The sequence below is a fragment of the Elaeis guineensis genome, chromosome 2, assembly GCF_000442705.2.
Source record: "Elaeis guineensis isolate ETL-2024a chromosome 2, EG11, whole genome shotgun sequence".
Lineage (NCBI taxonomy): Eukaryota > Viridiplantae > Streptophyta > Magnoliopsida > Arecales > Arecaceae > Elaeis > Elaeis guineensis.
The window spans coordinates 22655052-22727140 of record NC_025994.2 but is presented as its reverse complement, the minus strand read 5'-3'; the positions used below and the strand labels follow the sequence as shown (position 1 = coordinate 22727140).

General features: G+C 37.4%; 2 protein-coding genes across 3 annotated transcripts; one reads left to right on the top strand and one right to left on the bottom strand.

Annotated features, from left to right (window-relative positions):
• Positions 1 to 34291: 34291 nt before the first annotated feature.
• Positions 34292 to 40193, top strand: LOC105034009 (uncharacterized). Of its 2 annotated transcripts, XM_010909028.4 has the most exons (7): positions 34295 to 34655; positions 35383 to 35530; positions 36122 to 36313; positions 37398 to 37526; positions 38461 to 38630; positions 38893 to 39023; positions 39739 to 40193. In XM_010909028.4, the coding sequence occupies exons 1-7, from the start codon at positions 34436 to 34438 to the stop codon at positions 39817 to 39819; spliced, it is 1071 nt and encodes a 356-aa protein (XP_010907330.2). In that variant the 5' UTR covers positions 34295 to 34435; the 3' UTR covers positions 39820 to 40193. The 2 variants fall into 2 exon arrangements, 1 of the variants encoding a protein (XP_010907330.2); XR_003798998.2 differs by lacking the exon at positions 39739 to 40193 and having other exon boundaries at positions 34292 to 34655; positions 38461 to 38725; positions 38893 to 39026.
• A 503-nt stretch (positions 40194 to 40696) lies between these two features.
• Positions 40697 to 59947, bottom strand: LOC105034010 (WPP domain-associated protein). Its single transcript, XM_010909029.4, is given in 7 exon segments — positions 40697 to 41272; positions 41471 to 41549; positions 53032 to 53133; positions 54717 to 54843; positions 56361 to 57834; positions 57837 to 58692; positions 59759 to 59947. Coding segments are annotated over 6 exon segments (2631 nt in total). The 5' UTR covers positions 59777 to 59947; the 3' UTR covers positions 40697 to 41272; positions 41471 to 41495.
• Between the last annotated feature and the right edge of the window lie 12142 nt (positions 59948 to 72089).

The following is a 72089-nucleotide window of genomic DNA, read 5'->3' as shown; positions in this document are numbered from 1 at the left end:
GTGCCACTGCTTAGATATCATGCACATTGAAAAGAACGTGTGCAAACTCCTATTGGCAATGATCTTGAACATCAAGGATAAAACCAAGGATGACTTGAATTTTTGATTTGACTTAAAAGAATGGCGTATTAGGAGATCACTCTATCCAGAGCAGGTAGGGGGAGAATAGTGGAGGCTCCCTCATGCATGCTATATTATGAATGCTCTGAACGGTCTATATTTCTTCATATGTTGCAGAACATAAAGATCTCAGATGGGTACTCAAGCTGTTGAAAATTGTGTCTCAAAGCCAATCGTTAGCCTGTTGACGATTGTGCTAATCATTATAATTATATATGAATTATTAAATTAATAAATATTATTTGATTTTTTTCATCACACTGTGCATCTTATTTGAACTCCTATTTTATGATGAAGTTCTTAGGACTATTTGAATCAATATAGGAGGATATATTGTTTAGCTCTTAAATCCTAGTTCTCGACCAAATGATATATTATTATCAAGATGATAGCTATATCAAGTATAGATCATTGTGTGCCATGTATGTTAGTTGTCCTCTTAACCAAAGAGTGTGGAGACACTGGCATGACATGCAAATGAGACGTAGGAGTACATCTCACTGAACGTGATCAACTACTGAGTACTCTGCTGTCAAGAGTAGCTCATGAAGGATATGGATATGTGTCCCTCCGATCTGAGATCACTATGGTGACTTGTAAGCAACTCATTGTGTTTTGATGCAAAACTATCTGAATTTCTAATTCAGTGATGAAAAATTTTTGGGCACAATCAAGTACTTGCGAAGTTGGTATGTGAGTCAAGATGGAATTGACTCCTCCGAATCAGTAGGAGTTAATGTATCAGTGTGTTTCAATTCAATAAAACCTCGATCGGGGTAATCCATGTTACGAATTTAAAATTTTGAAATGCAATGTGGATGACCATATCTGGGTTGACAGTTAAATCCTAAATCACCTTGAATATTTGAGTCAAAGGGATGAATTATACGGTAACCATATGCCAATAGGTTCTTGAATGTGCTTTGCAATCTTTTGCCCTATCCAGATGTCAGGTACCATTGCTAGATGGTCACTTTGATTCATGTAAGAAGATTATTTTGGTACTACTGGCTTAGGTTCGATCCTATGGGGTCATACTAAAAAGAAGTTTCTGACTGATCATGTGGCTGATCGACAATTAAGAATCATTCTAGGGTATAATAGTTAATTTGATTGATGATTAATCCTATGCAAGAGTTGTAATAAATTAATTTATTAATTGTTAGTAAATTATAGAAAGATTGATTAGTAATTAGATTATTGATTAACTCAATTTGAATGAGCATTAAGATTTGGATCAAATCTGATTGAATTGGATTCAATTTGATTTGACCCGATTGGTTATAAGATGATCTAATCGCTAAGGGTGTTTGATTTTTGATTTGATCGAAGCTTGAGCTCGATTACTTTCTAATTTGATTAAAATTTAATGAAAACTATTAGCTACCTAATTAGATTAGGTTCAATGGTCTAATTGGGTCTAACCTAATTTGGTTGGGTTAAGAACCTAATTGGATGAGAAATCATATTCGAATTCAAACTTATCAAGTCCCCTATGCCTCCTTTCTCTGCGCCCACTTCTTCTTCACTCGAGAAAAGTTTTTGCACAGATTTTTTCTCATGCCCAGAAGAGTTTAATACCCACTTCTGATCCCTTTTGGTTTTGGATGAGGTTGGTTTTAATTTTGAGTTCAAATAGTTTGAACTTGAATGAGTTGTTGGAGTCCAAAACAAGTTAAACTCTTCCCTTAATCACCGACCAACTTTCTCTGTGCAAGAAATGATTTCTTGCATGATTTTTCTCCATGCCAATCTGAGGTTTCTTGCCTCTCTTTGATGCCCCAATTGGATAAAGATCAGGTGGTTGCATTTTGAATTCAAATTGGTTTGAATTCAAACTAGATCAAACCACTTACTCCTTATCCTATCCCTTCTCCATGCCATCTTTAAAATCCTTCTCATTTTGTGCAACAAAAAAGAGGAGTTTTATTGTGAAAATAATTTCTCAAATAGAGAGGGCATGAAATAGAGAGGGGCAAGCTTTTGTGCATGAAAAATAGAGGAAGTGACCTCCCTCTTTGGGCATGAGATCCAGGGTGGGTTTTAGGGTTTCGACTCTAGTCTTTTATGTGAGAAAAAAATACAAGAGAGTCTTGTTCAAATCTCCCACACTGCAACCTCCTCATAAAGCTCCATCTTTTGATCTGAAAGTATCCAAATGATTCAAAGGAAGGAGCCTATTTTAGCCATCTAGAGTCTTCAACGCGAGCTAGCAATTCTGAGAAGGGTGATCCAATCAGGACTTTGAGTGGATGATCTGTAGAGGTCGGACGATCTGTGTAGCTGCTCAACATCAGAAAAAGTATTATACCATGCCTATCAATAGCAAAGATCATCAATCCATGTAAAGATAATGAGTTTTGAACTCAATTGATGAGATCTAATAGTTAGATCTAATTCAGGGCATCAATGCGATCAATACAATTTTTATTTTCATCAGATTTTGTATACAAAATTTTCATGTCATAGATCATAAAGATAGTTTAGATCTAATCTAAAATATATGTAGTAATTAAAGTATTTAATCTATTATCTTTCGCTATAAAAATTTTAAAAATATATGCTTTGAACTGTCTGTTTCTCCTTCAATTGGTATCAGAGCTTCGTTGCTCTTGACATGAATATTTTGCATATGATTTGATTTTAATCTGATTTTAATTATTTAGATTAGATCTAAATAATTAATCAAAAATTTAAGAAGTGTAGTAATTGAATTGGATAGATCCTCATAGTCATCCGATCATAAGAGAAAGTAGGATTTTACGGCCTTCTCCTCCCATTCGATGGGGTTCTCCTAGGGTGTGGGGGTGCTGTGTGATCTTTTTCATGAAGATGAATAATGAAAAGAGTTAAAAAAAATAATTTTAGATCTGATATATTATATGTCGGATCTGAAATTAAAGTTTGTTTGATTGTATGTAAGTTGGTGAAAATATTTTACAAAACTTGAAACTATTTTCAAACATCGAACTCCAACCCATGTTAGCCCAAAACCTAATTACAAATTAAGTGATCTACATTTGAGAATCAAAGATGTAAGGCATTAATTTCATAATTCATGAGTTTATGGGTTAGCTCGAGTCAAGTCTATTTAACTGGATTAGATCTAGAGTTAGAAATCATTGATAATGGACTATGTTAGTAATTGATCAAATCTAATTAATAGTTAATTCTGATTGGGTTAATTCTTCTCTTAACCAATTCTCAATCATTGTAGTTGATCAAGTCCATGTCTTTAATTAGACTAAGATGGACTTTGATTGTAGCTTTGTGGTTGAACCCAAATCTATAAGTTGATCAAATTAAAACTGACTAATCAATTGGTGTCTAAGATAAGTTTGACAGTTTTGATCGATGGTCATTAATTGGAAGCTGCTCGCATAGATTGAGTCTACGATAAGTTAATGGCATATCCCTCCCACCGATCTCACTTATCTGGCCAACGTGGTGAATCATATTTTGATTAGATCACTTAATGATTGGAGTTGACCCATGCTAACTAGAAAATCAGTATAACTGATTTAGGTGCCCCTAGTTCAACTTATCCGAAATCCTCTTCATAACTTGGTGAATCAGTGGGAGGATTTATGACTAGTTGGCTGGATCAGCTTTTACTTAATCTCCTTTGATCTAACTTGATGAAGTCAGTGGAAGATTAAGATTAACTGGTCAAATCTTTTCTCATCTTTTATTTTATCTAATTAATTTTTTAAAATTATTAAGTCTCTAAAAATAAAATAGTTATGGTAATAACTAGATCATAGCCTCTCATTAAGTTGGATGATAATGGGTCCAACAATTTGAATGATCATAGGAGGTGCCACACGTCTGGTGCTCATTTGGCTATCAAAATTATCATTCATAATATGTTAATTTAGTTGTGTCTTTCTGATGATGGTCAGATTGGATGAGCCATACTCGGATCTGATCATTCATTTGTTAGATGCACTAAATTCTGATATATTAATTATTGGACCTAATCAGAACTTTCAGTGGAGGTCCCACATGCCTGTTGAAGAGGTGTTTGGGGTAAAATTGAATGTTGAAAATTATTTGATGAAATAATTAATTAAGAACCTACCCATGAGTGCACAAAGATTGACCGACCCACACTCAGGCCCATGTGCAGCCTGTGAGGATTCTGGTACCCACTAGAAAATTAGTGAAATTTATCAAATTGGAGGTAGAGGCTACCAATTCGAATAAAATAGTGAAAAATCTTTAGATTAAAATCTATGTCTTTAGGCTTAATCAATTTATATATTAACTAGATCTTGATTTTTTTTTTTTACAGTTATGGCCACCACTTTATTGCTCTGATTACTCTTGGATAGTGATAAATTGATGGGATCCAATTTCGATAGTTGGTATCGAAAGCTGAAAATAGTCTTGAAGTACGAACGAATCTTATACATGCTGACAGATCTGGCACCCGAGGAGCCAGCTCTGAATGCTCGCAATATGGTCTGAGATGCTTATTAGAAAGTGGCTCAACGATCGAACTATGATACGTTGCATTATGCTGGTGGCAATAAATGATGAGTTCAGCCATCGATTCAAGAATGCTCAGCCTCAAGATATATTATAAATGTTAAGCGAGTCTTTTGACACATCTGACGATGTTGAGAGATACAAGATAAGTTGTACCACCTTCAATGCTCAAATAAGAGAAGGAGAATCAGTCACTGATCATGTACTGTACATGATCAAGATGATTGAGCGCTTGAGCAAATTTGACTTTTTTCTACATGAGTAGCTGGGGAAGAATGCGATTTTGAACTCTCTGCCCAAATCCACCTTCCTTTTCTTACTCATTTTTGAATGACAAAGTCTGCAGTCAACTATCATAGTTTGTTGAGATTGTTGCAGAACTTTGAGAAGGATCACCAACTCTACAAAGAGTAGATGAATGTGGTGGGAGGGTCTTCTTTTGGACGTCGACTCTTTAAGAAAGAGAAGAAGAACAAAAAGAGTAAGAAAAAAGTACAAAGTGCTGGGGCACACAAGCTTGGTCAGATTAAGAAATCCAAGTCCGATCAGAGTTAGACGGAATGCTTCTACTGCAAGAAGCAAGGGCACTGGAAGAAGAACTGTCCTCAATACATTGCCTCTTTGGATCCGAACAAGTCGAGAAAGAAGCAAGCTGTTGCTGGACAAGATAATTATATGATAATACTTTATAATTTCTTAATTTGTGATTCTACTATCTGAGTGTCAGATATCAAAAGTCTTTTTAATATTTGTAATTTATTGTAGGGTCTACAGATCAGTAGAAGATTTGAAGAAGATGAAAGATTCTTTAATATTAGAGATGAAAGATCAATTACAGTTCTAGCATTAGGAATTATTAAGCTTGTATTCAAGTCTAATATAATTATTCTTAGTGAATGTCACTTCTGTCCTTCTTTTTTATTGAATATTATTTCTATAAACCTTTTGGCCATGTATGATTATGAAATTTTAATAAAAAAAATATTTTTAATATCATTATAAATGATATTAATGCGATGAATGGATAGTTGAATAATGAAATTTATATATTGTCACAACCTATTAGTGTAATATACATGTCCAACAAACATCCTAGAATTGATGATGTCACTGACATCTACTTTTGGCACTATCGATTAGGTCATATTAACAAGAATAGAATAAACAAGTTGACTTAAAAGGAAATCTTCGAAGTCAGTGATTGTGAATCACTTTCAATCTATGAGTCCTATCTTCTTAAAAAATAACAAAGTCACCTTTAACTGAAAAAAATGAGTGAGCCAGTGAAGTTCTAGATCTGATATCTACTGATGTATATGGACCCATGAATATGAGTGCTAGAGATGGATATTATTATTTTATTATATTTATAGACGACCTATTGAGGTATGGGTACGTCTATTTCATGATCATAAGTCAGAATTGTTTGAAATGTTCAAACGATTCCATAATGAAGTAGAGAAACAAACTGAGAAGAGTATTAAAACTCTTCGATCTGATTGAGGAGATGAATATCTTTTCAATGAATTTCTGACAAACTTAGAGGAGAATGAAATTCTCTCGCAGTCAATTCCTCCTGGAACATCACAGTACAATGGTGTGTTGGAAAGAAGAAATCGAATCCTGTTAGACATAGTTCGATCCATGATGGACTTTACAAGTCTGTCGATCTCTTTTCGAAGATATGTACTCGAATCGATTTGTTATATTTTAAATAAATTTTTTTGTAAGTTGTAAGTAAGACACCACATGAGATGTGGATAGGGTATAAGCCAGTACTCTCTCACCTTAAGATTTGGGGGTGTCAGCTTATATCAAATATTTAAAAACTGACAAGCTTGGACCTAGCTCTGACAAGTGTCTATTTGTAGGGTATCCAAAAGAAACTAAGGGTATTACTTCTACCTTGCTAATGAGCAAAAGATGTTCGTCAGCAATAGGATAGTCTTTTTAGAAAAAGAGTTTCTTTGGGAAGGAGCTAATGCCTCAAAGATTGAACTTGATGAAGTTCGATCGGTAGAAGAACCGACACAATCTAGCAAACTCATAAAGTCAAATTTGATTAGATCAAACCTAGAATCTGTTGTAGAAATATCTTTAAGAAGATCTGATAGAGTACCATGTCAATCGGACAGATACTATGATTTCTTGATTCAGAACGGTGATCCGATTGAACTTGATGAGAACAATGAGGATCTAATCACCTACATAGATGTGATGCAGAGGTCTGACTCCAATAAGTAGCTAGAAGCTATGAAATCTGAAATAGAGTACATGAAGGTCAATGATGTATGGATATTAGTTAATCCATCTGAATGGGTAAAATCCATAGGGTGTAAATGGATCTTCAAAAGAAAGAGGGGCACAAATGGAAATGTGGAGACCTATAAAGTCCATCTGATTATCAAGGGTTACCATCAACGTTATAGTATAGATTATGACAAGATATTTTCTCCTGTGGTAATGCTCAAATTCATTCAGATCATGATTGTGATAGCAGCACATCTGGACTATAAAATCTGATAAATGGATGTGAAAATAACCTTCCTAAATAGAGAGTTGGAAGAAGAGGTGTATATAATACAACCTGAAGGTTTCAAATCCACAGATGAGTCTAAGGTGTGCAAGCTTCAGAGGTCCATTTATGGACTTAAGCAGGCATCTCGGAGTTGGAACGTGCATTTTGATAAAGTGATCAAAACGTATGGCTTCATTAAGAATGGAGAAGAACCCTGCATATATAAGTGAATTAATAACTCTATGATAATATTTTTTATTTTGTATGTGGATGATATTCTCTTAATCAAAATGACATCCCTGTATTACAGAGAATAAAAGTTTGATTGTCATCATAGTTCTTCATGAAGGACTTGAGAGAAGCATCCTACATCCTTGAGATGAAGATCTATAGAGATAGATCTAAGAGATTGCTTGGATTATCTCAGTCCACATATATTGATACTGTGCTGAAACAGTGCAGCATGGAGAATTCTAAAAAAGACTATCTTCTGATAGCCCAAGGAATTTCTCTCTCAAAGAGTGATTATTCAACAACTCCTCAAGAGAGAGAGCGTATGAGTAAAATTTTATATGCTTCGATAATGAGATCTATTATGTACGTCATGACATATATGAGATCGGACGTGACATACTCACTAGAGGTAGCGAGCAAATATCAGTCTGATCCAAGTAAGAACCACAAGAAGGTCGTAAAGATTATCCTTAAGTATTTGAGAAATACTAAGGATCAGTGGCTTATTTATAAAGAAACCAACTTAAAACTTGTATAGTTTACAGACTCTGATTTTCAATCAAATCATGATGACAGCTAAGGCTGCAAATGGGTCAGGTTGATCCATGATCCAATCTGATCTGATCCGATTAGATCTGATCCGAATCTATTTAAAAGACCCATGGAACCAGATCGGATTCAAAAATTAGATCCATTCTCTTTTTCGGATTGGGTCTGGATTTTCTGAATTTGGATCTGATCTGACCTGACCTGATCTGTGAAGATTTTTGGGTTAATTTGGATTTGAAGATATATGATCCAATTCGATCCGATCCGATCTGGATCCAAATATAGGATCCGAACCTAGTTTAACTATTTAAGTGGCTCACCCAAAACCCTCATTAAGAAAATGATCTCACAGGATTTTCTATAAACCCATAGTTTATTATTTCACAGGATCTCAATCTTCCTTTGTTTCGGATCTCAGTCTTCCTCTTCCCCGTTAAATCCCAAATTTTTCCCGTCTGTTCTCCGATCTCCACAGAAAAATTTTTCCAAAATTTGTTCAGATCTGATTCTCCGGTTGGGGTCTCCCTCAAGCTTTCTCTGATTCTCTCTGTCTCGACGTCTCCCTCAAGCTTTCTCTCCATCTCGACATCTCTCTCAGGCTTTCATCTCGATGTCTCTCTCTCTCAGGATGAACTCCTCCCCACCATCCTCCTCCCCACCGTCCTCCTCCAACTCTGCTACCGTGGCCTCCTCGCATCTGCCACGATCAGTCTACTGCACCTGTGGTGGCCCCATCGCCTTCGTGGCCTCTCACCGCTGTCGTGGGCCAACACATCCCCGCTGCTAGCATCCGATCCGCATGCATACAACCCCCTACACCATTGCTGTAGGCAACCCCCTACCCCCCTCGGGGCTCCACCTTCCTCCCCCATCACCGCACGCAACCCTACCCCCTCCTCCTCCACCCTCGGAGATCGATGCCCTCACGCCCCCATCCAACTCCTCCATCTTCCTCTTCCTCTGCTCGGACGCATCCCCCTTGGGGCTCCACCTTCCTCCTCCACCCTCGGACGCCCCTCCCTCTCCCGACGATACTGAAAAGTGAGAGGTTGTAATACAACCATATGTTTTATAAATTTAAGGAAGAAAGGGCTTTCATTTAATTCAGTTCATATTCATTACCTACCGAGAAGCGTATAATGCACCTTCTTGGATGATTGGATGCTATATTTTGAGAAAAATAATCATCCTTCCCATCTCCATTTTGCTGGTTTTGTTCGGTATGACTGAGACCCTTCCGTTCTTCTTTTGAAGTTCTAGCAGATCGAAATGGAATTCGAGGACTGATACCGGTCGGCTCAGACACCTAAATATGATTGCCTTCTTTTTAGTATGTATTCTGCTTTGGAGTTTTGTTCTGAGACATACTATTTAAGCAAAGCAAATATTTACCAACTTTATGCTTTGTAACAACATATAGATCTCGACGATACTGTATACCCTTATAGCTCTGGCATAGCAACTGAGTGCCGCAAAAATATTGGAGGTGTGCATTCACTTCTCTAAATTTTGTTGATAGTTCCTCTGTATCATGTTTAGAGAGTTTATAGCAGGCATGTCTGGCTCATAATTATTGCTATTATGTTCAGATTATATGGTTGAGAGGCTAGGGATTGAGGAGAGCAAGATCCCAGACATGTGTAACGTACTGTACAAGCACTACGGGACAACCATGGCCGGTCTAAGGGTATGATACATAACGTTTTCCCCTATTCCCAATATTTGAAATTACTATTCTGCTTGTTTCCTAATTTGTTTTCTGCTATATGTTACCCAGGCCATTGGCTACAATTTTGATTATGATGATTACCACAGGTAATGAATGCCACATCTTCCATCCTTATCGGTCACTACATTCGATGCCTATAATTTTGTGATAGTCTATGTTTTATTAACCATATATTTTGGTATTCAACAGTTTTGTTCATGGAAGATTACCTTATGACAAGCTGAAGCCAGATCCTGTCCTTAGACATCTTCTTTGAGCCTGCCAATTCACAAAGTGGTAAGTTTCTCAAACACTTGCATGGAATGGTAAATGCTCTTGCTAAGATTTACTATAATCTGATGCATGTATCTTTGGTACCGTAAAACAGATTTTCACAAATGCTGATAAGGTCCATGCAGCCAAAGTATTTAGCAAGCTGGGTTGGAAGACTGTTTTGAAGGAATTATATGCTTTGAGACTCTGAATCCACCAACTGATCCGTCTTCGCCATCTGACACACCAGCCACAACAGACATCTTCGACATCCTCAAGCACTTCTCTAGCCAGATGCTGGTTTTGAGCTATCGAAGACACCAATTCGGTGCAAACCATCCACAAATTCTATAGAGCATGCTCTTAGAATCACCAAATTAAGAATGCTTGGAAGGAGCCAAATTACCAATTATTAATTATAGAAATTGAATCATAGCTGTACAACCAAAACTACAGTGCACTATAGTCTATAGTAGTTGCACATTCACACTAATTTTTGTCTTCAGGATTTAAAGTTCAGAACTTGAATTTGCTGAAATTAGAGATTTCTTTGAAGCATACTTCTCACTTTCTATTGAATTGTCAACAAGAGGCCAGTCAAAAAGGTGTTAACAGGACTCAAGGATATTTCCATTTAAAAGGATATTTTCATTTATTTTATAATGCGCTCTATTTAAAAACTAAACATGATTGGGTCCGAATCAGACCCGATCTGAACTGGACCCGAACTGGATCCATATTTCATGGATTGGGGCTGGGTTATATATGGACCCAATCCAACCCGAATGATCCGATGGGTCAACAAATTTGGCCATGGATTGGACCAATCCGATCCGATTTTTATCGGGATGGGTGTGGGTCCAATATCAAGATCCGATCAAGAAATCGGATCGGAGCAGGATCACTCAGGACCCGATCCGACCCGACCCATTTGCAGACCTAATGACAGCAAGAGTATGTCAGGATACATTTATACCCTAAATGTAGAGCAGTCTGTTGGAAGAGTTTCAAGTAGCACACTATGGCCGACTCTACTTATGAGGCAAAATTTATCATGACATCCGATGCTGCGAAGGAAGCTGTATGGTTATGAAAGTTCATCAGCAAGCTCGGAGTGACATCCTTTCTTGATGGCCCCATCTTATTGTACTGCGACAGCACTGACATCATTGCTCAAGCAAAAAATCAAAGTCACATCAGTAGACCAAGCACATTCTACGCCGCTACCACCTGTCCAAAAATCATGGATCAAGATGACGTCGAGCTTCAGAAGATCGACTAAAAAGAGAATCTGACTGACCCATTTACTAAAGCCCTTGGTGTCAAAGATTTTGAAGATTATAAACTAAAGAGGGATATACGATACTGTATCGATTAGCTTTAGTTCAATAAGAGTTGTTGAGAATTATGTCCCAATACCAATCATCAGTCTATTGATGGTTGTGCTAATGATTATAATTATATATAAATTATTAAATTAATAAATATTATTTAATTTTTTCATCACTCTATACATCTTATTTGAACTTCTATTTTGTGATGAAGTCCTTAAGACTATTTGAATCGATATATGAGGATATATCATTTAGTTCTTAAATCTTAGTTCATGACCAAATGATATACTATTATTAAGATGATAGCTATATCAAATATAGATCATTGTTGCCTGTACGTTGGTTATCCTCTTAAGAAGGAGTGTGGAGACACTGGTATGCAGTAAGTGAGACGTAGGAGTATATCTCACTGAACGTGACCAACTACTGAGCACTCTACTATCAAGAATAGCTCACAAAGATATGGGTATAAGTATCCCTCCGATCTGAGATCACCACAGGACTTGCAAGCAACTCACTGTACTTTGATACCAGACTACCTGAATTTTAATTCAGTGATGAAAAATTTTTAGGTACAGTCAAGTACTTATGAAGTCGATGTATGAGTCAAGATAAAATTGATTTATCCGAATAATAGGAGTTAATGTATCAGTATATTTCAATTCAGTAAAACTCAATCGGGATAATCCATGTGATGGATTTGAAAAATTAAAATGCAATATGGATGACCATATTAGGGTTGACATTAAACCCTGGGTCACCTTGAGTATTTGGATCAAAAGGATGAATTATACGATAACCATATGCCAATATGTTCTTGAATGTTGCTTTACAATCTTTCGACCTATCCGAATGTCGGGTACCATTGTAGATGTCACTTTGATTGGTATAGAAAGATTATTTCTGTACTATCAACTTAGGTTCGAACTGATGGGATTACACTTAAAAAAAATTTCTGACTGATATGTGGCTGATCGATGATTAAGAATTATTCTAGGATATAATAGTCATATCGATTGATGATTAATCCTGTGTAAGAGTTACAATAAATTGATTTCCTAATTATTAGTGAATTATAGGAGGATTGATAAGTAATTAGATTTTTTATTAGCTTAATTTAATTGAGCATTGAGGTTTGGATCAAATCTGATTGAATTGGATTCAATTTGATTTGATCCGATTAGATTATAAGATGATCTAATCGCTAAGGATGTTCGATTTTTGATTTGATCGAAACTTGAGCTCGATTAATTTTTAATTTGATTAAAATTTAATCAAAATATTTATTATCTAATTAGATTAGGTTCAGTAATCTAATTAGATTTAACCTAATTTGGTTGGATTAAGAACCTAATTCGATGAGAAATCAAATTCGAATTCGAACTTATCAAGTCCCCTGTGCCTCCTTTCTCTGCACCCACTTTTTCTTCATGCAAGAAAAGTTTTTGCATGGATTTTTTCTCACACCTAGAAGAGTTTAACACCCATGTCTGATCTTTTTGATTTTGGATGAGGTTGGTTTTAATTTTGAGTTCCAATAGTTTGAACTTGAACGAGTTGTTGGAGTCCAAAACAAGTTGGACTCTTCTCTTATTCGCCAACCACCTTTGTCCATGCATGAAATGGTTTCTTTCATGATTTTTCTCTACGACAATCTAAGTTTTCTACCTCTCTTTGATGCCCCAATTGGATAAGGATCAGATGGTTGAGTTTTGAATTCAAATTGGTTGAATTCGAATCAGATCAAACCACTTAATCCTTATCCTATCCCTTCTCCATGCCATCATTAAAATCCTTCTCATTTTATGCGATAAAAAAGAGGATTTTTACCATGAAACATAGTTTCTCAGATAGAGGGGGTGTGAAACAGAGAGGGGAGGGCTTTTGTGCATGAAAAATAGAGGAAGTGACCTTCCTTTGGGCGTGAGATCCAGGTGGGTTCTAGGGTTTCGACTCTAGTCTTTTGTGTGAAAAAAAAATACCAGAGAGTCTTGTTCCAATCTCTCATACCACCACCTCCTCGTAAAGCTTCATCTTTTGATCCAAAAGTATTCGGGTGATCTGAAGGAAGGAGCCTATTTCAACCATCCAGAACCTTCGACATAAGCTAGCACTCCGAGAAAGACGATCCGATCAACGCTTCGAGTGGATGATCTGTAAAGATCAGATGATCTGTGTGACTGCTCGATATTAGAAAGAGCCTTGTACCATACCTATCAGTAGTAGAGATCATTGACCCAAGTAAAGATAATGAGTTCTGAACTCAATCGATGAGATCTAGCAGTTAGATCTGATTCAGGGTATCGATGTGATCGATGCAGTTTTTACTTACATCAGATTTTGTACGTAAAATTTTTATGTCATAGATACTTAAAGATAGTTTAGATCTGATCTAAAACAGGTGTAGAAGATTAAAGTGTTTAATTTATTATCTTCTACTATAAAAATTTTAAAAATACATGCTTTGAACTGCCTGTTTCTCCTTCACAAGCAACATATCAAAGTGTGTGAACAGTAAGGATGTGAGACTTGGTGGATTGAAGACTCATGATTATCATGTGTTGATGCAGAAGTTGATCCCAAAAGCTATCACCGTGTATTGCTAAAAAATATGAGAATGGTTGTTATTCATCTTTATAACTTCTCTAGAGATATTTGTGCGAAGAGGTTACTCAAGAAAGACGTGAAGAAAATGAAGACAAGGGTGGTGACTATATTATGTGATCTGAAGAAGATATTTTCATCATTATTTTTCATATTTATGATGCATCTCACCGTGCACCTTACGGGAGAAGGTGCACTTGGAGGCCCAATGTTCTGTCGATGGATGTACCCCACAGAGAGGAATATTCAAACACTAAAATCTTATGTAAGGAATATGAATCATCCAGAGGGATCCATAGCAGAAGGTTATTTGGGTCAAGAGTGTATGGATTTTTATACCGTATACTTAAACAAGTTTGAGACACATCGTAACCAGCCAATGAGAAATTAAGATGATCGGTATAAGCCGATTGAGCCTACATTTGAGTCCATTCCACAGTCAGGTAGACTTTTCACTTCATACTATCTCACTGATTTGAGCCTTAAGGAAAGGGATAAGGCGCACCACTACATGTTGTTCAATTATTATATCATTGAGCCATACATAATGTGAGTCACTCAACCTTATTTATTTCTCATTATTTATACCCCATTACACCTAAATTTGTTCCTTATGTAGCAAACAGAAAGAGATCATAAGAGTAAAATATGACACTCTAAGTATATGAAAAAAAGAGAAAATACATAGCAAAGAGATTTCTAAGTGGTTCAAAGATCATGTAAGCAAGTACATATTCCTATCTTATACACTCTATTTGAACATGTTTACTAATTAGATGTCATCTTCTTAGATGTGGAGATTACCACTCGGTGATGTGAGTCATGAAATGCGCGCTCTTTCAATGAGATCTAATCATACCATGCTTGAGTACAAACAGCTCATCATCAATGGCTACAGGTTCAATATTCATAGTCGAATCCAAAACATGGCAACACAAAATAGTGGCATGATGTTGAGCACCATAACTAGGTGTTATGCTAGCTCAAGGGATTCACAGCCTCGTACGGAGGATCTGAACTATTATGAGATTATGGAGAAGATAGTCATCTTAGAATACTATTCTAAAGGAAGGGTTGCATTGATGAAATATGATTAGTTTGACACTTTGTCTCAGTTAGGGATGAAGACTGACTCTCATCAACATACAATGCCATCTTCACACTGAAGAACCATATATACTTGCCTCCCAAGCTAGTCAAGTCTTCTATGTTAGTGATCTCTTGGAGCCTCAATGGGATATTGTTGTGAGGATGGTGCCTAGGCATATCTTTGATGATATCGAGGTTGATGATGATATTGGACCATGCATACAAAGTATTCCTCTAGGATAAAACTTATCTGGTGTTCTCGAGATCCCAGATATATTTTTAGGAGCGATGGTGATATCCATATTGTAGATGCCAGTGGACGATGATGAGTTAATTGATCACCTAGTATAAATGTTAGTATTTATTTATTGATGCTCTACTAATATTATAATTTAACATGTTATATTTTTTAATGTTCACTAATGTTGCAGGTCACGATGGCACCAAAACACCATCTAACTTTCACCCCCGCATCTCAACAAGTCCATCATACTCCATCCACCTCCGCATAGCTTCGGCTTCGCAGGCACATACTTCTCCTACCGGCATATCTAAGCCTCTACTGATAGCCACGTCGCCAGCCTGTGCATCTCCGACACATACTCCACCCATCGATCTAGCTCCACCGATATCCACATCACACGATCCAGTGAGAGTAGATTTTCATTGTGTCAATTATTTATTTATTTATTTTTGTATAGTTATTGCACACTTATATATTGTAGTATATTTTCGTTGTAGGTGCATCATCTAGTAGGACATTTTACGGTCCCACATGCATGCCGCATCTGTAAAACCATCAGCATCAGGTCATAGTGGAGTACGATAGGAGGAGAGGCCAATAGGGGAGACTGCATGGGAGAGGCAGTCTGACATCATTCCCGTACTACCCATAGATTAACGATTGATGGATGCTAGTGTCAAGGACCGAGTGTAGGAAGAGATTTGGGTGAGTATATCTTATATATATATATATATATATATATATATATATATATATATATATTTTTTTTTTTTTTGTTTTTTTTATGTTTTTATATTGATATGTTTACACTATATTTGATTAAAATAATTTCATAACTAACTTCTGATAATTTTGTGCAGAGAAGGTACGACTTTCTAGATCATGAGAGGGCTCGAGATGCCTGATTGTAGAAGATTGAAGAGTTATACCGAAACTATAAGGTCAAGCTCTACAAATGATGGCTAGAGCACTGTAGAGACACTCAGGAGGAGCTTGTTTCTTGTATCCAGATTGTCCCCCGAGTCAGTGGAAAGGGATGGTCAGGCATTGGAGGAGCTAGGAGTTTTAGATTTAATTTGTAACTTATAAATTTTTTATTATGTTAGGATCTGATGTCTTAATATTCGATCCACACTGAGTCCACAACGAGATCCGCGATGATGAATGAAGTCCAATGAGCCCAAGATCATCCCAAATGGAAATCGGATGAAAGAGATACGCTTGATTGAAGATGGCATGAAAATCGAAATGATGGAGGCCGACGGTAGGCCATGGTGGCGTGACCACGTCGTAGAGCACAGCCCGGCTACAAGCATCTGGCCAAGTGCATGGAATGTGGCCCAGGCCCGGGCACAGCCCAGGCCCAAGCAGCCATGCGCTGCACGCCCGTGCGAGCTTTTTCCATGCGATCCACGTGCAGTGATTGGACCGACGATCCACGGGACCCACATGGATCGAGAGAAATTTTCCCTTGGTTTCTCGCAATCCATCATGGACCTGCTGGTGTTTCTCTATGGTTTCTCATGGTTTACGGGTATTTTCATAGATAATTGCACAATCGGATGGCCTAGAGCCTGGCGATCGTGATCTGATGGTTCAGGAATTTTTTGGGTGCTGTGAGGAGTCTATACTTCTATTTTCTCAAGGATTCAAGGCTTTAAAGCCCTGTTAATAGAACAATGAGTGTGAGCATGCGATTGGTTGTTCGTAGAAGATCCAGAGCAATAGAGGCGAGATGCCGACAGGAGCAAGAGCAGGGGCTTCAGGTAGATTATCAGACAACAAACAGCAGTCACTTCAGGGGTTCAGGAGGATCTTCCTAGAGAGAGCTTTTGTGAGGAAGAGCTTCTTGTGAGGAAAAATTGGGTATACGAGGGTTGAGGATATGATCTCCTCTTGTAATTTTTTTCTCTTTTCTCATAGTAAAGCTTGTATGCCCCGTGGAGGCGAGCCTTTTTTGGCTGATCCATGTATTTGATTTTTCTGTTTTATTTTTTTTTCTTTCTGCTGTGATGTGCAGTATCAAAAAGATCCTGTGAAGATGATGCCTTGACCAGACATCCCCAACCAATGGTATCAGAGCGAGGTAGTACCAAACATAGATTGCGGCAGTGGTGAGCAAGATTGAAGATGGAGAAGATAGGATCAATCAAGATGGAGATCAATATGTTTGATGAAAAGAGTAATTTCTCCTTATGACAGGCAAGGGTGAAGGACATGCTCATCCAACAAAGGTTGATCGATGTCTCTTGTGCAAGAAGAAGCCGACTACCATGGAGGTGCAAGATTAAAGGCAACTCCAGATACAGGCGGTGAGTATAATCTGCTTGTACCTAGCAGATGAGATGGTGATCTATATACTTGACAAGATTTTCTGACATATTGTGGTGAAGCTCGAGGAGTTGTACAAGATGAAGTCTCTCACCAACACTCTCTTCCTCTGGAGGCAATTCTCCAGTGATGGCAATAAAGTTGAGGAGCATCAAACTAGGATCCACCTCATGTTCAGAAATTGGCTAGGCGTCGCATCGCTTTCCTCTTCATATGAGTCCTTGGTGACTACTCTTCTAGTGAAAAAGAGTACCATCAAGATGGATGAGATCACCATAGTGATTCTTCAGAATGAGATTCTCAGGAGGAAGAACCCAGCTTCAAGCTCAGGTGATAGTTCAGCTTTGGAAGTTTCTGAAGGAATAGGAGGCATAAACGGAGTGACAGGAGATCGCGATGAGAGCGATCCAAGTCCAGGATGAGAAATTTGAGCAAGATTAGATGTTATCGATGTGATAAGTTAGGACATCTAGTTAGAGATTGATCTCCTCAATCCTCCAGAGATCGGATGAGGACTACTGCAGCGACGGTCAGTAGCGACTCAAAGATGATATCCTAGAGATATCTGACAAGGTATCTACTTCTTTCCAGTAATGGATCTTAGATTCTGTATGCACCTATCATGTATGTTACAGAGAGAAGCAGTTTGACTCCTTAGAGAGTAGTGAGGATATATTTATCTATCAGATGGATGAGTTGTGCGATAAAAGACATCGAGATGATCAACTGGAGGACATATGATGGTGTAGTGAGAAGATTAGAAGAGATCCGATACATACCAATTTTGATGGAATCTTATCTCACTGAGCAGACTGATTTGAGAGGCTATAAGAGGTAGCTGGTGGAGAAACTCTGAAGGTGTTGCGTGGCGATAGAATTATTCTGGAGAAGAAGAAGAGGATGAGAAGACATTACTACCTGATGGGGAGCCAGTGTGAGATGGAGCTTCTGGAGTCAGAAGGAGTCTAGAGCGAGGTGGAGCTCTAGGTGGAGGTGGATCGGATATGAGATGCAAGACTCGAGAGGATGAGAGGTGATATCATAGGGTAAGATTCCTATTATCACAAGATGATACCCCGAGCAGATCTCAGGTCAGGAGCAGCACAGCATATGATGGAGATGGGATCGAGTGGCCTGGCTTGACATCGATTTTGTCCATCCATGATCAGCAGGCGATTGTCCCAGGGCATGGGGGCGAGGAGATCCAAAAACTCTCAGAGTTAGGAGGAGATCGAATGCCGAGTTGAAATGAAGATTGTTAAGATTTGATACCTCAAGATTCGATCTACATTGAGCCTACAGTGAGGTCCGCGATGATGAACAGAGTCCAATGAGCTCAAGATCATCCCAAATGGAGATCGGATGAAGGAGATACGCTCGATTGAAGATGGCACAAAAATCAAAGCGATGTAGGCCGGTGGCAGCCGACGGTAGCCTGACGAAGGCCGCAGTGGTGTGACCGCATGTAGTGGTGTGTGGCCCAGCTACAAGCACGTGACCCAGCATGTGTGGAGTGCAGCCCAGGCTTGGGCGCACGCACGTCGGTGCGGCCAGGCCCAGCAAGCACGCACTGCGCGGCCCGCACGAGCTTTTGCCATGTGGTCCATGCAGTGCATGGACGAGTAGTCCATGGGACCCGTGTGGATCGAGAGAGCATTTTCTCTTAGTTTCTCACGGTCTACCATGGATCTGCTGGCATTTTCCTATGGTTTCTCGCAGTCTATAGGGGTTTTATGGACCATTGCACGATCAAATGGCCTGGAGTGCCGGTCATGATTTGATGGTTCAGGGATATTTTTGGATGCTGTGAGGAATCTATACTCCTATTTTCTCATGGATTCAAGGCTTTAAAGCCATGTTCACAGAACAGTGAGCGTGGATTGGTTGTTCACAGAGGATCCAGAACAACAGAGGTGAGGCACCGATAGGAGTAGGAGTAGGGGCTTCAGACAGACTGTTAAGCAGCGGACAGCGATCGCTTCAGGAATTCAGGAGGGTCTTCTTAGAGAGAGCTTTTGTGAGGGAAAGCTTCTTGTGAGGAAAAAATTGAGTGTACGAGGATTGAGGATGTGATCTCCTCTTATAATTTTTTTTTTTTCTCATAGTGAAGCTTACATGCCCCGTAGAGGCGAGCCTTTTTTGACTGATCTACATATCTGATTGTTTCTATTTTATTTTTTCTTTCTTCCTGCTGCGATGCGTGATATCAAAATGATCCTATGGAGGTGGTGTCCTAGCTAACATCCCAACATATTACACTGACAATTATATTTGATTTTAACTTATGTGATTTAAATACCTTTTGGACTGTATCTCATCAGAATCGGGAGAATCGGACTGCTCAGGAGTACTGCACACTCTCGATCGTAAGTCTATGACCAGTCGTGTGCATAGAGAGGTAATGAATTCTGATCCTTTAATTTACAAGTTATTGAATTATTTTTTTTTTCATATTTCTAACAAGCTGATTGATTGTTATAGCTGATGAGAGAGAGGATGATGCCCAATCATAGCGCCATATTTTGATCGAGTCATACGGACAAGAAGGGTAGGCTGATGAATGTCGCGATCGGAAGGATTTTTGTAAGTAATAACTGGAGTATGATTAGTATTATAGCATTTTTTATGAGATTTTATTTGAATTTACAATTATAAAAGCAGTTAGATGCACTTACGAGCGAGGGCCCGGACATCTCTAGCCCCTATGACCATCTGTCTCAAATCTTGGGACCTAAGCACTCTGGGAGGATTCGTTACAGGCTAGAACATATGCCGACGGCTACTAGTCCGAGGTAAGTGTCTCCTCATACACTTCTAGAGTCGTCAGTCAGGAGCAGCTTGATGAGGTCTTAGTGCAGCAGCTCAGGTTCAGGAGTGCGCATCTCAGGCTTAGGAGTACGCATCTCAGCTACAGAGCATCATGTCCGCTATGGTGACACAGCTCTCCGCTCATCTTGGAGCTGATTTTTCGAGCATTCAGAATATGTTGGCTAGCATTTCAGCTCCAGCCCCTCTAGCTCCTGCTCCAACCCCTCTAGCTATTGCTACAGCCCTTTCTGATCCTGCTTCAGCTCCTCCCGACGATGACGAGATGCTTGAAGAGGAAGATTTTGATTTAGCAGATTTTGATATATTTTATTTTTATTTAAAAATATGGTAATACAATTTTATTAATAATATAATTTGAGTATTTGAGACATATTTCTGCATTATTATTGAGTTTTATGTGAAATTATTAATTCTTATAAATTTTAATTTAAGTAATTATATATTTAATAGTGTCTATCCAGCAAAAAAAGGACAAAAAATGGTAAATTTATGATATTTTTGCTGTTCGAAAGTCTATGGTAGGGTTGCGCAACTGCTACCGTAGCTGTGTCAACCGCTGCCATAGATCTGTGCCAATCACTGCCATAATCTACAGCAGCAATTATAAAACCACTGCCGTACATCTACGACAGTGGTTGTATAATCACTTCCATAGTTTGACATATGACAGCAATTAACTAACTACTATGATAGAAGATATAGCAACGGTTCTCCAACTGCTGCTATACATATAAAGTAGCGGTTGGAATAACCGCTACTATAGAAGATATAGCAGCGATTTGATAACCGCTGCTACACATTGCTATAGCAGTGGTTCAAAAATTGCTGCTATAGAAGGCTATAGCTGCGGTTATCCAATCGCTGCTATAGCTGTCTATAGCAATGGTTGAAGAATCGCTGCGATAGAGCAGGTTATAGCAGTGGTTGAATAACTGCTGCTATATCTTGTATATAGCAGCGGTTGCATTAGCCGCTGCAATAACCGCTGCCATAGACCTATGGTGATGGCGATAGTGGCAGTGGTTGCGAAACCACTACCGTAGACTATGGCAGTGGTTTTTATGCTTCAGCAGTGGTTTGGAACCACTACCGTAGTCCTGTTCTGTAGTAATAACTTCAATTTTTTTATTATTCATCATCTATTCTAAGATACAAAACAATCTCCCAAATTCATGTACAAGGTCTGTCCGTTGTCTGCATCTCCATGTTTCCCAAATTCAAATTTTAGGTATGCGCTTCTATTTCCAACGTCTAAATGCATGCTATGCGTTCCTCAACCCTCCTACAATTCTATTGCCTCTCTCTAGAGTTCTTTCAAAATATAATCTCAAAGGTTATGAACATACTTATAGACATGTGCACCGTATATGCTATAATCTACTACATGCTATAATCTAGTACATATAGCTAAAAGCCAATAATTGTTGACTAAATTGTTGGGCTCCCTCATCTCCAAAAGAGAGATCTCAAGTTCAATCGTAACATTGTTGAACAACCACCATATTGATGAAAATATGTATAACAAAAAAGATAAAGCCATGATGATATGCAAAGATCACAAATGATAAAACCATATTTCATTACAACAATATCATCATAATCACAATAAATTTAGAAATTTATGACAAATAAAAGTTGTAAACTGATTAAGGATATATAAAACTAACTAAAATGCAACACTACATCTCAAAATCCCAAGGCTAATCTTTTCTAGACTTTATCACATGAATTTTTTAAAATATATATGATATTTTAAAAAAAAATTAAAGTGAAGGTGCTAGCTTGCCAATCCGGTAATGTCTTTGATAACAGTACCAAATGATATTATATTAAATGTCACTTTTACTAGAGTTTGGGGATTTATTGATAGTTAGGGCAGGGTTGCACTCCATTATGTAGCCCATTACCTGTAGACAAAGAAAGAAGTGAACTACAATCTGGTTAACTACATTACAAGGTTATTTCAGGTTAGTTCTGACTACATGGTAGAGGTCCAACACGAATGATCTAAGGACTCGTTTGATTTGTGAAAAAAAAAAAATTTAAAAAATAACTTTCTTAAAAATTATTTTTGAGAATAGAATTTTGGTATATTTGATTGACCATAAAAAAATAACTTATTACAGAGTAGCTTATGTTTGGTTAAACATCCATTTTTTTAAAAAAATTATATAAAATACCTATTATACCTTTAGTAGATATAAGATCATATCTTTTTTCTCTTAAACTTTATATAAATATTAATATAATATTAATATTAATATAAATATAATATTAATATATTATAATATAATATTAGACTATAATAATTTATTATATTAATATAATACTAATATATATTAATATAATATTAATATTTTAATATAATAAATTTATTAATATAGATATAAATATAATATTAATAAATATTATATTAATAGAAATATTATACTAGTATAAATATTAAAATAATATTAAAATATAATAAATATTATATTCATATAAATATTAAGATAATATTAATATAACATTATATCACTATTCAATATTTTAACATAACCATCCATTGATATTTTATAAAATTTTAGCCATTGATCTAAAGAGATATTTTGGGAAAGAACAAAGTAGCACCACTTTTCATCCCATGGGAAGTGCCAAAACCCACCTCCCCCATTGATTTTCACTTCTGATGAAATATGGAAAGTGACTTCCTATAAGAAAATTTTTTTCATTCTCTCTCCTCTTAAAACTCTAATCAAACAAGAAGTCCTCTATCCACTTCACAGGAAGTGCCTCTTCTCCCCTCCACTTTTCATCAACCAAATAAGTCCTAAATCATTGGATGAATTTGAAAAAATAGTGGTAGTTTCATGCATACAATTTTAAAAATTTTACAGTGAAATATGATAGATTAAATAATTTAATCTAAATTATATACAAAAGATCTAATCTAAACTACTATGTTAGGATCCATAACATGATTTGATGCAAGTAAAATCTAAAAATAATAAAATCTTCATCGATCACATTGATACCCTAAATCAGATCTAACCATTAGATATGATCTCCAGAGTTCAGAACTCTTTACCTTCGCATGGGTCAATGAACACTACTGTTGATCACTTGGATCAGAGGTCTCTTTCGATGTCATGCAGCCGCACACTCATTTGGCTTCTACAGAATGTCCACACGAAGCCCTCGAGCACCGATCAGCCTTCTGAGAGTACTAGCTCGCATAGAAGACTTCTGATGGTAGATCTGATCCAATCTCTTTCTTCGAACAACTCGGACCCTTTTGATGCTGAAGATGAATCGATGGAGGATGTAAGCGGTGGAAGAAAGGTAGAGAAACACCTTTCTCTGCTTTGGATCTATCTCTCCCAAAAACCCTTAGTGCCAAGACCCAAATCACTCGCCCAAGAAAAGATAGATCTCCTCTAAGCTCTCACGCCAACAAGCTGGCAGCCCACCCTAGATCCTCATGCCCCACTCTGGTGTTCAACCCCTCTGATTTTTGATTTCTCATGGTGGAATCACATTAGCTCTCAACGCATAAAAAGTAATGAGTTTTTATGGTTGCCAAACAAGTGTAGATTGGATGAGATAAGGGCTAGTTTAAGTTTAAATTCAAAACTCTTTTGAACTCAAATCAAACCACTTTTATCCCCATCCAATCCCAGATCAAAGAAGGGCTGAACAAAAGGTTTTAGGTGTGGCAAAAAGATATGAAGCCATTCCTTTTTGTCGCACAAAGAGGAGTCCTTCACAAGGTGGCCAGTTAGGGTGGATTAGGATAGGGATTCGGGTTTCAAATTCAAACCTTTTGAATTTGAATTAAAACTAACCAAACCCTATCCATAATGGGTGACAAAGAGAGGCTTTTGCTGGTGTATCTCTCACGTACAAACTAGCTTTGTGCGTTGAGAATTGGCAGGGAGAAAATAGTGTAGGTGCAAGGGAGTTTTTAAATTCAAACTTGAATTCAAATTTAAGTTGATTTCAAATTCAATCCAAGTTTGATCTAATCAAACTTTATCTGATTAGAAGTGATTGAACCCAATCTAACTTGATCCTAACTCAATTAAAAATTAATTGGGTCCAAGTCCTTATCAAATCAAAGCTTAATCTTCCTTAGTGATTAGGTCATCCTATAACCTAATCGGGTTTGACCTAATTGAATCTAATTCAATTAGACTTGATCCAAACTTTAATACCCAATAAAATTGAGCTAATCACAATCTAATTATTAATTATTCTCTTAAATTTTATTAACTCTTAGCAAATTATTTTATTATAACTATTGCACAAGGTTAATCATCAATCGTATTGATGATTTTACTCTCGAATGATTCTCAATCGTCGATCAGCCATATGATCGGAGAAAAATTTTTAATATGTATAACCCCATAAGTTCAAACCTAAGCTGTAGCATAGAAATAAATATTCTATACAATCAAAGTGACCATCTATCAATGATATCCGACGTCCGGATAGGCCGAATGTATGCAAAGCAACATCTAAGAATCTATTGACATATAGTTATCGTATAATTCATCCCTTTGATCCTAATACTCAAGATAACTTAGAGTTAAACTATCAACTCATGATCAGTGCATCCTTATTATATCTTAACTTAATAAATCCTGTGACTCCTTATAAGGATTGTCCTTATCAAGATTTTACTAAATTGAAATATATTAAAGTATTATCTCCAATACCTTGGAGTAGTCATCCCATCTTAACTCATGCATCGACTTCACAAGTACTTGACTGTATCCAAAAATCTTTCATTGCTAAATTAAAAATTCGGATAGTCCGACACTAAAGCACAGTGAATTGCTTGCAAGTCACCGTGGTGATCTCAGGTTGGAGGGATACTTCTACCCATATCCCTTCGGAGCTACTCTTGATAGCAGAGTGATAGAGTTGGTCACGTTCAGTGAAATATACTCCTATATTTCATCTGCATGCCATACCAGTACCCCATGCTCTTTAGTTAAGAGGACAATCAACATATATGACACACAACGACCTATACTTGATATAATTATTGTCCTAATAATAATGTATCATTTGGTCATGAACAAGTTTAAGAACTACATGATAAATCCTCCTTTATCGTTTATAAGCAGCTCTAAGGACATTCATCATAACACAAGAGTTCAAACATGAAAAATGTACAAAAATTTATGATGAACAAAGTCAAATAATTTTATTATTGAATAATTCATATATAATTACAATAAATACTCAATCATCTACAAGTTAGATAATTGTTTTGGGACATATTTTTCAATAGAATTTACTACATCCAATCTATTTATCCATCATAAATCATGTATTTAGAGACTCCCAAACTATCCATCATGTGGCAAAAAATATATATTTTTTATGGTTTTTGAGCTATTCATTTTTTAACCACTTGATGCATAAATAAGAAATCTTCAAATCATATGACTTTTTATACACGAATAGTTTAGAGATTATAAATCCTATCCAATAGCTCAAATTATCAATGTCAAACAACCATCATCTAGTCATGACCAAGCATCTCTAAGTTAAGATCCAGTTGACAAGATCATTTTTTCTAGTATATGTAGTAGCATGTATTTGAAAATACAAGTAGCATCTCTAGCTACGAGGGATGAAAATGGGTCGGTCAGATTGGGTCATGAGTGACCTCACTCCAATTTGATTCCTTGATCAGATCTAAATATTGGATCCAACCTAATCCAACAGAAGATCAGGTCAAGTCGAGTCGGATCTATGATCAAATTTTTTGACCCAATAGGTCATTCAAGTTGGATCAAATCCATGTGTAATCCAGCATCGATCCATGAATTATGGGTTCAATTGGATCCAGTTTTGGATTGATTCAGGTCTGGGTTATAAATGATAAAATCAATAAGTAGAAGATGTATAAGCAACCTTATTGCACTACTACCAGACTTAACCAACTTCTTTGGTTAATTAATCAGTTTTTCCCTTCATTTATAATAAACAAGTGGTTGAAAAAGCTTGATGTATTCAATTGCAAATGATGCCAGTTTCGAGGAGAAGAATATATGCACAAGTTGCAATCAAATATCAAAAATTATAAGAAAGAATAATAAAAAAAATTATGTAAGTAATGGCATGGGGTTAGAGATGGCAACAAAATCCAAACCTACGGGTACTCGACTTGACTTGACCGATTGGGTTGGGTAATCAACTCATTGACTGGGTTTGGAACGGATTTGGATAAAATCTGAATGCTTAATTTTGGATTCAGATTAGGATGGGTTAGTTATGCACCCAATCTGATATCCGATCTGAATCCGATTTGAATTATTTTAGTATTTTAATATATATATATATATTATAGTAAATATATTTTATCAATTATGACCTACTACTTACTAAATCTTAATTTATTCATGAAAAATATTCTAGCTAAACAAAGGCTAAAAAATATTCATGCAATCACAAGATACACCAACATCATTACCATTTTCAGTGCATTTGAAATTTAAACTTGAATTTCAAGCATCGGCTATTGATAGCAGGTTTAATTCAAGCAATCATTAGATACGCCAACATGATTACTACGTCCGTTGTAATTTAAATTTGAATTTGAATTTTGTAATTTGAATTCTCCCGTTTCTCCCTTTCCCTTCTTTCCTTCTTCCCTTTGGAGGTATTGGAACTAAATGTTATTGTTGAATGTTCTGGTCTATTAAAGTTGTATTACATTTGAATTTTATTTAAATTGAATATGGAACTAAGTGTTGTTGAACTAAGTATTGTTGAATTTTATTTACTTAAGGTAATTTGAATTTTATTTTGATTGAATATGGAACAAAGTGTTATTAAATTTTATTTATCTAACATAGATATGATTTGTGGAATGGTAGTATAGCTTTAAAGTTGATAGAAATAAAAAAAAAAAAAAGGTAATGTGACTCAATTGGATTCGGACCAGATAAATCCGAATTACCCGATATCTGATTGAGATAGGTTTGGGTAAAAAAAATCCAATCTCGATAGTGTTTGGGATGGATTTGGATAGATTATTAGGTATTTGGGTTTGAGTTTGGATAGTTAGAAATTCATCCCGAATTCGACTTGACGCCATCCCTATATGGGGTCCACTCACCCATCCAAACTTCTTTTCAGGAGGCTATATGTCTTAAACTTTTAGACAGCATAATGAAAGTTGCCTTCTTATAGCTTGTGACATACCATCCCAAAAAATCCAACTTCAAAAAGATTCATCAAATCCTATGATTAGGGAATTGACCACAAATGTTTAAGATACACCTATAACTATGAGAGACCAAGTCTAATTTTGTTTACGTATGTGAAAAAATTCAAGAATATCAATAAAAATTGGCAAATGCTGGTAAAAACGATTGAACTTGTAAGTTCTCGATGAAAAAAAGTTATAATAAATAAAATAAAAAGAATGTAGGTTTGAAACCATGAGACAAAAACATCTGAATTAAGATCAAAGAAATCTATCAAACAGATTAGAAGAAGAAATCTATAAGATAAGATGCAATAAAACCAAGAGCTAATAATATACCAAATTATGTTTATCTTATTATTTTTGTATCCTGATGTTAAGAATATTTGCTTTCCAATACTATGACTATAATAAATCAGCAATAAAAGTCGTTGGTGCAAAAATTTACCTTTTGAGAAGGGAGATTGATTGAAAATAGGAAGAAGCCTAGGGACAGAGAGAAGAGCGATTAGGGATGGCAAGAGAGCATTATTTTATTTTAAGAAAGCATCTAAGAGATTGAGAGAGAGACTCAAGATAGATTCGGGTTCAACCATTCAGATGAGTGTTCAGATCTCGTATTGGGTTCGGATCGGATCGGATCGGATTGATTGGATCAGGTCATTTATCTCAAAATCCAAATCAACCCAAAAGTCTCCATAGATTAGGTTGGATTAAAATTCAGTAAATCCAGACCCAATCCAAAAAATGGAATGGGTTCAATTTTAGAATCCAATTTAGATCTGCGGTCCTTTAAAATGGTTCGGATCAAGTATACATGGTCGATCACTGGTCAATCTATTGCACTTACTAGTTACATTAGAGAGATGATTGACTTTTCTCCGCTACCATAGCTCAACTTATGAAAATTCTGATTGGATGCTTCTAAAGATGTTGCATGTGAATTTACATTTACAAATGCAGAAGTCCTTGATTGCAGATTATGAGGTAGTAGTGATAGGCTCATATAATGTATAATGGAGAAAAGTTTAACTGCTGTGATCACATGAGAAGAAGCATTGGCTGTCATGACCTTTGAATGCCATCAGCATTCATTTTGTTCTTGTCTAGATTTCTCTCCATCTACATCGACAGCTGAACTAATCAGGATTTATTTTCACTGAAGTACGGCATATGAATTGACATATATTAGCAAATGGCAACATCTCAAAGGGAATGGAGCCTCAAACTGCCAACGAAGGCTATGCATGGCTTTTTCTTTCAAGAACTAGGTTGAGTTTAAATCCTACAAAAATCAGAGTGTAGAAAGAAACGGGACCTCTGGTATAATGATAAAAGATTTCATATCTTACCCAACTTACCTAGTTTGCACCCCTAGGGTTGTGCATGGATTGGGTTAGATTGATTTGGAGCTAAATCTAAAGCCAAACCAATTTAAATCAGTTTCATAAAATCAAAATCGAAACCACATCGATCATCTATATTATATATAAACTTAGAAAATTAAAAAATATTATAATGTTTATATATATAGACATATATGGGTTGGGTCCGATTGAATATGTGTGTGTGTGTGTGTGTGTGTGTTTAGAAATATACATATGAGTCAGTTAGTTTGAATCACTTTTTTGAAAACTCAAATCAAAATCGAACTAAATTTTTTCAAGACTCTCCTAAACCAAAACCAAATCGAATTTAAAAAGATTTGATATAAGTTGAATTGACAAGACTGGTCTGGATTGGGTTCATGGTTTCCCGGTTTTCTACACACCCCTACCCATGATGAAGAGTCCAAACAATTTATACGATAATGAGACATTTGGTTCACAATCAAAATTGAATTTGGGATCAGAATCAGAATAAATTGAAATGAAAATTAGAATAGCTATTTTTCTTGTCATGTTTGGCTAATAAGTGAAATCGGAACTAGAGTTGGAATAGGATTTAAATACTAGGAAAGAATCATAATCGAGTTTTGGATGATTAAGGAATTCTCGTTATCCCCTAGAATCAAAATGGGAATAGAACTCTCTAAAATCGACCAGCTGAGATGGGAGCCACACATTCCAATTCTCATTCTGGAGCTCCACTCCCTTAACCAAATATGCCCTAATAGAATTCATAATAGAATAAGCTTTGCTCTAAAGAATTGTAATAGTCTAAGTAGCACATGAATGAATCCAAAATCTGAGACTGTCAAATGGATCCTATTGGATGCAGCCTATATATTTAGCTAGATCTCGTTTGAAGCTTGGACAAAATAATTTTCTGTAAACTATTCTGTCTCCTCCATTTAAGGTCCCTACTTGAGAAGCTTTTGTTTGGATTTTACAATGCAAATGATAAGCAACAGCAACTGGTGTCACTGGGCTCTCTTGCACTTGACAGGTGGATCACGAACAGCTGCCGAATTAAGCAAAATAACCACAATTCGTAGACTTAGTTGTGAGCATCCAACGGTTTGTTTGTAGCAATAATTGCGTTACCCGCCATCTTATTGTTTAAGACCAACATCTCCGGCGGCTTAATTAATGAAGTAAGCCTTGGAGACGAAGTTACGTATGTGCTAAAGAATTCCATAGTTAAAACTTAGAAGCAGGATGGTGTTTGCCACGTGTATGCATAATGGGATCCCGAATATTGGTTATTATTTTATCAGTACCTTGTGTTAACCCTTGTTATATTACGAAAATTACAACCTTAGCTTGACATTATAATTTCTTGTTGGGATGAAATAATATTTTCAAACTTCATTATTCATAGAAAGTACTTTATAACAGCGGCGCTATATATATATATATATATATATTATATATATATATGTACGTACGTATGTATGTATGTATATTTGTGTATAGAGAGAGAGAGAGCCAGATTAGAATCAGATTGATCGGATTTGAACTCAAATCCAGTCAGATTAAAACTCTATAATAGAGATCCTACATCAATGATCCAAGCCATTGAATACGATCTATTATCTCAAAACTGTTTGCATACACAAAGTTATATCATTTGGAAACCTTTAACCTATGCATCAGATAGTAAAAAATTAAATAATTTAAATAAAATTGAATTAGATATATTTTTTAATCACTTGATGCATAGATTAGGACTCTCCAAATCATATGATTTTTAGTGTGTAAACAATTTTAAAGTAGTAGATCAGATTTAACAGCTTGGATCATCAATGTAAGATCCCATTATCCAGTTTTGATCTGATTAGATCTAAGTCCAAATCTGTTCAATCGTACCCAAGTCTGCCCCTATATATATATATGTGTGTGTGTGTGTGTGTGTGTTGTATGTATGTATGTATATATGTATATATATATCTGTGTGTATGTATATATATATATATATATTATATATATATATATATATATATGTATGTATGTATGTATGTATGTATGTATGTATGTATATGTATGTATATATGTATGTATATATGTATGTATATATATGTATGTATATATGTATATATATATATGTATATATGTATGTATGTGTGTGTGTGTGTGTGTGTGTGTGTGTGTGTGTGTGTGTATATATATGTATGTATGTATGTATGTATGTATGTATGTATGTATATATATATATATATATATATATATATATATATTATATAATAATAATAATATATATATATATATAATATATATATATATATATATGTATATGTATGTATGTATGTATGTATGTATGTATGTATGTGTGTGTGTGTGTGTGTATGCATGTATATGTATATGTATGTATGTATGTATGTATGTGTGTGTGTATTCCATAAGCTCTACTTGCTCTCCACGATTGATCGGTTCTCGTGGATCTCCATAAGACATCACCTTGCAATGCTCACGAGATTTGTCTATTTGGATAGGCCACACCCTTGTCTGACTTATCCTCTATCACCTCTTCGCTCTACTATAGAGATGAAGAATGCATAGAGTAGTCTGGACAAACCCTTCGAGGATAAAACTTCAAATATATCCCCTTCCCGTACAATACGAACAACTCGTCTGACCAGCATTGCCTCGAACACCTCCACGTGAGACCATTCAAGCGTGGTACCATCATTGCCCCATAATCATGCCACAACAGACCCATCTCCTATGGGCCTGAGGGAGTCAGGTATGCAGCCAAAGCTCCGCACCCCTCCTCAAACCAAGAGAATCCTCAAGTATCCATATATATCTTGATGGTCCACCGTCATACCAAATATCACGCGTTCCAAGCCTCCCCCCCCCCCCCGATATCATGCCGCAGTTATGCCGCACTTTGGCAAACCATTGCTCCCTCAATACCGTAGCAAGGCATCCCTCCAAATCTCACTCAGGGGGTTCCAAATGATCGAGTAGTATTACAAATTTTGACTATGCCAAATCCTCCATAGTACCATGCCACGTCCACACTGGCACCTTCCGCGACATGTCTATGGATAAGCCCGTGATAATTCTCCCCCACTCAAGCTGTCGATGCCCTCATCGACGTCCAAGCCACTACTTGAACATTGGTCGCCATGACAAATATCCATTGCAGCTATGCAAATATGGTTCCTCAAGTCAGAGCCCCACGACCTCGATGTTCTTGATCCTTTCTTTACTACTGAGAATCCATCGTCCACAACATATTGACTCTTCCACAGAATCAAACTGCTACAAAATCCAACATCAACATCTACTTTTGCCCTCCTTCAGTGGTCTTCTGACCTTTAATTACATGGCACTCTTCGGACTCTTCCAAGGCTAACTCCCGATTGTCCCATCTGAGAGTGGCCACTACATTCTCGGAGCTTACTGCGGTCTTCTAACCATCAACTTAACTGAAAATTTTGTGGCACTCCTCGGATTCTTCTGAGGCTTTACTCCTGATTCCTCAATCTATGAGCAGCCACTGCCTCTACCAAAGCAAAATCCATTGCCACGTTTGGATCTCAGAGTGGCCCACCACATGAGTCCCCTCTGGCAACTCACCTCCAAATGCCTAGCCTTGCAACGTACCCACCTTGTGGCCTTGTAGTAATTCTGATCTTTTCTAGTCAGCACCATTCCTTCAAACCCTACCACACTGCATCAGTGCCAAGTACTCACAAGTTGCCTCCATAACTCTATGCCATCCCATACCAACATAGATCCATAGATGCTATCCAGCAAGACCCTGATATTCGATCAAGGCCACTTTCCACTTTGCTTGAGTGCCTTGACATTCCAGTCTTCACTCAGAGCTCCAATTATTTGTCTCTGTAGAGCCATTTGTTCACGTTGTTTCTGTGATCTTCAGCCTATCCCGACTGCTTCTATCTCTTCACCCCGAGTCTGTAGTGCCAATGCAAGGCACATCACTGGGTTGCCTCACTCCTATGACTCCAGTACCTCAATACCTATTGTATCGATATCTGAGCCTTATAATGCCTCACAGCAGTATGATCACCTCACGACCGACCTAGCCAACATTAAACGACCTTCCTGCTTCACCTCCTACACCCTAACATCATATGTCTGTATAGCGAGTAAGCATCCTCGATCAAATATCTGCCTCTCGTACCTCGGCTTTCCAACACCTTCACCCTGAGAGCATTCCATTAAGTCTGGTTGTTGTATCCTATGCCATTCAAGTGCTTCAACTCCACAATCATCCACATAAGGGATGGCTCTTTCCAATGTTCCCATATCTTTGTGCAACTGAGTCTCTCGACTCTCCAATTATTCACCTCAGCTTGTATTTTTAAAATTTAGATGCTACATCTTTTCTTGCACTATAGATATACCCTAGTACCTTAGTCATTAGCCCAGCTCTATCTTTTAGAGATTCTAATCCTTCGAGATACTCTGCCTTGCAACTTTGCATGCAGCCCAAGTGCTTTAGCATTTATGAGCACTCTTCATCCTGAATTTCTTTCTTTAGCCATGAATTGGTAGACTTTCACATTCACAAGTTTCCATCCACTAGTGCCATCGATAAGCAACCTTTATCATTCAACACTGAGCACATTGTCCTACAACATGCTCCCCCACTCTGAGTTATTGACACCCACAACAAACTCAGACATCCAGCTCTTCTGAACCTGGACTTCAAATTCTCATTGCTTTGGATATCCCTGTATCTGCAGCCAAATATATATATGCAATTTGATACCACACGTATCAGAAGATAACATCAAGCACAATATCGACCATCGACTCTATCAATCTTAATCCAAATATTATTATTATATTCTCTCACCTCTCACATTAAACTACTCCTCTCACTTGATACGTCTCCTCTCTCTTTCTCTCTCTCTCTCTCTATATATATATATATATATGAAATGAGATCTTAATTTGTACGAACATCAAATACATCCCGACACAATATACCGTAGACTTAGTTCTCTAACATATGCATATGCATGAATCGGCATACACCAAGATACCAACAATATAATATAAACTAATAAATCAACATTTTCAATCATTTTTTCAAAATTAAATTTTAATTAAATCAATATTCTGATAAAATTGAATATTAGATTTACCATTTTGCCCTAAGAGTTTTGAGATTTTGATTTTAAGTTAACTTTTTTAATCTTATCGTATTGCTCGAGATAAATCAACATAAGCCGCTCATGTTGGTACCGGTATTACATTCACCCACCCCCACAAGACCAACGGTCGAATTACGCCGACAACTCGTGCGGGAAGCCGCCCTTCCACTTTATTTCCCGGCAAAGTCTATAGATATAATAATATAATATAATCCGCCGCAGACCTTTTACTCCCAGCTCGTTTCCCTTTGGCTCTTTTGCCGTCCGAATCCAATTGTCTCTCCCTCTCCACAATAAAAAGCTAAATTCGAACCCAAAAGGTGTTCCTGCCCCATTCTCCTTCGACCAAAGGCGGTAGAAACCAGAGAGCGGAGAGAGAGAGGGAGAGAGATGAAGAGATACAGGAATGGGGAGACGTGGGACTTTGAGAGCGAGATGCCGGCGGTGAGTAGGAACGGCGGCGTCATCCTCGGCCTGGATGGCGGCACCACCTCCACCGTCTGTGTCTGTATCCCCGCCACCCTCCACTCCTCCGGCCGCGTCCCCGACCACCCCCTCCCCATCCTCGCCCGCGCCGTCGCCGGCTGCTCCAACCACAACTCCGTCGGAGGTCTCGCCACCTCTCTGAACCTCACCATTAAAGATCCCTCCTTTAATGGTTTTCCTTGGTCTCTAGATAGCCTTCATCTGGACACTCGTTCTTTAACTTTATCATCAGATAATTATTAATTAATCTGTTCATTGAAGTCGAAATATTGATTGTTTTCCGGGTGTTTTAGTACCGATTTTTCTTTTTCTTTGATAGGTAGATAATTGACTCCTTGTTGCACACCATAAAATGTGAATTTCGTGTTGTAGAAGTGATTAATGAGATGACTGGTAGAATCCATATCTTGTTGTTGCAATTTGTTGGTACATATGTTCGAATACTTTGATTTTATTATTTTGGTTATCAGTGAAAATGGTGTTTTGATGTTCAGTTCTGTCTGATTTCTTAAGAAATGAGTGGTATGAGTTTCGCAAATAGTTTATCTTGTTTTTGTGCTGACCTGATTTTCAAATAAAATGCACACTTATACAAGCTTGGATCATTCAATATTTTTTTTTTGGTGAATGAATGCTTTGTTGCAACTATTTAGTTGCTTGATGGGCCAAAAACTGATATGATAAAGCATTTAGTTCCAACTTCTGTGTAATAGGTAAAATGAGATTGTTCGTTGCAAATATTGTAAGCTGCTTGTTTATTAATTTTCATTGAATGATGACATATAGTAACATTTTTGAGGATGATTTTTTGTTTTTTTTCTGAGAACTTTATTTTTGTTTTGGATGCTCAGAAACTGCAGCCAGGGAGACAATAGAGAAGGTTATGGCTCAAGCCCTTTCAAAGGCACACTCAAGTCGATCTGCTGTTCGGGCGGTTTGTTTAGCCATTGCTGGTGTAAACCATTCAACCGATCAGCAGAGAATACTGGACTGGCTAAGGTCTGTTCTACTATTTTAATTTTGGATAATTGCAGAAACTCCATCCTGAGACCCTTGTATTTAATGTATTAAACTTATCATGCTAGGGCACATTGTGTCAGCATTAAGTTGTTTTTATGTTTAAACTTTTAGCTGCAATATGGTTATCTGAGAAGATATATAGCTCGATTTTATGTTCAACAGTGATTCAATCGACATGCTAAACTGTGGTAACCTTCCAATGTGCTGCTAGCATCAGATTTGGATATTTTCATGGAGTTGATGTAGCATCAGATTGGGAGTTTTTCCCCTCTCTTTTCCATATGTTTCAATGATTTTTTTTGTGGGAATATTTTTATGGAGTTGATAAGCATCTAGCACATCATAATGGCTGCAGATATCTCTAGAATGAGAACATGATAAAAATTCTATGCTCTCTTCGAATCCAATTATTTGCAGCTTGAAACTTTTAAAGCTTTTATATTTTTTTTGAATCTCTTCTAGTTGTGTTGATTCTTTGGCCTTGTGTTGCTATAAGTCTATACCTTTGAAATGATAGCAGAGTTGGGCTTTATGCATTTCTGATTTTTTCCCTTCCATAATGTTCTCCAGAAATATATTTCCTAGCCATGTCAAGATTTTTGTAGAAAATGATGCCGTGGCAGCATTGGCAAGTGGAACAATGGGCAAGATCCATGGCTGTGTTCTAATTGCAGGCACAGGTACAATTGCTTATGGGTTCACTGAAGATGGAAGGGAAGCCCGAGCTGCAGGAGCAGGACCTGTCCTGGGTGATTGGGGGAGGTTAGTTTTTAATTTATTTGATGCTAACACTGATATCAAGTATCATGCTAATTTGGTTCATACCTCTCAAAGGTGCACATAATGATCCTATATTGTCACATAAAGAAGATATGGCCTTGTCGAGATCTGTATATGGTGCGGAAGCTTTGATACTATAGTTAATACACAACTTACCATGTGGGCACATACTTTCCCTTTTTTTACTTTTTTATAAATGTGTATTTACTGAATCTAAAATGAATAAGATTCTACAATTGAATTTCAATGAGCTTGATCATATTCTGAAACATCAGTTAGGCTATGTGTTGAGGGAAAAAATAAAGAAACCTAAACGTGATGAACATGGCTTACAGAATCCAGTGGCTATAACATTCTAAGGTTATAAGCAATCAATGTAGATCATTAGTTATAACATTGTTGACATTCGACAGAGGTCATTAGCTTGGAGATCCTCAGAGATGCATTCACTGAATTAGCATTGTTTTGGGTTGGTGGATATTGTTGTTTTGGAAAGATGCGGTAGAAAAGGAATTGCTTAGAGAGTGGAATTTTATATCCTTAAAGTTAGGGGAGGTGATGGGCTAGAGATTAAGTGAACACTAGAATGATAGAAGCAAACAGATGTGGTCAAGCTACATCATTGAAGGAAAGCAAAGGCCAGTGGCTTCTCAACTTGTCTCATCCTTCAAGAATGTTTGGAACACATGACTGGAAAAGTGATGAGTCATGAGATTCATCTTTGTCAAACCTCTACCAAAAACACTTCTTCTGTTCTCCTATAAGTTCAAGCTTCTTTCCCTTGTGCAGACTCTCCCTTAACTCTTTGTTATCTCATTTGATATTCAAGCCATCCTAAGGAATCATATTTTCTCCAACTCTTTCTCTCAATCTCTCTCTCTCTCTAGATATCATTCATTCATGCACGCTCTTGTGCATGCTCAAGCATAAACAAGCTATGATGCTTCGTTAACTGATTTTGGATGATCTCTGCCATGGATGCACATTGGAATGCTTTTGTTTTTGCTCTGTTCATAGCATATGACTTCAAAGGAAATGTAGGTGACTGGATGTGTGCATTATGCAGTGGATATGGAATTGCTGCAAAGGCATTGACAGCGGTGGTGAGGGCTCATGATGGTCGTGGCCCCCAAACAAAGCTTACATATAACATTCTCAATGAGCTTGGTGTTTCTTCGCCAGATGAACTGATTGGGTACTTCATCTCTCTCACGTTTTTTTTCTTTTTAATAAGCTTAAAATTGACTGTCATATGTTTTCTGCAAGTGAAATATTTTTAATAGTCAGCAGTGTTACTCAGTGACAGCTTAGAATGAATGTTCTGTCTATATGTACTGGAATAGGATTCTTACAAAGATAAAGAGACTAATAGATCAAGTTGTTTTAATCTAAAACTGAAGCTATTAAAAACTCATGCTGCAGGTTAAAAGATTGTCATTAGATGTTTGACTGGTACAGACCATTAAAAAAGAATTAAAGATATGACTAGCTCAGTTAGGATTTCCTGTGTTGGTTTTTAAGACTTGTTTTCCAGAAAGGCTTTCTATTGGATTTTTCTTAGGATCAAAGTCAATTTTGTTCCCAAAAATATGCCTGGCACTGCCCTCAATCAACTCAATCTTTGTAACATTTACGGTTATTCTGCTGCCAATGACCATAACTTCTTTGAACATGCACATGTATCGTACAGCATTTTTTTCTCCTCTTTCGGGTAGAACATACTGTAGTTTAGTAGTGGGAGACACAATGAGGGTTGCACTTTCCCAAGTCCCACTATGCTGCAGAGCATACAAACCATAACCTCATCAGGGATGCAGGCAACTCTGAAACTCCTGTACCCAAACACCAACAACGATTCATCCTTTAGTCGTGCCTTCGATAAGTCCAGCATATTTAACCACCAATGGATGTGCATAATGTGCCTCAAATTTATGACCTCCTTGAACAGGAGCAAGGAACAGAAAAGTGCTTGTTTAGTAAAATTTGCCTTGTGAAAGCAAGCCTTTCTGTTTAGCATTATAGACTGTGTAATATGATGCTTGGTGCTATAGAAAATGTTCATAGCTGGATTAAGTTTAAAAGCTGAGGTTAGAAAATTTTGATTATTATTTGTTTCTTCACTGGAACAGGTGGACCTATGCAGATCCATCATGGGCTCGTATTGCTCGACTTGTTCCGGTAGTGGTATCTTCAGCTGAAGCTGGTGACGAAGTTGCAAACAAAATCTTACATGATTCGGTCCTTGAGTTGGCATCTAGTGTGGAAGCTGTTGTTCGAAGACTTGGATTGTGTGGTGAAGGTGCACTGTCTTGTAGTATTCCGAATTAATTGGACTACTGTGTACTTATTTATGCTTCTGGACATCTCCTGTCTACCGGTTCACCTATTTCCTTAGTTAAGTGGCTGGGTTTGAGATACCCTGCAGTAGGTTGTCATTCGCAAAACGAGAAGAAAAAGATGCCTATTGCTGAAGTTTTTCTAAAAATGATGCAAAATTTCAAAGCTATTCTATATCATGTTATATGGAACTTGTGTTAACTCAAGGTGCTTTTTCATTGCAGATGGGAAAGATGCTTTCCCGCTTGTTATGGTTGGAGGAGTTCTTGAAGCAAACAAGAGATGGGATATAGGGAAGTCAGTGATTGATCGTATCACCGAGATTTACCCAAGAGCACATCCAATTCGACCCAAGGTGCATAAATTTTATGGTAGCCCTTGTTTTAGCAATTTGTTCACTGTCAGTTGTAAATTCTGTGCCTTTCAGTAGTGATGAACATTTGTCAAAGGTGAATGTTCTCAGTTACTGATTGATTCAAGTGACATATATATATACCTCTCCGACCGGCCATCCTACTTCAGATTTTGTGATTTTTATTATGCATGTCATCTTTCCTCTTGATCTTCGTGCAATATTTAACTATAGATAAGAGGGAATATGAATTGAATTTGTCTGGTAGATGACCGGAGTTGTTGATGACTGGAAAGCATAACCATGCTATGAAGTGGTAGATTTCCCATAATCAAGGATAGATAAAGATCATATCTTTTAGATTGTGTTCAGTTGTCTGGTACACTGAGAAGGAAGATAAGTAGGCAGACATCTTCCAAATCCATGGTACTGCAATTTTGTATTATTATCAATGCAATGTAGAGATTCATATACAGTTTGGGATTTGAGTTAAACAGATTATGCTTCTGAGGGTCATCATGAGACTCGTTATGTGCTGTCTTTATTTATTTAGTTTGCAAATGTTTATTGCACACTAAAGTACATAAAATGTGAAATTGTTAGCTTTGCTGGTCTACTTCTTTAGAAATGCACTGCTATTACATGATAATGAACATATGTTATGACAAATGGTTTATTTACTTTATCATTTCTTCTGATCGTTCCTTCCCATCTCCAGGTGGAACCAGCTGTTGGGGCAGCACTGTTAGCTTGGAATTATGTCATAGGAGAATTAAGTGACCTGGCAGCCGACCATTAACTCATGGTCTCAAATTTCAGAAAAGTCGATAGCTGTACAGTGATACTGGATTTACTTAAAGCCTGAAAGAACTGTTAAAGGGATTTTTCGAAGCTATCCTCAGAAGATCAATCACCATTTAGGTTTTCAGTGGCTGTATGATTTCCGAAGGATGAGGTGCAGCATACAAAGCTGGCAAGCTCATTGGTCTATTTATTCTTGTATTGTAATAGATTTCAAATGCTGTTTAAAATGCAGAGAGAGTACCCAAAAAATGAGGAATGCAAAGCCTACCTGGCTGTTGGGCATTTGTTTGTAGGAACTTGCAGGGCTTTCAGTTCTCTTGTAACATGAATTTGATTTAGGAATACTTAGCCATCTGGCCTTCCTTCTAACTAGGCACTTGTCTCCTACCAAAAAACAAGAAAAGGGCACTTGTCAAAAGGGGTTCGGTTTGGCAATCGTAAGACCCACTAATTTTTCAAAAGCATTTTGGTTGTACAGGAGGAATCGAACTTAGCAAACGAGGCATAGAAAACTAGTTTCAGTAATATATGCACATGAGATTTGAGACAAACAGATTTTATAATTTACAATAAGTTGCCGTGATATAACTAGCATGGCTATGGGATAAAATGAAATATCTCTGATCTTTATGGAACAATATATCAGTAATCCAAAAAGCTTTTGATTATGATTCACCAATCCGAGAGATCATATCTTTCCTGACGGACTGATTCCATCGTACTGCTCCATAGATTTGTCTAAATTTATGAGATCTTGCATTGGAATCAACACTGCATACGTCTTCCACCACCCCCTTTTTTTTTCACATTGTTTCATTGCCACAGAAATCACAAAGAGGAAGAAATTGTTAATTTAATATGTGGCCTCCATCTGTCGGCTAAAACTAAATTTATATCATATTACGCATAAATAGTCTTGCAACTAGATCTTCTCAATCCATGGCTAAATGAGAACAACATACAAGATACGGCTCAGCCAGGGACCATGCCTGAATTTTGTTTCCATATTCAGAAAGCCCCCAAATGGCTTACAATGCCACAAGCTATTCGTGTAAATAAATGAGTAATTTACTGCAAAAAGAGAACAAACACCAGCATTTACATCATACATAGTTGAGCTTGTGCTGCATAATATCCATCATTCTACGTGAGATGGAAAGCAACCGACAGCTCTTTTCTCCAAACTTTAGTTGCAGTTGGTCAACAAACGATGGTGAAGCCAATGCCAAAACCACTCATAAAGGGCTGAAGCATCTGCCTGAGCATACAGCTCTCAGGGCACTGAGAATAGGTTGGGTTGGTTGTTGACAGGTCTGATCCCATGACACAGCAATGACTGCTTCCTTGAGCTATTTAACACAAACAAAAAAAGGCCATCGACAGATGCCTGCAAGAAAATGTACATTGCATCGTATGCTTGCTGGAAAATACATGGGACCTGGCTAAACCTGAAAGCAAAAGAATGAACAACAAAAGTTATCCTAAGACTAGCAATTTTTCATAAAATGACATCTAAACAAGGCTATCAAAGTATGCAACAGAGTCAATTTTGAGATCCATGTGTTTAATGCGCCATTACCGCAAGATGTTTTACAATCTCACACTTTAGCACAAATACAAGTTGACGAATCACATTTCTAGCTTACCTGGCACAGCAATAGATCAACTATTCTAAATATCTTCTCCTTTTAATTCTCTTTGAACCAAGTTTAGAATCTCCATCACCTGTCAGAATGTAAATGATAATACTGAATTATTGATGATAAAAGGATTAGCATAGTTTGATCTTCATGCAAAAATATCTTTTTTTTTTTTGGAAAAGAAAAAAAAAACTGCTTAATTGAATAACAAGTAATAAAAAAAAAATGAAGATCGAACTATGCTATTACCAATGTCATATCAGGAAGGAGTTTGTATATGGCAATGGAATTAAGGATAACATGAACCATGATTGAGTTTTACATCTAAGCTTGCACTTCATGCTACCTAAACAACTTCATACACAATTTTTCTTAAGGATTAAACATTCCATAGAAGAAATAATAATAAGAAGAAAAAGTAGAGCTTGTAATTTTATACTGAAAAGAATAAAACTTCAGATCTAGTTATTTAGTATACATCATCCATCACAGCAGCAATATCCCCGTCTACAATTCTAGATAAAAGTTCAGCTTACATTTAAATGCTCTTATTGTTAAATACTTGCAATATTGTGGGAGGTAAACTTGCATCATTATCATGATCTGAACAATTCTTTTTGTAACAAAATCCATTTATGTGTTGTAGTGATTTCATCATGTCCAACTGAGACTTAATTGCCTCAAGTAATGTATTTACATTTATATTTTTTTTAAGTTCTTAGTCCCCTATAAATATTGCTTGGATCGGTTTGGTCCTTTATGGACCTATATCTATCGCTGTGTGCTTTATTCTGGGATGGTCTAAATCAACGTTTTCAGAACTGTCCCGAACCGGACCGGCGAAGAATCGGGACGGTTCCGGCATGGAAAAAGGCATACATCGGTGCCAAAGAAGAAAGAGGAAAATAGGGGGAAAGAGAGAGGAGGAGAGGGAGGGAGGTGGGAGCCGCCAGAGGGCTGCCAAGCCCGTTATCGCCCGATAGGGCATGGCGGAGAGGGAGAAAGAGAGAGAGAGCGCTTGTGGGGGGGCAACGTACCGGACGGACGGTGCCTCCGTCGTGAGGCCTCTAGTGGCTGGCGAGCCCACGCGATGGGCCGAAGGGCGATCAAGTGAGAGGAGGGCCTCCGTGGCTCCATTGGTCGTCCTCTTTTTCAAATGAAACAGGTAAGCATAGCCAACTTTCATTTTTTTTTTGGATTTAAACAGGTGAAGTCGGCAACCACTTCACCTTTCACGGGTTTTTTAAAAAAATCTTTCGTGAAATGGGGCGACACCCATGTTTCATGCCCGCAAGCTGCGCGTGTGGACTGCACCGTCCACGGCCACGGCAGCCAGTCGGAGGCCGTCCGGTGGCCCCACCGACCCCTTCCCCTCCCTCTTTTTCTTTATTCCTCTCTCTCTTTTTCTTCTCCCGATTTGGCCCATTTTCTTCGTCGGTTCATCTTGGTTCGTCACGGTACAGAATCATGCTGAACCATACCACCGATCGGCCGAAACGGCCGTCGGTACTAGTTCCACAAATCTTGGTCTAAATCATGGTCAATGGGAATGTTATCTTTTGGGCATTTCGGACTTTCATTTTAACTTTGATCTTTGTTAATAATCAATAGGAACCCACAATCAGTTTTTCGGTATTACAACTTTGTAACCATCAACAAGAATCTGTTCTATCATAGTTTTTTTTTTTGTTTGTTTTTTTTTAAAGGAAACAAGTCTTAAAAATTAACACATTAGAAAGGAAAGCTTAAAGAAAATTATTTATTAATGAGATCCCATCTCTTTAAATAGATGAGAAACAAGTATATAAGAAAAGAAGTACATACTTGGAAAGCAATACATACCATGTTTAGAGATATACTAAATTTAAGACATTAAATATGTCCTTCCTATATAAGGACTTATTAAATAAGCATAATTCCAACACTCCCCTCAAGCTGGAGCATATATATCAAACATGCCCAGCTTGTTACATAAAGAGTTGAAAATACTAAAAGACAGACTTAGTCAAAATATTAGCTAATTGCTCAAATGACAGAGTGAATGATATTATGATGGTCTTGTTCATCACAGCATCTCTTTGAGAGTGTCCTAGATTTGTTTAGCCATCTTTAGGAACATGACATCAGTACTAATCTTTTCCTCCATGCTATTCAATAACCATGATATAACACAACAATCACTAGCCATCTAGTTGTCATATGTAGGATCTTTGAAATTTGAAGGATCTTCAATCAGGTGTCGTGCCTTTTGTTGGGTATCAATAAACTATTTGAACGATTGGGCCCATAAAAGGTAGTTAGTGCCATTGAGCTTTACTATAGTTGCCGTCGGATTCCTTATCGTAATGTCAGAACAAAGAGTCAGAAGCGTCGAGAGTTATTTGTTGTCGTTATTTGAGAATGCCATAACAGCCAGATAGGAGAACAGAAACAATCAGACAGCCAGATGGTGAAAGAGAGAAGGAAAGATGCCTTTACACGGCAGCCAGAGAAATCATGGGCAGTGTACTGCTTTCGTGATTAGTAAATAGCTAGAAGGACAGTCAAAAGACTTTTGCATGGCATAGGAAAGGAACCTATGTTGATTTGTCCAAGAACAGATTGCTCCTCGGGATGTGCAGAAGATCCCTCAGCCAATCTTGCAGAATCACAAGCAGATTTCAGCAAACAGCATACAGAAGCATTAATCATACCTCCAAGATGGTAAAGGGTGGCCGCAATGGGTTTAAAAGGCTTTGAGAAGGGAGGAGGAAGCTAGGGTTTTGAGAAGGAAGTTGGAATCCTAGTGCGGTTAGGCCTTGGAAGAGCAAGGAGGCGGTGGCTAGCGCCTTGAAGGTTGCCGACAAAGAGAAGGGCTGCGACATAGAAAGGTTGCCGGCAAAGAGGAGGGGCTATAAGGAAGAGGAGGGAGGAAGGAGGACCAAGGGGCTGCTGCCGCTAGGGTTGGAGGCTGATTGGAGGAAGGTGGAGGGCTGCTGCAGCTAAGATTGGATGCAGGGAGAGACGACAGCATTTTGTAGAAAGAGCGGCGGCTAAAGGAGGGGGCGTAGCGGCAGTGCGCTCTGATACTATGTTAGAAAGAAAAGCTTAAAAAAAATTCAATTCATTAATAAGATCCCATCTCTTTAAATAGATGAGAAAAAGTACATAAGAAAAGAAGTACATACTTGAAAAGTAAGTACATACCATGTTTAGAGATATACTAATTTTATAGACATATTAAAAAGTCCTTCCTATATAAGGACTTATTAAATAAGCATAATTCTAACAAATACATCAAAATGCAGACATAACTACCCTAGGGAGGTGAACAAGATTCATCTAGAAGCAATTGTGATCATATATCCTCCCATAAAGGAACACAAACTCTGACCCATTTTTGCCTCCATATGCCACTGCAAATTCTCTAGAGAATGGATGGTCCAAACCGTTCATGGGACTAGCCTCCTCTACAACATTCAAGAACCTAGCAAGGACTAGCATCAAGTATAATTTAGACCTTTCCTAAATCTCCAAAACTCCTAAACCATTAGGATGTTCTTTCTTTTTCCTTTTATGTGTTCTTCGGCCCTGACCAGCTGCAAGCTTCACATAATAAGCGAGATTTTGACAATTTTCTTATTCAAACCCAAAAGATAGCATAATGAACTGAACCAGAGAATTTTATTACCAAAACTTGGCAGGGAATTTTTCAAACCAACATCCTCATTTGATATACTCACAGTCAAGAAAACGTCAATTGTCAATGAAAGCTAAATTTGCAACCTAAAGTTATATAAAGATATATTAATTGTTAATGGTGTCATACCAGTTGCTCCAATACCACAGTCACATGCCAGCATAGGATAATACCTAGTATTTACCTCTAGCCTACATTTAAGTATCATATAGCTTCCTATAGTGGGCCAGTTTGAAAGACATGGATTATATCAAGTTGCACAAAAAGCATCAATGCCTGTGATCTATAAAGATCATAAAGAAAAAAATTATAGACTATTTTAATACCACTTTATTCAATAGTTAACAAATTTTATGTAAGTGACAGTTTATTGATGTGGAAGGAATTCAAAAGCAAGCATAAGGAGGTAATGATTGTAGAAAATGATAGGAAGGAAATTCCTAGGAAGCATTTAAATAACAGAAAATTACAATTTGACCCCCTCAACTTTACCTGAGTTTCACTCCACCCCCTTCAAATTCAAAAATTCTAATTGGATCCTTTTAGTATATTTATGAAGTGTGATCCTTCCATCCATCTCCCCTAGTCAGACTTGTGAATCTTATAATTTGCTAAATCTTAAATATACCCCCATGTCTAATTAAAGAGGAAAAATCACTCCACACTCTTCGCCCCCTACGATGACTCCCTTTGCACCCTTGCTCTACTCACTACCTTATTCTCTTTTGCCACCAACATCTCCTATAGCCATCATCTCTATCTTAAAGACCATTGCAGCTGGAGCCTATGCCACCATCATCCATGTCATGGCCAATCTCGTCAACCCCAAGAAGAAGTAGCGAGATGGTTCGTGTAACAACCCAAGATCTCAACTAAAAAGATTAGCTGAAAGATATTATTTGAATTTCTTAGTCCTATGTAAGTACCCAAGATCTTTCTAGCAAATAATCAATGTGAGAGTAAATACCCATTTGCACGGGTCTTCACATACTCTCCCCATGTAAGTCCTGGCATCCTCACTAAGTTAAGGATCCAAATCAATGGATCCATTCAACACACCATGATTGGCCCATGGTCAGCCCCAATCAATCTGTGCTATAGTACCCTCTAGTCCATATAGGCTATGGGCTGGGTTAGTTTTGATACCATTTGTAACAACCTAGGACCTCCACCAAAAAGACTAGCCGAAAGGTATTATTTGAGTTTCTTGATCTTGTATAGGTATCCAAGATCTTTCCAACGAATAACCAATGTGGAACTAAATATATGGCCGCATGAGTCTTCACAATTCAGGACTCGGTCACCATCAATGATAAGATCTACCTCCAAGACCTCATCTTGCAGCCATTGTTGCTACCTCTTCTTTCTTCCTCTCTTGCCCTATTTCGCTTCTTCTTTGGCTCCTCCTCTCTCACAGCTCATGTCCTGTGCCTTCCCGCACATCACAGTTGACATGATGATCCTCTACATGTTGATGATTTTTGTATCATGAGCAGCCATCTTTCTAGATTTTTCTTCATCCATAATTGTCATTTGGGGTCTAAGTTGAATAAAGCTACTTTCTTTGGGCATCAATCTCCCACCCCTATTGCCTTTTTGGCGTAGCGCCTATCCTAGGTTTTGGATTTCTAAAAAAGGGTCAGCTAAGAACAAAGACATTTAAGGGAGAGAGGAGAAAGAAGGCTCACTTTGGAGTGGGTTAAGAAGATAAAGGTGAAATTTTATGAAGTTAAAATACCAAAGATTCATCCTTTGGATGGTAGATGGTAGAGAACCAATGGGGCCAGGAGGCAAGAAAGTGAGAAGAACATCCAACTCCACTCTCCTAGTTCCCCCAGCTCCAAACCATTTAAAATGCAGAAAAAATTAATCATAAGCCTTGTCTCTTTGGAAACATCCAATAAAATCAATCATATAGTTGTAATAATACTTGAAGCTTTTGCTAGAATTATAATCAATCCTGGGCACATTGACAACTCCATCAGCACAAACTGCAATCAAGATTCATGTTTATAAACATTAAGCCAATCAAATAACAGAACTTGACATTCAATTGTGTATAGATGAAAGAACAATGAGCACAATGGCTGCCAAATTGCACCCAACGGAGAAGCATAGGGTAGTAACTAGTAACCACATTGTCATAGCCCTTCAGCATGTTGACATCCGTAAGGTGGTTCTTCTTGTTCTCATCCTAGAATTTCCAATAGAAATAAAAAGTATTAGGTGGAAATGCTCTAAACGATCATGGAAGCCATGGAAGGAAATTGAGAGATCTTGCCAGTGAGTTAATGGGACTTCTTGGCAGCAAAGAGCAAGATCTATTGAACCGTGCCAAACTAGACCGATTAGGGATGGGCATGGTTCTGGCTTTTAAAGCAGTTTGACCTCCCCACCCCCCTCGCAACTCAGTTCCACGCTCCCTTCTTGCGACTTGATTCCGTGGCCTCCCCCACTTGTGAATGCCTCCCGCATCCCCCCCCCCAAAAAAAAAAAAAAAAATTGCTCGCGAATGTCCCCCACTACCACCTCTTTCTGCCGCTACCCTCCAGTAAGCGCCTTCATCCCGCTCCCTCTCTGTCCATTGTGGAACAAGGGAGAAAGGAAATGAAGTAGAGAATCGCAACCACAGTCCTCTGTTTCAAAATATTTTTTTATTTTTAAATTTCAAATTGAAATAAGCAAACCATAATACCAATTTTCTTTTGGCAAACTCGGCAAAAACTCTTCCAACTTCAATTTGAAATGTTAAAATTAAAAAAAAAAAGTTCGAAATGCCCCAAAATGGCACGATATAGACTTGTACTATGCCAAATTGGTTGTCAACTGATATACTCTTGGATATTGGTTCTGTGAGCCTTGGTAGAGAGGGCTAGGGTTAGCGGCATCCTAGTCCAAGGCTGCAACGATGATGATTGGGGTGACTTCTACCCACTTTCGTTGGAAGTATTCAGCTAAGAGGAAATTTGAGAACACCACCAACACATGCTAGAGGTTCACTGAAGAATCACCGATCATGAAAGATGAGAATGAAGGATAGGAATGGAATAGTAAGGTTTAGGAAAGGTAAAGGACTTGGTATTTTTGTTCCTTGGGACGGTGTACTAATGGCATCAGATAGTGGATGGAGTGCAATATCACATCAAGTCAATTGACCAACTTAGGGATCCAATATAAAAAATTTGAATTTGAGGGTGGTGGAGTGAAACTTAGCTAAAGTCGATGGGGTAAAACTATTTCCCTCTAGATAATGTATGATTATGATTGTTTGTGGCCTTAGCCTCTAGATCTCTAACAATGGTGCATGTGAATATAAATTCAACATATGCTAAGTAGTAGCTCTAGGCTTAAGCAATGGGATATGTAAAATAGAAGAAGCAAAAAAGAGCAAAAAATCCAGGTGAGCCAATGACATAAAAAGAAGAATGATCACAAAGAGAGGATATAGAAAGGGGAAGACCTGCTCAACAAAAGATATATGCCTCACTGTGGTACCCGACCCTTTTATGGCTTGATACTAAACTAGGCCTGATCCATCTGACTAGCCTATGAAGTTGGATCATCCATAATAGCCCAAAACAAGCCTAGAAACTGGGATCAACCCGAAAAGCACTTGACCCAAAACCTGCCTGGCCCACAACCTACCTGGCCTAGAACCAAAAGTTGAAAAACAAAAGTTAATCAAGCACATGCTCTACATGTGGTGGGGGGAAATGAGTGCACATATGCTGCACGTGCTAGGAAAGTGGACTTCTTTTGGAAGTTTTCTTCTTCCTTAACTAGGAGTCGATGTTTGAGAAGACTCTGGCATTTGAAGGACCTCCAAGGCCTCGATCCTCCTATTCAAATCCACTCTGAGTTCCCTTCGATCTCCACCACCAAGCTCAACCATCAAAGTCAATTGTCACTCGATTTTCTTCCTCGCTTCGTCCCAAATGCCATCCGCTATGGTCACTATGGCCGCATTCTGACATTACCAGAAATAAGGTATTGAACTTTAAATCTTCTAATCAATCTTCCTCATCTTTCTTAGTCTTAAGATTATGGATTCCAGCTAGATAGTTGCTGGATTTGATGGCAAAAGGGATGAGCTATTTGTATATATGGTCCTCTATTTTGGATATTTGCCAAAAAATATGGATTTATTTTGACTCTGGCCACTAGTTCATGGCCACAGTAAGGCTTTTCTTCTGCAGTGGTGTGTGTCCCATGCTACCCCCGGCTATGGTTGATGTTGTACCCATCATCTAGATTTTTCCAAACCATTGAGAAAAACTCTATTTTTCTCGTTGTTTGAGTAACACCGGTCGTTGCTTTCACTGCTATTAAACAACAAACCACCTATTGTCACCGCCACCACCCAGGCTTTCCTCCTTCACAATTCCATGATAGAAAAGGGAGCCCTAAGTATCTCCTATTTCATCTTCCACACACTCTCTATATTCTTTCTGTTGTCTCTCTACTATCTCTATTGTGATTGACAAATTCAGTGGGTCTATTCTCCTATGATCAGGATCAATTCCATCTCAACTCTCATCTCCAGGTCCAAATTTTGATGAAATATTTTCTAATTACTGGGCTTGATCATCTATGGCGGTGTTGGGGCTAAGGATTTTAGTAATCATAGCTGAGTTTCTGATGAAAATATAATTTTTGAATATTAGGCTCCAAGGAAGATTTTCAGAGTTAGTTGGATTTGTTGGCCGATTATATTTAAAAGGTAAGTAATATAACCCTTTTTCTAGACTTATCAGCAAATTACAAATATTTACATAATAAATTCTGAGTTGAATTATTCATGATTTATGAACTTGATGCATAGAGTTTCATTCTTGAATATACCTTTTTTTGGAATATTGCATGATGCATTAGCGAAAGTATGGACTTTGTTATGGATTATACGTGATTGATCTCAATAAATTTTTCTAGTTGGAACATGAAATATATTTTTAGGAAAGAGAGCTTTGATTCAAGATGATATTAAACTCTCAACCTGACTATACTAAGGACCCCACCAATAGGGGCTGAATGTTGGCACTTGATTAGTCTCAAAGGATGTATGCCAAAAAGGGCGGGATGCTACAAGAAGACGTGCAACATAAAGATCCCATCAACGAAGGTTATAAATTGGCAAAGGACCCCATTTGCAAGTGTTAAATGTTGGCACATGATTATCCTGAAGGACTTTCACTATAAGTAGATGCATGGTATGCTGCAAGAAGATGCACTGTATCATGAGAAGGGTCTTGCCACAAGGATAATATGGTCAAAGTTCATCGTTGACAAGATGAAGTTGATGGGTTTTCTTGCAAAATTGGATTCATGATAATCCTGCAAATCTAATTTGGTTTTTGAACTGAGGTATTCCTTATCCATATTGTCAATAAATTTGTTATTTATTTTATTGCCTAATTTATATAGTTAAAAGTGTTCATCACTTGAGCTATTTGGCTCATTATTCGATATTTTATTGTTTTACAAATTCAAAGAACTAGATTGGCACAGGGATTTGATGCAGAAGAGTGATTAGAAGCAAAGTTTTGACTTCTTTATCTTACTATAGGATTTCTTGAAATTTGATGTGAGACCTTTGGATATTGTTGGATTTTGTAAAACATTAAAGTTTGAATATTAGTTATTTAAATTTAAAGTTTGAACTTTAGTTATGTAAATTTATTCTGCTACTTGACTTATGATATCATAATAGAATGGCTTGCATGCCTGTGATGAGAGCTTCCTATATATATACGGCGATTGTTGCATCTCTGACTTATGGTCTTGGGTTGGGGATATGACATCACCCTACTTTTTGGTTCTATTTTTATAAAATAAAGAGTGTTCTCTAGTCATGAACAAGAAGGGACTCAAACAATCATGTGTGGAGGCTAAACACCTATAGATTATTAAATACAATGTGGGAACAGAACTAAGCCCAAAATAATATGGCTTATTAAATAAATGCTTCAAAACAAACCTATTAGCCTATGTCACAACATACATATAAACTTGTTGAATAAGATTTCATCACTCTTCAATGGATAAATTGTATTCAAGTTTTTATATGTTCCTACCTTCCCACCCGCCCTCCCACTCCTCTCAAAATACAATATCAAGGTTTCCACCCACCATCCTACCCTATCTCAAGCTGTAGAACACTATAACATGCTTGCATGCACATATGCACATACACACATGCATAGATACATAAATATGTATATAGATAGGATTCAGGTCCGACAAAATATGGGATATCGGGATGGAGTATCATCCCATTTATCAGGATAGGACCATCCCACCATAATCCCAGCTTCCCAATTGGAACGCCTTGGGGCACCCCTTGTCCCCAATGTCAGGATGGGGCGGGATGGTGGCACATTTTGTTCTATAAAAAAATCAGGACAATCCCGTCCCATGAGATTTAAAACCTAATGTATGTATGTACTTATGTGGTCTATGCTCCCAGTTCTACACATATGACTTGGTTAAGATGTCAACCAACTAATATGTACTTTTTACATCACTATCCTTTCACTATAGGCCACAATTTATCTTGATGTTGTTTGTCTATTCATGAAACAGAATTACGACAATGTAAACTGCAGTTCCAATATGAGAAAACATCTTGTTGGGACCATTGATCACAAAGCCTATCTCCAGGAACAATGTCCTAAACCACATGGCTTCAATCAATACTTGACTCCTCCAGTGGATTTAGCAATTGTTTCATGTTCTTTAATTTTCCATGCCACTGTGTCCCCTGCTATGAAAAATACAGTATCTAATGGAGAAGCTACCAGATAAAGAAGATCCAGTCCACTCAAAATCTGAAGATCTATTTTAGTTTGGCAGCCTAATAGGCCTATGAACAACACCCTTTATAGGAGCACTTTATGAATAATTAGCTGGCTCTGCTTCAAGCCTTATTAAATCATCAACCACACTTTCTCCACCGCTGATGCTTGTCTTGGATTTGGCTACTTCAAAACCCAAGAAATGCATTATCATTTCAAATCATTGGTTCAGAAAAAAACCTGTCCACAGATGGATGGATCACTATTTACCTCAGCCAGACCCTTTCTTTTGCATCATAATTTTTCCTTTGAACTGTTTTAGTACAAAAAGCTTTAAGAACCACCAACCAGTAACAAGAACGCCATCATTATCTCAATAAGTATACAATCAACAAATTCTTGATACACATAACAGTATCTGTATAAAGGTATCTAAAGCAAAGAGTTTCATACACGGCCATATAAGCGACATTATTGAGTATATAAATTCTGAAATTCTAATCATAAGTCAAGCATAGAATTTCTGAAAGGAAAAAAAAGGGTCAGAGAAGATCATGGCTATGTGGGATGGTCATATTAGAAGAAGTACGTAATTAACACAGCAATCAATTCACACTTCTTCTGCCATAGTAAAACACCCTCCTCACTACATTAGAATATTCTTTTGGCCCTTTTCTGATTTGAAGGTTGTGAAGCTTTTAATAAATTAGCATGCATTCCTAAAAGAATGTAATAAGCACAATATCATGAGAATATGCAACATATAGATCATATCTCTTTATATAAGCTATCCATATGTAAATATTTTGCTACAACATGCTTGTCATTATTAGTATGATAACCCTAAAGGAAACCCAAAGTTTCAAACATTGTGTATGAGATAATATAGGTGTGTCACTATAAAGTACTGCTTGCATGCAATGCCAATGTTATTTACTGCCTGAAAGATTAAAAAGACAGTAATAGAAAATGCCTATCAAATTTTTCAGTCATACTCAAACAGCTGTTGAAAATCAATCATTCTTAACATCATTAAGTTGTAGAACATGCAAAAAATAATCAAAAGTAAAATAAAAATGAAAAAAAAAATCTCTTACTCCAGGATAATGTTGTAACACTGGAGAGTAATGATCAAGTGCTACATAAATCTTTCCCAGAAGACCCAGAAGAGCATCAACCTCATCTCCTAGAAGATCAACCTAAGTCCAAATAAAATATCAATAAGCAACTTCTACAAGTAAGACAAATTATAAACCACAGAGGGTAAATTCCTGGTACAAATGTCATTAAGATGAGGCATGCCACCGCAGAATAACTATTGATCTTTTTAAAATTTAAATGCAGCAGAAATCATGCAAATCTATGTTTTTTGATGTTCTTTGCGAAATTACCGCTTTTCTAAAAGTAAGTCTTTTCTCATGCCTTGATTTTTTAAGGATCACTTCAAACATATAGTGGAAACTCTAGAATGAGTGTTTGTTTACTTACCCCTTGAAGTTCCCTTTCTGATTTCATTTTATCACATTATCCCCAAAAATTCCAATTTTTCAAAATATGGAAGAAAGAAATGAAAATAAACATGATTTAAAATTAAGAATCTGAAATGCTATACTTGTAATGCATGAAACAAGATGACATTTAGTTCCTATTTCAGAAAGATAAAGGGGAAATCCATAATCCAAAAGCATTAAAACTAAAATTAAAATTATATTTTATGTTTGTAATAGAAGATGAACTGCAATTTAAGATGTGAACATATAAAAGTTCATATATAATTGTATGTATGGAATGCCTTTAATCAATCTAATAGCGGATATCAAACACCTAACCTCCAAATTAAGGGTTTAATTCGAGCTTAAAAAAAATTTGGCCAGTTTAAGAGTCTCAAATTAATCAAGATGCTTTTGAAAAGTCTCAAATCAGCCATGATCAAGCTCATCAAGATAAGAAAAAAGTCAAACTTTACCCTGAATTTCAGGCTTGAAATTTACTTCAAGCCATGCCGGATTAGAGGCAGGTTGATCCAGCTTGGCTCTTCTAAACAGCTAGAGAAAATTCAAAATCTAGGAGAACATGCAATAAAAGATTTAAGTTCCAGTAGTCTAGAAGATCAACATAATATAGCTGGAAGTTGAAGATTAGGCACCTTATCAGACTTAACCCCTAATATAAATGGACACCAAAGGTTTCCTCAGGCCAAAAGTGAATCCATGAAATATGTTTTTTTTTTTGGTTATGGTCATGCTTTTCTAAGGAAAAAGAAGAATTGTAAGGTCTAAAGAACTAACAAACATCACATAAATATAACTTCAATGATAAATTTTATGGAGATGAGCTTCACAATGAAAAGAGATACAGTAAAATTTGGCTCTATAAAAGAATATCATACAGAATGTTATGATTAAATTTTTAAACAAAAAAGTAGTGGAGAGATGCATTTCTGTATGTTGAAAGTGACCAAGAAACTGAGTAGAATTCTGTAACATTAACAAACCATGTATATCACATAGATCATGATGTTGGTTTAGCATGAAACTGAGCATAAGCTTTAGATGGCAGTTAATTTGGTCCAAAAATCAGTGTGAAATCTAGAAGAAAAACATCCCATCCAGACATCCATATAAAAAGGCTTGCTAATGATGGTGATTTTATCATTAATGATGTTTTAACAGTTAAAACAGCATTTGTGATAGATGGATTTAACAAAATATACATTAGCAAAACGCCAAGTCAAACTTGTAGGTATAAAGACATAAATGGAAAGCAAATTTCATGCATATACCTCAGCTTCCGCCTTTTGGAGGTTAGAACATCTGATTTCAAGAATTTGTTTGTACCAGAATTCCTTTTTCTTTAGAAGGACAGCCTGTTTCACTAGTGACTCGAACTGATGACTCAGCATATTTAACCTGTTAACAGCTTATCACATTACCTTCAAGTTTCAAGGAATTCAGTTCATGAGATGCAAACCTAAAGATACAAATATTAATCAAAGTCACAGATTTCAACCCAAATGCAATTGTTGCCAGATCTGAATTGGTATTAAATAAGAGTGAACTCCATGTGAATGCCTCACAGAGCACTGCAGCTATTACTTTCAAAAAGGCAGTGATAGTCAATAGACAGTGAAGTCAAAACTTTATTTATATGACATTTATTTTTCAAAAAGGCAGATAATTTTCTGGATCTCTCATATAAAACAAACAAATGTTATCAAAAATATACAATATAAGCTGACACTTTGTGGGGTCTTCCCAGATCCTTAATTTTTTTTTTTTAAAAAAAAAGATCACTCTTTTCAATTTTCATAAACTAAGTAATAAAGAATACAAATTTCATTCTTGATGTTAGCTCCAATTTTTCAAAGGACTTTATAAGTAATAACCAGGTAATGCCATATTCTGATTTCCTTTGTTGTTTATAACTCCCTATCAAACAACAATAGCAGCTAAAGACTGCCCCTAACCATGTTATTGAAGTGCAATCCAGCATCCACCCATCTCAATTCTGGAGCATCCAAGAATGAGATTCATCAATATGTACAGAGAAAAGAGCAAGGAACTAAAAAATACCATAATATATATAATATACACATATATGTTAAAATCTAGTTGCATATATGTTATTCATTTAGGTAACTCTTGGTTTGGGCCAAGGATCGCTGTGCTGGTACTGAAGCCCAAACCAGTTGCCTGGTCATATGGTTTGGTTCACCCCCATACCATTCCATGCTGGGCTCATACCGACGTCGTAGAGAGGGTAGGGTTGAGGAAGAATGGGAGAGAGAAAAAGAGAGAGAGGACAGGGGAGGTGAGGGAGGGTGGCGGACAGCAGGAAGAGACCAATGGAGGGCCACTAAGGCTAGGGAGAGGCATGGAAGGATGGAGGAAGGACTCCACCCTTCGGTTCCCATGTTTCATTCAAAACAAGAAATTAAAAAAAAAAATTAAGCCAAGTCAGCAAAGGATTGCCAAGTTCACCAAACTTCTTCAAAAGAAAAAAAGGCCCACCTCCGAGACCCTTGTTTCAAATGAAACAAGGGAACCAGAGGGCGGAACCCTTTCTCCATGCCTTCGCACTACTCCCTGGCCCTCCACAGCTCTCTGCCGGCCTTCTCTCTCCTTCTCCCTCCATTCCTCCCTGTCCCTCCCTCCCCCCGCCCCTCACTTTTCCTCTCTTTCGTTCTCCCTCTTCCCCTCCCTCACTGGTTTCTTGATGTGAAGGCCGGAACCATCCTGATCCACCTCCAATACAGCTTGGTACACCCCCAACCGAGCAGTTCGGGATGGTTCCACCGATACCACTTCAGGCTTAAAGTGGAATAAAATCCCTTTAATTCACAAATACTACTCTGCATTCATCTTAGGTGAAACTATAAAATTGCCAATCTAGAATGGTAGAGTGACAAGAAATAGTAAATAAGCACCTAGACTCAGTTCTTTTGATTTTCTCTGCAGATCTGCTTTCAAAGTCTACAGCCACTTTTGATAACTCCATTGCAGTGACAATAATGTGATCCAACTGCTTTGCTTGCTCTCCACCCTTTGTGTCAGATAGTGATAGTGACTTTTGCTTCTCCTCAATTATATGATGAAGCATGGCCTTCTGCTTTCTTTCTTCCTCCAAGACATCTATTGCACTCTCCAATTTTTCATTTAGTTTGTTTATCTCCAACTCATATTGATGAATTTGCTGCATAGCCTCATTCAACCTACTCTTCATTGAATATGATTCCACCTTGAAATCTGATATCAATATCTCTTGCCTACGTACCTGGTCTCTAAACAAACCAAGTTCCTGGTGAACTAGGTCAAGCTGCTCCTTTTGCTGCATCAGTGTGGATCCAGTCTCTATTGCTAATTTTTCCTTTTCCTTCATCACTGATGATAATGATGCTATCTTCTGCTTCAACTTCTTGTCCTCTTCAATTTCAAATTTTAATGCCTTATCTTTTTCAAAAATTTTGGTTTCAAGAGAAGCCTTTTCTGTACAATATTTTGATATAACAAAATTTATAGTAGAAGTCGCGTCCCAAGCAACTCCTTTAATTATAACAGAGCCAATCTCTTGCAGAGAAATGGTCTCAATCCGCATATCCTCCATGATGCATTTATGCTCAGAAATCAACTCCCTTAAAATAATATTATATAATTCATCTCTAATGCTAGTTTCCGTCTTCATGTCTTCCATATCCCCTTTGAATTTCATAATTTGTTTCAGGAAGTTAGCCTCCACAGAAGAGTGAAGCGAAATTTGGCTCACCGCATCAGAGACCTGTGAAGAAAGATGCTTGATCTCCTTTCTTTTATCCAAAAGCAAACCCCGTAGATGCTGATTGTCTGAAAACAAGCAATCAATTCTTTCCTTCAAACGGCACAATTCATCATGATCATCATGGAATGGAGGCAACTTTTCTTTCTCCAAAAGAATCTCATTGAGTTTCAAAATGACTTTTGGAATTTTTTTCTTTAAAAGTTCACAGTCCTTATCTTTTCTGAAAGGTGATGAACCTTTTTCCTTGAGAAAATCCCTCTTGAATCTGAACAACTCTTCTGTTTTTTCTTGCAAAGCTGATTCATGATGTCTTCTCATCTTGGTCATTTCAGTTTTGAAGTAAGATACTAGTTCTTCCTTTGTCATGTGCTTCAGTTGGGATAATTCAGCAACCTCCAGCATGACTTTACTAGAATCCTCAGATTTCTCCATCATAATGGTTCCGTTTTCCTCAGGATGAGACGGAAAATGATGATTTCCTAAAACTTTTCCAGAAAATAGTTCCTTTCTTTTTGCAGCACTCCATTCTTCAAAACTTTCATAGTTGTTTTCTGAGCTCGACAATGATTTGGAAATATCATCAAGTTCTTCACGCAGAGTAGCAAGTTCAGCAACTTTCTCCTGCGGTTCTTGATTAAGGTATTAATAAGTCCTCTTTGCTCATATAATTTTGTTTCAAACTCATCTTGTAGACTCCTGATAGAATTCTGAATCATGAAATTACTGATTTCTTTCTGAAATTCATGTTCCCATTGCTTTTCCCATATTGAAGTTTTCATCGAGAAGAATATGTCATTAATCTGTTCATATCCTGATGCTAGCATTACTTTTAGATCATCAATTCGTCCATCTATTTCGAGCAATTTTTCATCGGCTTTTACCGCAGGAAGTATACTGAACATTCCTGAATCCATGGAGCTTACATCTATTCTACCATAACAGTTTGAGGTCTTTAAATCCTGAAGATCTTCCTGAAGCCTATGAAGTTGTTCTTCTGCTGCAAGCTTTATGCTGCCCAATTGTTTTTCATAATTTGAATATATACTTGCATCTGAATAGATCTGATGCAACTCTGAATTTGTTTTCTCAATTTCAATCATGATTGCAGAAGGCTTTGGCAACATCACAACTGGTGCTAACCTGTTCCTTAGAGCTGCATCAGATTTACAAGACCGCAACATCTCATTCAAGGTAGCTATCTCTGCTTCCTTCGAGGCAATTTTTGCAGCAGCTTCTTCAACCACAGCATTTACTATTCCTTTGATGACCGAATCACTCACCATTCTTGAAATGCTGAGACGGCTATTTATCTCATCCCAGTAAGAATCCAAATCATCAAGGAGAAACTTTTCATAAAAAGCCGAGTCATTCCCAATGTTCTCATTTCCTTTAAAACTTCTACTTGATGACAAAGACCCATCAGCTGAAGTACCTAACCTTTCATCCAGGACCTCAGAATTCTCTAGTGGTAACTGCACTCCTGACTAAAAAAGTGCACAAGAATAACAATTTCACTTTAAGAAAAAGGAAAATATATTAATTTTAATGCGAATACCAGAACAAAAGAAACTAAACAATCTACTAATCCATTCAGAAATGGAAATACTTATGATTTTAATGCAAACTTCTGAAAAAAAGAAACTAAACAGTTCATTAATGCTAGCAAATCTCCTTAAATAAAGAAATATATGTATGCCATGGATAGCAGAAAAAATAGAGAAAAGGACCAAGAATAGCATAATAAATGAATTGAAGGTTGAAAAGAAACAATTTTGACTATGCCAATCCAAATTCCACAGGCCTGAGCCCAATCTGTAGGTAGAGAAGTACTTGAGCTTCCATCTGTAATGTATCTACCGATTCCAAATTCCAAATTTAGAATGTTTAGAGATCCTAAATCAACAATCAAATGATAAAAGTACAAACTTGGTGTCAGATAAACATATACTAATTCCCACTTCAAAAGGAAAAGAAAAATTAAATGAGGAATAAACAACGATAGCTCTGCTTATGTAACTAAGACAAAATCAAACTTCCAGTTCAGATTACCAATCCAATCCAGAAAAGACAATCAAAGAGCTAAGTCAAATCAAGAGATCCTTCTACCAAACCAAATAAAACATCCAAAAGGTACAACTATTCCAACTAGAAACCAATTACTCCAACAAATTTAAACAGTGAAGAACTCCTTAACAGCCCTCTGTGATGAGAAGTTTACTTCAAAATGATGAATTTGGCAGTTCAGAGATCTCAAACAGTCCATTAATTGCTACGCAATAGCTCAAAGCCACTAACAATGAAAGCTTAACAAAACTAAAATCATAAAATTCAATATTCTTATCTCTGTATCTCAGATAAATCTAAAAGTCTAATTAAACCAAGAAAACGTTTTAGAAGCCCAAAGTCGTATCGATGAATCCCTATATCCCACCAACTAAAACGGCCAAAGATACAACTATTCCAACAAAATGAACTATTACCGTCCATAATTCCAGCAAGAAACAGAGAAAACTGATCGAGTGGTCGAGAAGTAGTAAAAAAAAAACTCACGGATTCCATCCGTTCCATCGACGCAACGAAGAGGAGGCCGCTGGGGGGCAGCTCTTCGAACTTCCCGCCACGACTTCGCGCGAAGTCTCGTACGCTGGAGCGAGCCGAAGCTAAAAAGAGTATATTTTTAGGTCTGGGAGCGAGATCTTTTACGCCCTTTATCGGCTCGTGTGTTTTTTTTTTTTTTTAAGGGGTTGAGAGAAAAGAAAGCGAAAGGAGTCGCACAAGAAAAGTCATCGGTAAGAGGAGGAAGTCGCAGCAAGTAAAGTACAGCGTCCAAGGCAGGATCTACCGGCCGTTAAATAAGTAAACTGCAATTTATTAGTGGACTTCAAAAGGCTGCTGCTTGGCAGCACCGATCCCGCTCACACCACCGGTGTTATGTTGCAGTTGGTGCAGGGAAAATAATCTGAAGGTGACCATTAATGCTGACTTAGCAACTTGGTACTTTGAGTGCTCAGAGAAACTTGGCCTCTAAAATGAAAATGAATCACTTCTACTCATTTTTCTATAAAAGAAATTCTATTTCTGTGACCACTTAATTTCACAATAATGGTATTTGGTCACCAAATTAGAACTTTTTCCTTTTTCGACAAAATCTTTTTTGAAGTGGGACCCTCGCTGATGAATTTCCACAGATAGGAGAATAAAGGAGGGGAGGGAGGAGGGAAAAAAAAAAAAAAAAGCTGCCACAATCATACCCACTGGTACCAGAGGCATAGCAAATGTAAAAGCGAACGGGTCCTACTTGAAAGTAGCTTTTTAGGTGGAAAGTTCTAACACGCTATGTTGGTTTGGAGTGTCCCATGATTCCCATGACGAGGGAAGGACGCAAAGCGAACCTGGTGGAATCAAATTGTTTCTTTGGAAGTATGCATGCTGTGTCCCTTGCTCGAAGCTAGCGAGCAACCCATCGTACCTCTTAAGAAGAAATAACAACGATAATAATAACAGATGATAGTAGCAATGATAATTGTTGGTGTAAAAAATCATCTGGCATTAGAATACTGGAGCTGATGATCAGATGGGCCTTTCGAATGCGAGATCTATAAAAAAAAGTCTCTAACCAAGATGGTTCTGGTGAAGATCTTTCGATGTTCAAATCAAAATCTCGTTCAACAGAAGGAAGACGTGAGAGGCAGAGTGATTACATATCTTTTCAATATCTTCTTTTGATTTCTTTTATAACGGAGAATTGGAGCTTCAGTTAGCAAGTTGGTTGGCATAATCCCGCACAATCAAGACGTGATTCGTTGAGTATAAGATTATCGCTCGATATTCCCGACATGTGGCGAATATGGTTGTCTTATTGGTCCAACAATAGCTGCTGCCTCGCGGGTGCCATATTTTGAATGAAGTTGTCAACTTGAGCACTACAAAGGCGAGGATTGGTCGGCAACGACTAGGGGTCGGTCACTTTATGCCTTCGCCAAGATATGCTCCGTAATACATGAGTGGTCGGTCAGCGGAGAGTCATCGGTGATGACGTGCAGAGGTCGTCGAGTGGCTATCGATGAGCAAGACTCTAGTCGGACGGTTGCAGAGGGCTAATAGACGAAAGTAGTTGCTGACCTTGAATCGTCAAGGAAGATGGTGGCCAACCTTAGGTCATCGGAGACCCCTGTTGATGGGCCTGTCAGACACGATCATTTTGGGCTTTGGGCCTTTTCATAAATTCGATCTATACAAAATTTTTTCCAACCCATGCCTCTTACTCTCGAGTCTGATTTTAATCGGACGAAGGGACTACACTGTTGCTTTTCAGGCCAATGATGTGAAAAGAGCTCTATGACTGATGGGACGAACATGACTTTTTGAGGTAGGCTTGAGGCGGCACAACTTAAATCATCATGATCGAATTAAATGTCTGTCACTTCACCATTTGCTTTTGAATTGTGGCGTCGATTGGCGTAACCGACGATAATGGCTGGCTGAATAGGAGAATAAAATGTGTGCCACATTCTTCGACTTGTTGGGGAAGAAATGATTCGGTATCTGAGCATTATCTCTCCTGATTATAAATAGGAGAAATGCTTGTCTTTTTCAATCATTGCCAGGCTTTTTATTCCTTCGTCTGTTGCCGTAGCTCCTGGAGCAAAAGATTTCTTCTCCTGGTGTGAGTCCCCAAAGAGGTTTCCAAAGATTTTGGTGACTGCTTCATTTTTTTCATCTCCTTCTTTTGTTCACAGGTAGGTTTTCATCTCTCGTCCATCTATTCTTCTGCTCTTCCTTTCTTTCTTTAGACATCTTTCTAGATTTATTAGTTGAAAATGGCGAGCAGAGCGAACTTGGTCCCAATGGTTACCACTCTGTACTGAACCTGGACGATCTGAGTCGGATACAGGTTTGGTATGAGATCTCTCTAGCTTTTGAGGTTGAGCTCCTAGAGCCAACGAGCGAGTAGATAATTCGCCCCCCAGTTGGCTTGCTATATATGAGGAGGCACTCCGGATGGCTTAAGATTTTTCGTTCATCCATGCATCTTTAATCTCTTTCATTTTTATGACTTATCTTTTTGTGCCGTTGTCCCAAACTCTTTAGATTTATCGTAGGCTTTTTGATTCTTTATTTTATGGCTAGCATCCAGCCATCTATCGATCTCTTCCACACCTTTTTTACCATCAAAAGACATCTTCACTCTAAGAATTGGTGGTATTTCTCCTCTCAAAGGGGGTTTCTCCTTTGATTAAAGGTGCTCCATCTTCTATTATGGCTGGAAAAAAGATTTTTGTTTGTTTCTAGCTCCACGATCGAGGACTGGAACTTGCCGAGCTGGGGTCATCGGAGGCTTCAGCGTTTAAGATCCCAAAGTTGGAGGCCGAGAAAGAAGGTCGCTTCAAGGTCCTTAGAGACTTCGAGGCTCCCTCGATCGATGAATTGATGTCTGATGAGGTATTTTTCAACGCTGGACTCAGCAAGCTAACCCCAAGGGTGAGTGTTGCATCTGTCCTCCTTATCCATTTTTAAGTTTTATGCTACTGACTAAGTTTAGCTGATTATAGAAATGAAGCCAAAAGACATTGCCAAGATAAAGCGGAGCCTTCCAAAGAAAATAAAGGCTCCCACGTCCAAAGGTGCCTCTAAGAAGCCGGTGATCGATCAAAAAAAGGATGTAGATGAACGCGGTCATCGATCGAAGCCCCTATCATCTTGGCCAGTCCTTCTCCTACAAGCTCGACTCCATCGACTGTGGTTTCGATCTATATAGTCACTCCAATACCAACGTCTCCTCCACCCATGGTTTGCCCACCTGCTACTCGGACACCTCCTTGGGAAACTGGAGGTTAGCCTTCTCCCGCTCAGCATCCTGTCGCTGATGCTGGCCCAAGCAACGTGCGTTCTCCTCCTAGTGAGATGGATCTCGATGCCCATCTCACCTCTATTTTTGAGGATGCGATCTTTGATGATGGAGAGTCATCAAGGAGTTGACCGAAAGGGTGATACTTCCTTAGAAAATAAGGGGTATTAGCTGCATGAACCTCAACTCTGACAGTAATTCTTGTGACCGTCATTCATCAGGTGCCATTCTCATCTCTAGTCTCCTTTCAGGTTTTCCTTCTCATCCTTTTGTTGATCACATTTTTTCTACAGGTTCTCCATTTTTTAGTCAATGCCTTGGAGCTTTGTGTAGGGAAGAGATGAATAGGATTTTGCTCAGAGATGCCAGATCCAATTAGTCGGGGCACGTGAACAAACCAAAATGGCCAAGACAGAGGCTGATGGGCTGAGGGAGTCCCTGAAAAAACTTCCATCAATCTCGTATGATCAGGAGAGGAGCTTCAGCTGGTCAATGCAAAGCTACCGAGACCGAGCAGAAGATCGAGGAGCGAGCGGTTGAGGCCAAGGAGCAGATCACGAGGTCAGGCGGGAGGCTGAGGAAAGGATGGATGAGGCCCACTGATTGGCCATGGAATCCTTTAAGGTTTCGGAGGATTTCAAGTGGGAGCTGGCTCGGGCGGTTGACAGCTTCAAGGCGTCGGAGGCATATCACGACACCAGGTCACATATGGTCAAGATTCTTTTAATATGGGACATAGGATCGAACTTGAAGATTGTTGCCCCAGGTCCTGCCCGATTTTCTGACATTGACCTCTCCTTCCCGAATGAGGATGAGGATGACGAGGAGGCCCGGGGGAAGCAGCCCCTCCTGCTTTCGTGGTCGGTCTATCGGGAGCATCTCTAGGCCCCCAAAAAGTCGTGCCTGATCCCTTAGATCTTCAGGGGAGATCAAAAAATGAAATCTATACTTTCTTCTCTTTTTCTCTTGTAGAAAAATAATCATTAATGAAATAATATTTTATCTTTTTTTATGTTTTCTTTTATTTGTCCAGCTTCGCTCATGTGCTCTCATAAGTATATTCCTTTAGCTCCTATCATCAAGCCTTAATGATGGAGCTTTTACCAGAGGCATTTGCAATAAGAATCAGGTCCCGTGTAGGCAACCTTAAAAAAATGTTAAGAAGTTAAATAAAAAGGCTTCTACTCGAAAGGAGCTGTCAAAGATCCAAAAGCTCTGGATGAGGCCTTGACAGAAGCCGACCGATTAAGATGATCAATCATCAGAGCATCTGGTATACTCAGCCGAGAAGGCCCGACTTGCCATCGAGTCTACACAACTGTCAAAGCTTATCGAGGATGCCACTTGAGGCACCGCTGTTCGAGAACAAGATCTCTGTGTCGGCTTCACTAGTTTGAGAATAGAATTTCGGAGTTGAAATCATCGAAAGTTGCAGCCAACGAGGTAGGGAGGCTTCTACCGATCATGTGTAGGACCGACTGAAGGATAAGGCCACCAAAGCCCTTGCTTTACGCCCTCATCCCCAGACCCCTCGCTATCCCCCCCTCTACCCGAATGTCGAAAGGCCTCCCTCTGCCGTAGGCCTCCTGCTCGGCCTGCGAGAAGATGAACGACAGATTCTCCACCCCGAAAGCCCCCGCCCCAGCCCCAGGCAGCCTTACTCGGTTTGCAAGAAGATGAACGATGTCAGGGAAGGAAGAACAGCTGAGCACGTGGTCAGCCGATCATCGGTGGCAAGGAAGATAGAAGGACCGAAGGTCTATGTGCGAGCGGCACAACGGTCCTTTTTTTTTATTTTTCAAAGGCCCCCACCCCCAGGCTCCCTGCTCTGCCCGCCAAAAGATGAATGGCGTGTCGGCACCAGGGCAAGGAAGAATGATTGAGCGGTCGTCGATCGGCCAGTCACCAATGGTAAGGAAGATGGAAGATCTCTGTGTGAGCAATGTGACGTTCGTCAGTCTATTTTTTTTTAATTTTTCGAGCGCACACACATGGTAGACGGTGCGTGGGAGAAAATAAAGGGCATCAGGCAGCCTGATTAATATTTGGCATTAATGCTGCCAATTCTCGATCGACCAATGAAGTTTTCTACTAATGATTTTTTTTTTTATAAAGTAGGTCCTTTTCTTATGCTTTGACAAGAAATACTGTTAATGATCAATACATTACACAGTACACATGGCTCCATAGAAGTACAAATTTTATTCGATTTTTGGATTTTTTTTTTGTTATCTACTTTTATACTCCTTCAAGAAGGTTTGTAAATTCTTAAAACTGGTTGGGGTTGGAAAGTTTTGATGTTTTATAGTTTGGATCACTCTGTGTTTGTAAGTTTAGTAGGGTTATCTATTTTTTCTCTAGATTAATATGTTCTCCTTTTCTATAAAAAAATTAAGTTTTTTTTTTAATTTATAGTATCCAATTCTTAATTTTCTTTCATTATTCTCTTTACTCTTCTTCTTGATGAAACTCTAACTTATATTTTCTGCAATTTGCACTCCCGTACAACAGCATTCAATAATTGATACTATCAATTAGTTGATTATTCATCTCATTTGCAATCAGCATTCAACAATCGGATACTATTTTCTAATATTTATAGATTTTTTATTTAATTTAAATTTATATTATATTATTATATTACCTTTATTTTATTTAATACTTGATTCATTGAATTAGAATTTTGATTGTTGATCTTGTATTAGCCATTTAAAAAATATAAGATAATTGTAATAGCTATTTTTTTTGGTAATTCATAATAAGAATTTAAATATGTCAACTCAAAAATATGAATCTAATTATTCAAAGCTCCAAAAAAAAGAATTGAAAGTTTAATACAATCTCAAAAAAGAGCTCTTGATAAATTTTTTCAAGCAATAAAAATAATAAATTAAAAAAAGTTAATAATCTTTTAGAGTTAGATGATAATGAAATACTAGAATAAGAAAAAATCAATGAAGAGATTCAAAATGATCCTCAGAGTCATGGTGAAGAGAATCAATCTGTTAATTTAAATAATTATATTCTAAAAATATTTATGATCTAAGCAATGAACAAATATTGATACAAATTTGAAAGATTTATTAGTAGAAAAGATCCAATTAGAATTGATGATATAGATTTTTCTAAGGATGAATACTCAAAATATTTTTCTACTATATACTATATTCAAAAGTTGATAAATAGAGAGAAGTATGAAAGAAGATGGCTAGTTTATTCAAAAGACTTGAACAGAATATTTTATTTTTATTATAAATTATTTAATTCTACTTCTGGTATAAATAAACTGGCTAATGTTGGCACTAGAGATTGGAAGAAACTTAGTGCTAAGCTTAAGAGTCATGAGATAGTAATGAGCATATTATTAATATGAGTTCATAGATTGATTTAAAATAGATATTGAAAAAAAAATAATTGATAAAAAATATTCAAAAAAATAAATAGAGATGAAGAACATTAGAAAAAAATATTTTTAAGAATTCTTGCTGCAGTAAAAACTCTTAATAAAAATAATTTAATTTTTTATGAAAAAAATGAAAAGATCTATCAAAATAATAATAAAATTTTTTAAGTCTAATTGAAATGATTGCAGAATTCGATTCGGTGATGCAAAAATATATTTGATATATTAAAGATAATAAAATTCATGCTTATTACCTTGGACATAATGTACAAAATGAATTGATAAATTTGTTAGTAAGTAAAATTAAAAATAAAATTATTAAAAAATTATAAAAATAAAATATTTTTTAATAATACTTGATTGCACTTCAAATATAAGTCATCAAGAGTAAATGACTTTTATATTACGATGTGTAGATATTTCATCAAGTCTAATCAAAATTATGAAATTTTTTTAAATTCTTAAAAGTAAATAATATAATTGGTAAAAATCTTTTTGATGCCATTATGGATGAAATAAAATATATTAGACTTGATATTAATAATTTAAGAGAACAGGATATGATAATGGATCTAATATGAAGGGTAAACAGCAAAGAGTGCAAAAAAAATTTTAGATATAAATCCTAGTTCTTTTTATATACTATGTGATTGTCACAATCTAAATTTAGTATTATGACATGGCAAATTCTTGTACTAAAGCTATATCATTTTTTGGAGTTGTACAATATACATATTCGCTATTTTTTCTTCTACTAAACGATAAAAATTTTACAAGATTTTATATCCAGTCTAACTCTTAAATATTGTCACAAACATATTGAAAAAGTCATATTGAAAGTGTTAAAGTAATAAGATTCCAAGCTCTACAAATAAGAGATGCTTTATTAAAATTAGCAGAAGTTAATAAAGATCCTAAAACTAAAAGTGAAGCTAATTACTTAGTAATATATAAGCTTAAAATTTTAAATTTTTATTAGGCATGACTATTTGGTATGATATATTTTTACTGTTAACTCAGTTAGCAAAAATTTACAATCAAAAGATATGCATATTGATGTTGTTATAGAATAACTAAAAGATCTTCTTTCTTTTTTTGAAAAATATAAGAAAATATATTTGCATCTGCTATAATTTTTTTTAAAAAAATATTTTTGAAATAAAAATAAAATCTAAATTTTATTATAAGCATATCATTCGTAGAAAGAAATAATTTGATGAGAATGTTGATAATAAAATAATAAAATCTCTTAAAAAATTATTTTGAATTGATTATGTCTTATATATAGTAGATCAAGTAATTTTTTCACTCCAAAGTGGATTTAAATAGTTTAAATATATAAAATATTTTTATTTTCTATTTAGGATAAAAAATTAAATCATTAGACAATGATAGTTTGAAAAAATATTATTTTAATCTTAAATATTTTTTAAAATATAATAACTACTCTGATATTGATGGTTTAGATTTATTTTTAGAGTTAAAAATTTTAAAAAAATTATACAAATAGAAGATAACAGTCGATGGACATACTCAATTATATAAAGTGACTCGACTTTTTTTAAATATATATATTATTTTTAAAATAATATTAATAATTTTAGTAAATATTCTTCGATAGAAAAATTTTTCAAAACTAAAATTAATAAAATCTTATTAAAATCAACAATATCTCAAGAAAGATTAAATAGATTGGCTATATTATTAATTGAAAAAGAAATTTAAAAGAACTTGATCATAAAAATTTAATTAAAAATTTTACATCTCGAAAAGCTAGAAAAATAAAATTTTAGTAAAAAATTTATATAAATTTTAATAAAAAAATTATATTTTAGTATTTAGCTTTAGGCCTCCATATGTGTTGAGCAGCCCTTGATCATGTGATGCAATTCAGAAAGATCTTCATGCTACCTAGAAGAAAATATCCAAGCTTGAGCATTCAGCAATGCGATCGTCGAATATGATTTGAGAGAGAGTTTGTGAACGATCAAAAGATCTCAAGGCTCGATCAGCATGAATCTATCAATCCCATATCGCAGATGATACAGTTAGATGTATGTTCGACGTGGGATACACGACGAGCATTTGAACATGCCGAAATCATATCAGGAAGGCATTTTTGAAACTCAATCTCTCCAGTATTTCTCTTGATTGTAGCATCGAGACCTCCATCACTCAGGATAGGTCCAGAAATATGGAGATCTGAGAACTCAGTCCTGCTAGTATGGAGGTTCATGAAGAGGCTCCCGATGAGACTTCGAAGACTGGAGCCAGTCGTGATTGAATGTAGAAATATTTGGAGTCATCTTGTTCATGATGATGACGTCCCTATCATCGCGATGAGTTAAGTAAATACAATAATAAATTCTTACCTTACATCACTTTTTCCTTGATAATGTGGTGCTGCTTGGTGTCGCTACTGGCCTTTGCTTGGAAGATCTCCCATTTTGGATGAGGACTCTTCGGTTCTTTTGTTCACCGGGTCCTTCATGCACTGATTGCTGATAGCCTTTCGACATTTTGTGATTCTTGTGCATTTGAGCTGGATTTGACCAAGCGCATAGCAGCCATGGGGAGTGACAGCTATTGCCTCTTCCAATGGAATAATGCTTGGGGAAGAATATCGGGCTTATGAGAGCACGCCATGTGGTCATATCCTGATTCATGAAGCATCACCCGAATTAATTTTTGGAGTTGGAAAGATATATCTTTTATGGGCCGATGATGGGTGGCTGTATTTTTAGACTGATGATTGGCATTAGTGTGGGTGCTAGCCTATAACTAGGGACCGAAAGTCGGTTGAACTCCATCTTTCACATTTTTTCCCTTTGTTTATGCAAAAACTTCTTCTCCCCTCCGCCACCATGGCACCAACTCTGCAAGCCATCAAAGCCAGGGTGAAGGAGAAGAGAGCCAGGGAAAAAGTGGCCCGAAAGAGGGCCAGGCATGCCAGTCTGTCCTTCTCTCGTAAGGCCCCTCCACCTCTCGATCTTCGCTATTCTTTAGGGTGAGGGTATCCTCTAGTTTGAGTGGATTCTCCTAGAGTCTGGGCATGCTGTACCCAGAGTTTTGAGCCTCCATCGCATTCAAGAGGGAGGCCACTGACATCGCCCCACCATCTTTATCCTCAGCTTTAAGGACTGTAAGGCCTACCTGTGGTAGATGATGCCGCAGCTAGACCTCCATCGCCTTCAGTTGGAAAACAGTGATGAGGAGGTGAGGGCTTCTCATCAAATGAGGACTGAGCCCTCTCATCTTTCTTCTGCTTCCTTCTTTTTCTTCTTCTTTTTTCTTTTTCTTCTTGCAAGGTGGTGCTTCATGCACTATCTTTTTTTGTAAATATTTGAATGAAAAAAATTATCTTGCTTTCCTCAGCATCTCTGTGTATCGTGGATGCTTGTTAATTTCTTCTTTAGTTGATTAAGGATCGTCATGTTGTAAACTGAGGGTTCTATTGGTTAGCTATCCAGAGGTCCTTTTAAGTTGCCCTTCACTTCTCATACAACTAAAGTCTCAGGGGTCCTATGGGTTTGCCCCCACCTCTTGTCATCGAGATCTTCTCGTATCGTAAGTCGAGAGCCCTATAGTTAGCCCTCCAGAGGTCTTTTAGATTTTCCTCTGCTTCTCGTATGACTAAGGTCTTCAAAGATGTGGACTCATGAAGAGCAGAGTTCGGCCTTCGAAAGTCCTATAGGTTAGTCCTCATCTCTTAGTCACCAAGATCTCCTCGTATGTCGTATTGTAAGCTGAGGGACCTGTAGGTTAGTCCTCCAGAGGTCATTTTAGGTTTTCCTCGCTTCTCGCACGATTAAGATCTTCAAGGGCATTGACTCATGAAGAGCAAAGTTCGACCTTCAGGGGTCCTATAGGTTAGCCCCCATCTCTTAGTCGTGGAGGTCTCCTCGTGTGTATATTGTAAGCTGAGAGACCTATAGGTTAGCCTTTGGGGGTCCTTTTAGGTTTTCCTCACTTCTCGCATGACTAAGGTCTTCAAGGGCATTGACTCACTGAAGAGCAAAATTCGGCCTCTAAGGTCCTATAGGTTAGATCCCATCTCTTAGTCATCAGAGCTTCTCATGTGTCATATTGTAAGCTGAGAGACCTATAGGTTAGCTCTCCAAAAGTCTTTTAGGTTTTCCTTTGATTCTCACATGACTAAGATCTTCAAGGGCGTTAACTCGCTAAAGAGCAGAGTTGGCCTTTAAGGATCCTATAAGTTAGCCCCTGCCTTTTAGTCGTGAGGTCTCCTTGTATTAAGGATTGGCCGATCAAAGGCCATCATATATCTCCTATAGATTGATGAGAAGACAAGCGATCGATGTCTTTTAAAAAAATAGAATTTTATTGAGGAGGGTTATATGATACATCACCGACAATAGATTCAAAGTTCTCTAAATTTCAAAGTTGGGAGAATCTGTTCATCAAGTTGTCTTAGCCGATAGATTTCTAACTTGATGACCTCCTCCACTTGATAGGGGCCCTCCCAATTTAGAGCCAATTTACCTCGCTCCCCTGGTTAGGATACCTCCGCCTTACGTACACTAGGTTGCCTACTCTAAAGACCTTGTTTTGGACTTGTATTGTAATACCGGGCAACCTTTTATTGATAAGCTACCATTCGGATGTGCACCTTTTTTCTGGCTTGTTCAGTGATCCAAATTGATGCGCAGCCTTTGTGATTGGTCTGCTCATCAAAATTCTCTTTCTTGCTAATGGGACCCAATTTCGATTGGTATCACTGCTTTTGTCCCAAAATTAGGTTGAAGGGAGTCTCTCCTGCTGGGACTCTTGGGCTGTCCGATATATCCATAGTATATGATAAAACTCATCAACCCAAGATCCTTTGATTTTGTCCAACCTTGTCTTCAGCCCTTATAGAATCATGCAATTTGTTACCTCGACCTCACCATTAGCTTGAGGATGGATGACGGAAGTGAGGTGATGTGCTATCTCATGCTCTTCATAAAATCTTTCAAATTTGGCCCCTATGAACTGACGTCAATTGTCAGTAATCAACACTGAGGAGATCGAACCGATAGATAATCGACTTTCAGATGAAGTCTATCATCCTTGCTTCTATTATGCGGGTAAGAGATCCGCTTCCATCCATTTGGTAAAGTAGTCTACGGTGACAAGTAGGTCACTTCTATCCATTTGGTAAAGTAGTATACAGCGACAAGTGAAACTTGCGCTGGTCTGACCCTATAGAAAAAGATCAAGAATATCCATTCTCCACTGTGCAAAGAGCCAAAGGGCAGATAGGAGTGATCGGCACGATGGGCAATCATTGTATATTGGAGTTCCTCTGACACTTATCACACCACCGCACATAGTCCTTAGAGTCTTTCTGCATGATTGGCTAGTAATAGCTTTGTTTGAGGATTTTATAGCCAATGCTCTCTTGCTGATGTGATTTCTATAAATTTCTTCATGTACTTCTCGAGAGCGTAGTTGCTTCAGACGGTCACAGAACTTCAGGAGAGGGAGTGAATGAGACCTCTTGGATAACTTTTCTTCATGAAGGAGGTATTTGGCCGACTGATATCTGATCTTTCGAGCTTCCTTTCGATCTGAGGCAAGGTCCCATCCTTTAGATAGCTGACTAATGGGTCAATCCAAGAGGATTCTTT

Coding starts and splice junctions, on each gene's coding strand:
- LOC105034009 (XM_010909028.4), top strand. CDS start 34,436: ATGAAGAGATACAGGAATGGGGAGACGTGGGACTTTGAGAGCGAGATG. Junction 35,531..36,121: donor AGAATACTGGACTGGCTAAG/GTCTGTTCTACT, acceptor AATGTTCTCCAG/AAATATATTTCCTAGCCATG. Junction 38,631..38,892: donor ACTTGGATTGTGTGGTGAAG/GTGCACTGTCTT, acceptor TTTTCATTGCAG/ATGGGAAAGATGCTTTCCCG.